Here is a 69,844-nt window from a genome sequence, read left to right on the forward strand (position 1 = left end):
CTACCTCCAGCAGGAGAATGGATTTCTCTTGGTAAAATGGGCCACCCAAAAGACCTACTCAGTGATATTTGGGGGCCCCCTATGAAATGGAGTGATCTACCCCAAGTAATACTCTTAGCAAGAACAAGAACTGGTGCTCTACGGCTAAGCTCAGATTTCCACTGTGTGGGTCCCAGAGAACCCCGCCCTGACACTCAGCTCCGGGAGGGTAATGTGTAGGACAGAACCAGGGCTCTGGTCTGCACACCTCATCAGTGACTTTATTACTCTGCAGATGCTGAATTGTCATTTCCCACAGGCTTCCCAGAGAGGGTATTTCTGTCCATCTCATGTTTTCCTGCATCACGGAGGGCAGCGGGACCAAGGAATCCATTGTCGGCCTCCTCTCCTGTGCCCCAAACTGTCCTGAGGAGGTCTCTAGGAGCAAGACCTAGCCCCTACCTTCAGCCTCCTCTCTATCAAAGGGCCGGCCTGCTGCTCCTGACCGCCGGGGTAAGGGAGTGGATTGTGAGGGAAGGAAGCAGGAGGGTTCAATGAGGAGGTACCTTCCACGGGATGGGAGAGGCTCAGGGATCAGTAAGGAAGAATGGAAGTGAGAGCTTAACAGGAAAGTGAGGACTGGGGCAGAGCTGGGAAAAACAGAGAACGTTAGGGCATCGGACAGTGTAAACACGGGAGAGAGGGAGAGAAGGCGGGAAGAGGAGCCGGCGCTGGAGAGACCCGGCAGCACAGCGGGAACCAAGGGTGGCTGGGCGGCTACCCCAGAGGCCAGGGCGGGAAGGACCCCCCGCCCTCGGGGCCTGGCGCACCCGGCCTTCCCGCACCACCTGCAGCCCGACCGTGGATGCGCTGGTGGCGCAGCACGTGCTCACGGCGCCCGAAGCCTTTGCCGCACTCCCAACAGGCGAAGGGCCGCGCACCCGAGTGCGTCTTGCGGTGGCGCACCAGGTGCTCGCGCCAGTAGAAGGTCTTGCCACACTCGCAGCAGGCGTGCGGCTTCTCGCGGGCAGGCAGCGGGCGCAAGGCCGGTCCGGGGCCGCCGGGGTGTGTGCCGCGGTGGCGCCGCAGGTGCTCCTTGCGCCGGAAGGCCTTTCCACACTCGGGGCAGGCATGTGGCTTCTCGGCCGAGTGACTCTGTCGGTGGCGCAGCAGGTGCGCCGGCTTAAGGGCAGCCATTCCGCACTCGGGGCAGGACGTGGCGCCCGAGGCAGCCAGGAAGGCGGGCAGGACTGGCGTGGGTGGCGCTGGTGGGGGGCTGCCCGGTTCCTGCTTGTAGGGACGGGTGGCTTGGGCGTCCCCTGTTGCTGGCTCCTCAGCCCCCAGAGCTGTGTCTCCTGCCAGGCAAAGGTGCAGTTAGGGCAGCGTCTCTGCACCAATGGGGGTGAGTAAAACCTGGCAGGGGTGGGCCGGGGTTGACGCTGGCGTCCGGGGCAGGAGGGGCGGCCCTAGGGCCAGCTGGGAGCTCTGACCAACAGGAGACATTGAGGGGAGCTTCTCGTTCACTCCTGTGATCTGCAGCACAATGCCTGGTGCAGAGTAAGTGCCCACCAAACATGTATGGATGGGTGGGTGGGTGTGAGGGGGATAAATGAAGGGATGGGGAAAGTGGTGTAATACACAGGTGACGGGTTGAAGAGGAAATAGTAGAGAAGTCATAAGTGTGCAAGGGGATGGATGAATGGTGGATGATGGATGGCTGGGTGGGTAAATGAGTAAATGGACGGATGTGTTGGTGGATGGAAGGCTGGGTGGTGGAGATGGGGTAGTGAGGAGACAGGTGAAGGGATGACTAGGAAGGTAGACTGATGGGTGAATGGTGAGTGGGTGCACTGCACAAGGTGCAAGGGAGCAGGTAGGTGTGTGTGAGTAGGTACCCAGGTAACAAACAGTGGGTGGTAAGTAGCATGGATGGATGAACCACATATTTCCTTTCTCCCTGTTTTCTAACTGCCCTACGGAACTGCAGGGAGAAGAGCAACCTGTTTCATTTTACACTGGGACAGGTGTGACAAAAACAGCTCGCTAACGTCTGCTCTCTCCCTGTGTATTCGGCATAGGCTGGACAGTCCACGTGGAACACCTCATTTCTACCTCACAAATCCAGTGAGGACAGGCCTGTTACCCCAACACAGAGAAGGGCACTGAGCTCGGAGGCCTTGTCCAGTGACCCGGCCCAGTCTGGCTGGCTCCCCTTCCTTGCCCTTCTGCAGAAAGTACCTTAATACTCGCCCCACTTCTCCAGGGCACACAGGTATCCCTGCACCTTTACGGGTCCTTCCACCTGTTTTTCCAGTGGTGTTCACTGGAATGGGACCTGCTTCCAGTAAAACCACACGTTCCCAAGCATAACTCCAGGCCTCTACTCTACCCACATTCCCAATCCTCCCCAGATCCCTTTCTTGCCCCCGGCCCCCATCTCCTGTTCTCCAGGGTCCCCAAAGCTGCCTGTGGCCTCTGTCCTCCCTTTATGTCTCTATCTTCCTGTCTCTACTGTCCTTCCCTATCGCCTCCCTCTATCTTCCCTGGTCTATCTTGCCTGTCTCTATCTCCTGGCTCCTTCTCTCCAGGTCTCCCCTCAAGCTGCTGCCTATGTCTCCCCATCTCCCAGGGTCTCAATTGTCTCTCTCATTACATCCTCTCTGTTCCTTCTCCAGGTTCTCTCCACTTCTCCCCAGACCTGCCCCTTCCCTGCATTCCCCCATCCTTTTTCCTAGGTTCTTGTTTCTCTCGCATCCCCCATCCTCCCTGGGTCCCTGTCTTCCCTGAGTCCTCCATCTTCCCTAGGTCCTTATCACCTCCATTTTCTCTAGGTCCCTACCCTCCTTGTGGCCCCCATCCTGCTGCCTCCATATGTGACCTTGTGATGACCCTCAAGTTTCCCTGCTGTGCACACCACGGCCCTGGCTGGCACAAGATCCCACCAGGAACCACGTACATGGACACCAGCACTGAGTCCACGTCGACTGCAGAATCACCAATCTGCCCCTGGTGGGCATCCTAGAGGTCAGTCTTCCAGGGCAGGTATGTGCCCCAAGCCATCGATTGGAACAGGGTGCGGCACCCATGGCCACAGCATCCGGACTAGGAAGAGCATGACTGAATTGGAGCCAAGGACTCATGATTCTGGGGCTCTGTCAGGCTGAGAGTGTGGGCACAGACTGCCTGGTGCAGTCCTGGCTTTGCCAGCACCTGATCTCAAGTGAGTTATTTCACTTCCCTGGGCGACTCCTGCATCTACAGAGTTTGGTAACTGCCCAACTCCAAGGGCAGAGCCATGTCTAGCACATGAGTCCTTTGTGCTGCTGTGCGGATTGGCATGACACCCATCTGCTGTGCCCTCCAGGGTGGGGGGCTCTGATTTAGCTCCAGCGTGGGGTCTGGCACGTGCCAGGGACACCAGGGACACTCGATGAACAAATAAGAGAGGGGGCCTTGCTTGGGCTGGGAGACAAGGGGCCCTTGGCACTGGGAGAGCCGGCAGTGTGGGAAAGTAGTCAGCTGCTCACCTAATGGGACCATCCTACTATCTTCTTTTCCAAGGCTGACCCCGGAGCCTTCTGTCGTGTCTCGAGGGGCCCTCATCGCTGGTCCCTGAAATGAGAGACACCACATCCACAACTGAGAGACCTGAGCAATGGCCTCAATTCTTCTCCCTCCCTCCTCCTTTTAACTGGTCACCAAGTCCCATCGCCTGCTCTGGGATGCTCAGCCACCCCATGATGAGGCTCACAAGGGACCACCTCAGGATCTCCAGCCCTGAGCCGACTTCCAGATGACAGCAGCAGCTTCCTTAGAGAACCTAACCCGTAGCAAGCTCATAACCCATAGAACCTATGTGACATGATAAATGCAGATTTTTTAAGCCATTAAGTTCTGGGTTGATCTATTACTCAAGAGCAGATAACTGATACACCCGCTTTCAACTTTGCTTTAGCTTCTTACTGCCTTTGCAAACTCCTTGACGAAATGCAGAAAAACACACAAGGTACTTTTAACAGGAAAAATGAAGCAAGTTTAGGATGTGGCTTTCCCCAGCTCAAATGGCAGACAGCCCTGAGTGAGACGGCGACAGCCAGAAAGGTTAAAGAAAAGGTTCAGAGTGACTATGCTCAGTTATTGTCCACTCTTGTCACTGCTCCTCAAGCCCTCGTTCTCGAGGACAAAACCAGAATTCTCCTGGTGCTGATGGAGGATGGCTGACTCGTGAGTTACTACATCCAGTCCCCTGCTGCATTTTACTTGTTTCAAATGCTTTCAGGCTAAAGCAATTGTTAGGGTGAAAATTCAAGATGCCTAAAATTCTATTAGCTGGTAAGAGGGTCCAACAAGCAGCTGCGGAGCATTATGTAAAAGCACATGGTTTGGGACGTATCAGCAAATGCCCACTGTCTGGGCAGTGGCAGGATAATCTGGGGCCACCTTTCCACCCCAGGGGGACTATAAGTCGATTCCTGACCATTTGTGCACCCCAGGCTGTGAGGGGCTGCAGGTGCTGTTCTGTCACTTGCTTCTGCAGTGGCCCACAAGGCCCACAGGCCCGGGCCCTGCCATCCTGTCTGGCTCCACCTCTGGCTGGGTCCCTGGCTAGAATCCTAAGTACCAGGTCTGAATATACTAATATTTGGTATATTCAGCTTATGTGCCTGGACCAACCTGTCCCATATCCTTCACCATCCATCCTGGAGATTGCTGAGCCCGTCTCTGCAACACACACGTTTATAATCCTGTGTGATACAGGAACATCCCCTATCTTGGTGCCTGTCACACTGCAGTTTTTAACGTCTTTATAGAGGCACACAGATGTGCAAATGAACACACATACTTAAAGCACATCATCCAATGAATTTCAACAGACGTACATGCTCAAAACACCACCACCAACGAGACGGTGAATACACCTACCGCCCAGAAAAGTCCTATGCACACACACGACCTCTCCCACTCCCTTCCAACATGTAACCCCAATGTGCTTTGTCACTCCAGAGGTTTCCATCTTCTAGAACTTTACACAACTAGAACCACACAGTAAACAGGTATTCTTTTCTTTTTTTGTCCAGTTTCTTTCAATGTAATTATTTTGAGATTAAGATACTGGCCTACAGTTTTCTTTCCTTGTCAGGTCTTTAGTTTTGTTCTCAGGGTAATGCTGAACCCATGGAGCTAGAAATGGCCCCTCATCTCCCATTTAGAAAAGAGTCTATATGGAGTTGGTGTCAGTTCTCCCTGAAATGTCAAGACTGCCAATGGAGCCGCCTGGACCAGCGCACCACATTTTACAGATGGCAGGCTCCAGAGGGGAAGGGGCTGGCCTGCCTTGCTTTTGTGGTGTCCCTGGTGCTAATCTTTTTTAAAACAGCTTTATTGCAATATGAGGCATAAACCACAGAATTCACCCACTTAAAGTACAATTCAGTGGTTTTTAGTATATTCAGAGTTGTGCAAGCATCACCACCATCAGTTTTAGAATATTTTCATCACCCACCAAATAAATCTTGAACCCGTCAGCAGTCACTACTCCTCCTCTCCCCCTGGCCACTGAGAACCACGAATCTATTTCTTGTCTCTGCGGATTCTGGATGTTTCGTCTAAATGGGATCATGCAGTATGGTATGTGGTCTTTTTGACTGGTTTCTTTCACATACTGTTTTCAGTGCTCATCCACATTGTAGCGTGTGTCGGCATGTTGCTCCTTTTCAGGGCTGAGTAACAGCCCATGTGTAAGCATTCCACATTTGGGTTATCTGCTCCCCAACTGGTGCACGTGTGGGTGTTTCCACGATTTGGCTATTATGAGTGACGCTGCCGTCATTTACACTTTCCTGGGTATAAGCATAGGACAAATGAATGTTGTTTTCTGCTGGGTGCCCACCCAGGAGTGGACTACTGGCTAACAGGGCGGGTAAGTCCTCACTGAACGTCGTCGGTAGCTTCTGCAACTTCAAGCGAAATGACACATAACGAAGCCCATTTCACCAGAGGCTGCTTGACATACGTGGTAGTTAAACTCCTTCACGCCCCATCAATGCTGAACGAAAGGCGACTCCAGGACCTGCTATAGTTGTTTAACCTTTTGGTGGAACTGCCAAGCTGTTTGCCACCGTGAGTGCCTGATTTTACACTCCAATGCCTGGTACCTCTTACACTAGACGCTAAGTGAGTGGATACCTGCCTTTGCCCTCAGAAAGAGGGTCGGACACAGGGGTGCAGAGGCATGGGGCAGGGTTCAGCATGAGGCTGGCCAGGTCCCTGGATGCCTCCAGCCACAAACCTGCTCGTGGGACCCCAAGTGAGTTACCTCCCAATTCAGTTCAGAGGATACTGGGCAGCACATGGTCTCACCCAAGTTCCCACTGAGACAGAGCATGGTCGAGTGCACAACATGGTCAGCACACCTGGGGGTGGAGACCAGGAAGCCACACTACCAGCAGGCTCTCCCCATGACCCAGGGCACACCTGAGCCTAAGAATCTGCACTCCTCTGCATGACTCCACAGATGTCCTGGGGAATCTCTGGTTTGGGGTCACAGACACAGGATGCTAAGCCACGCAGAGGCCGAGTGCCATCCACAGGAAGATGTCCAGGACAGAGCAGCCATAGCTGCTCAGGAACGAGAAGTAGGGATCTAGGGCCACAGTGCATTGGCTCCATCCCTCCCACCACCCCTAACTAGATGTGTGACCTTGGCCAAGCTGCTAGACCTATCTGAACCTTGTGTCTTCATCTGTGAAACAGAGAGGACCACAATGCCCAGTAACAACCCCTCAGGGCTTCATGGAGTCGAACAGGCTGTGCTACTTACCCGGGGGACTTTCAGCCGTGCTGCATAAGCTCGCCCTCCAGACCTGAGACCGAAGTCAGCCATGTGACAGTCAGCCATGCGCATGGGTCTGACCCCCAAGGAAACCCTCGACACTGGGTTCAGGAAGCCTCCTTGGTGGGCCATACTTGGTGTCCCCTACTTGACCCCTGGGAGGAGGCTGGAAACTCCATGTGTGGAACTCCCTGGTCCCTGCCCCTGTGCCTCCTCCTTGAGCTGACTGAGTCTGTGTCCTTCCGCTGTGATACACCATAACTGTGAACACAACAGCTGCCCCCAAGTTCGGAGTCCTTCTGTTGGACTGTCAAACTAAGGGGGCTCTTGGGGACCCTCGAGGGAGTGTCAGGAGAGAGGGTATTTGGGGGCTGTTCCATCTAACTGTACCACTAGTCTGATGCCCCCACTTGCTCTCCAGCATCCCTATGCCCATCACACCCTTGCTTCTAGGGTGCATGGAACTTGCTGCTTATTTGCTTCTGTGTGGAGTATCGCTCCCACAAGCTGAGGACTGCGGGCTGCAAGGGGCAGGTCTGTCTCAAACCATGACCATGGAAAGGTGGTGGAGGGATGTGGTGCTAACTGCCTTCTACCCCCACCTGCGTGTGCATGCTCACCCAGAGCTCCTCCAGCAGGGCCACCGCCTCCTCCCCACTCTGCGGCCGCCGGCTGCACACCCAGGCCTGGACATCGGCTGGGAAGGCACTCAGAAACTGCTCCAATACCAGCAGCTCCAGCATCTGTTCCTTGGTGTGCACCTCAGGCCGCAGCCAATCTCGGCACAGTGCACGCAGCAGGCCCAGTGCCTCACGGGGACCTGGCGCGTCGCCCAGGTGGAAATGGCGGAAGCGGTGCCATGGTGAGTCCAGGGCCCGGCCCTCCTGCTTCACAGACGGGGCAGACGGGGCCTCCATGGGGGCCTGCGAGCCCGGGGAACAGCAGTACCTGCAAGGAGGAAAGTTCCGCACATAAGAGCCAGCCCAGTCATTCCAAAATCCACCGCCTTCCATGTGAGATGACACGAGAGCAGGGTCCCCATCTAAGAGTGTGTGACCTGGAGCAAGTAGAGTCACCGTTCTGTGCCTCGGTTTCCTCCCAAGAGACGAAGTGCTCACCTGCCTGGTGTAGCCGAGAGCTGCCTCAGAAGGCTCCTGAGAGGGGCTGCACTCAGTACTCAGTAGATGGCAGGTGCTGGAAGAAGGGGGGCTGTGACTCCCTCCTGGGACAGGACAGGTTTAAATCGTGGCTCAGCCCCTCCCAGGGGTGACCTGGGCATCACAGGACCTCAGCCTCCTCCCTCGACCTCTGTGAGAATTAAACAGGAAAACACACACAGGACTTGGCACAGGGCCTGGCACACAGCAAGTGCTCAGGACAGTGTCAGTTATCGCCAGCACCACCATTCTCATGATTGTTTTGCCTGATTACACACCAAACCCTGTGTCCCCCATGCAGACATCTTAGAATAGCAGCTCAAAAGCCACCTCTAGTATCTTCCTTACTAACTGCTGCAGACTGAACTGTGTCCCCAAAATTAGTATGCAAAAGCTCTAACCCTCGACTGTATTTGGAGATGTGTTTTTAGGAGATAATTAAATGATGGAGAATGTTGGTCAAAAGGTACAAAATTCCAGTTATGTGACAGGGATATAATGAACAGCATGGTGATGGTGGTTAATAATACTGTGTTGTATACCCAAAAGTTGCTGAGAGAGTAAATCTTAAAAGTTCTCATCAAAAGAAAAAAATTGTAACTATGTGACATGATAAATGTTAACTAGGCTTATTGTGATCATTTTACTATGTATCTACGTCAGCTCGTTATGTTGTACAATCTAAAAACAATATTATATGCCAATTATATCTCAGTAAAACTGGGGTGGAAAGATTAAATAAAGTTGTAAGGGTGGGGTCCTAATCTAATAGGATTAGTGGCCTCGTAAGAAGAGGAAGAGAAATGTCCCTAGGATCTCTCTGCCAGGTGGGGACACAGCAAGAAGGCTCCACATATAAGCCAGGAGGAGGGTCCTTACAAGACTCCAAATCTGCCTGCACTTGGTCCTGGCCTCCAGAACCATGAGAAGTAAATGTCTGTTGTTGAAACTGCCCCTCCATCTGTGACATTTTGTCGTGGCAGTCCAAGAGATGGTGACACTAACAGACCCCAATCATGTCTGGGTGTTGGGAAAACTGGCAGACCCTAAGAGCTCCCCGATACCCACTATCCCCTTTCCTTTTGTGTAATCACCCCACCCCACCCTGGAAGAAGCCGTGAGCCCTCCACTTCCTCTTCCGCTTTCCCAAAGGAAAAGAACACAGACGTGGCAGTGACTTCAGTATGAAGATGACACAGAGCCCAGTGCAGTGGTTCTCACCAAGGGTAATGTCACACACATACACACACATCCCACTGGCACATAAAAATCTGGAAACATCTGAAGACACTTCTGAATGTTTGGGGGGTTGGAGGCTGAGACTCCTACAGGAACAGGACAACCCCCACCTCCCCACGCAGAGCATGATCCAGCCCCAAAGGGCAACAGTGCGTGGCTGAGAAACCCTGGCCTAGAAGTGTTGTCCTCGAATGGTCTGGAGACCCCTTCGGTGCCGAGACCTTTCTAGGGGACACTGCGAGGTAGGAACTGTTGTCCTAACTCTAAGACATCATACGCCTCTTTCCCTTTTATTCTCTGAGTGTCCGGTGGGGTCTTCAGAGGCTGATGGCCACAGGAGCAGACATGAAGACCTAGCTGTCTTCTTTTAAGTTCGATAATGGAGAGATTTTCAAAAAGACACCACATTTCCAACTCTCCATTTTGGAAAACACTGTTGTTTTTCATTTTTAAAATGTATTAATCTTATGTGAAAAGTTGATTGCTGCTTTTTCTAAATATATTAATATATACAAAATTTCTCAGTCTTGGTTTCTTATACGATACACACCAAAAGCTCTAACCCCCATAAACAAAAGTGCTTTGGGGCCTTCAATAATTTTTAGGACTATAAAAGGGTCCTGAGTCTGAATCTTTTGAGAATCCCTAGCCTGAGACTGGGGTCAGCAAGCAGCTGCCTGCGGGACAAATCTGGCCTGCAGCCAGCTTTAAAAACAACGCATGTCAGATTAATTAAATGGTTGAGACGGGCTCTGGTGCTGGGCTACCTGGTTCCAACTTTCAGCTCTGCCACTGATCTGCTTGTGACTCTGGGCACCTGCCTTGTCCCCTCTGGCCTTAATTTCTCCACTTTTAATACTGGACTAATAATGGCTCACTCCCCACAAAGGGTTTTAGAAGTGGGCCAGCACTGAGTAAGTGCGCTGGGTAAAGACCTGTCTACGCCAGCTTTCTTACCCTCAGCACTGGCGGTATTTGGGCTGGATGATCCTGTGCTGCGGCAGCCAGCCTGTGACACGGAAAACACTGATCAGCATCCCTGGCCTCTTTCCATCAGATATCAGTAATATCTCTCCACTTCTGACTACCGGAAATGTCTCCAGATGTTGCCACGTGTCCCTTGGGGGCAAGGTCTCCTCTGGTGGAGAGCCACTGGTCCACAGGACAAATATTTACTCAGCACAAGGGCTCTGAAGCAAATTCTGGCTCTGCCACCTACCAGCTATTTGTCCTTGGACAAGGTACACGGCCACCTTTGACAAACCGAACCTCCATTCCTGGGCAGTAAAATCATTCTAACCCAAGAGTCGCAGCAAGAATTCAAGATACAGAGAAACGAAGGTGCTGAGAACAGCGCCTGGGCTAAACAAGCCCCCAACTAGAGGTGGTCACTTAAATTACTGTTACTTTGTGAGGTGCAGGAGGTGCCGGTTTAACAAAACAAGCACGTGCATTTCAAAGTTAGCTATAAACTAGAATAGGCGCTAAAAGACGGTGATTCGAGGCTGATTAGGGTTGATGCGGGGAAGGGACCGCCTCAGATGACAACAGCAAACACAGCCTGGAAGCACTGGACCCCCATTAACGAACTTAACTCCTTGCAACCAGCTAACGGGGCAGAATGAACTTAACCCCTTGTATCAAGCTAAAGGGGCGGGTGCTCTTCGAGAAAGAAAGAAAACCAGGCAACTCATCTCACCCTCAGGAACCCACAACTTATAAAGGTGAAACTGCACTGGTGGAAATGGCGCACAAACGAACCACCTGCGCCCGACTCCGTCGGAAAGATAACCTGTCCCCACAACCCATTTCCCCAAACCTTTCCAATGAGGTCGGTCCCGGCGCCCGCAGTCTCGCCGAGCCCCACCCCCTTGCTGGAATCCTCCCCTCACCCCACCCTTCCCCCTTCACCAGACCCTCCCCCGCTCGCCCCGTTTCCAACTCTCCTGCGCTCTTCACCTCGGGGACATACACCCCCCTCCCACTTCCCAGCCCTTCCCACCCCCAGCCCCTCCCGTTCGCTCTCCGTTCCTTTCTACCTTCTTCTTCACTTGACCTGTTTCATCCCAATCCTCGGCCCCACGGAGAGTCAATTCCAGCCGACCCCCACCCCCCTCCCCTCTCCCTCACTCACTTCCTTCGCCTCTCCCCGGGCGGGGCCCCTAGTCCCCCTCACCTCTTCGCGCTGGCACAAGGCTCACTTGAGGGACTCCGTGCCCCGGCAGTCTCTTTGTAAAGCCCTCTCCGTCTTCCTCCCCTCAGCACTTTGTCAGGGTCAGGCGTCGGTTCGCCGGACAAGCCACCACCCCCCCGCCCAGCCCGCCGGCCTCACCGAGAACTACATTTCCCAGGAAGCTTCGCGGCAACGGCAGCTTCCCATTGGCTCTCGCTCTGGAGACCCGTGCACGTCCCCAAAAGGCTCCTCCAGCGCCAGAACTGCATTTCCCAAGATGCATCGAGCCATTGCAAACATGGCCTCTCTTAGGGCGCCAGGCTTTGGACTACATTTCCCAGAATGCATGGCGACATTCGAGCATGCGCAGAGGAGCAGCCGGGGGCGAGGCCAACACTGAGAGAAGGTGGGCCCAGGGCAGCGTTGTCCTGGAGACCGGAGGAGGCCGGGCGTTCGGGAAATGGGGCCCCTAGACCCGGGAACGGGCAGGCGCAGAGTCCTCGAGGAGCCAGGGCCAGAGTTCCGCGCCAATCAGCGCCTGCGTGGCGTCTCCTTGACAACGGGTCGTCTCGCGCCCCGCCCGAGACGGGGCGGAGCTAATGAAGCCCAGGTCGGTGCGGGCTGTGGTCGTGACTCCTGCGTCTCCGGCGGCTCTCCGTCTGAGCGAACCTGGCACTCGGTCTCTGGCTTCAGCCCCTTCTGTGAACCGCCTGCTACGCGCCCTGCACATACTCGGACACGGCCATGGCCTCAGGTTCTCCATCTCAGAAAGGGGAGCGTATTTGGCTTCTAGAGCGTGGACCCGGAGAAGTTGTCTCCGTCTTCACCCGCGGTTCCTCCTCGGCACGGTGAGGGTCAGATGCCTATCCCACCTCCACGTGATGCTGGTGCAAAGTGTGACAGCAGTGGCACGTGACAAGTACTCCCCAGGGCACAATGACTTTCCCCTGCTTTCACAGGCGGTTGGCGGCTGCGACAGAACTTCTTGCTCCAGACTGGGTGACAGCCAACTGCCTTGCTGAGGCCACCTTTCTGCCCCTCTTCGGTCTTGCCTATTGTGTTCCAGCCAAGAACGTGCTGATCTTGTGCCGGCTCACAGCCAACTGCCCACTTGAAGGCTTCACTTGTACTTTTTTTTTTACAGTTGACATACAGTATTATATTAATTTCAAGTGTACAGCGTGGTGGTCGGAGGTTTATACACCTTACAAAGTGATCCCCCCAGAAAGTGTAGTGCACATCTGACACCATATGGTTATTACAGTATTATCAACTGTATTCCTTGTGCTGTACTTTACATCCCCATGACTTTGTAACTGGCAGTTTGTACTCCTTCATCACTTCACTTTTCACCCCCTCCCTGAACACCCCTATCTGGCACCCGTCAATTTGTTCTCTGTATCTATGAGTTTGTTTCTGTGGTGTGTTTGTTTCCACCATTGCTCTTCATCATATCGTCTGGTCTCAGTCTCTGAGACTCACCTGAACAACTGCTCGGGCTTCCTTGGGAGTGTCCTGCTTCTGCACTGGCCTCCTCCCACCCCTACACCCCACTCCCTTCTCCACACAGCAACCAAAGGGATCTTTTTTCTTTTTTAATTGTGGTAAAGTGTCCATAATATAAAATCCACCATTTTAACCATTTTAAACGTGCAACTCAGTGGTGTTAATTATATTCACATTGTTGTTCAACCATCATCCCTATCATCATCTCCAGAACTCTTTTCATCATCTCAAACTGAAAATGACCATTAAACACTAACTCCCCGTTACTCCCTCCCTGGCCCCTGGCCCCCACCGTCCTACTTTCTGTTGATGCGTTTGATGACTCTAGGGACCTCCTGTAGATGGAATCACACGATGTTTGTCCTTTTGTGTCTGGCTTATTTCACTTGAGCATAATGTCATCCAGGTCAATCCATGTTGTAGCAGGTATCAGAATGCCATTCCTCTAAGACTGAATAGCATTCCTTCGTGTGGATGGACCGCATTTTGTGTATCTGTTAATCAGAGGGCTCTTCTTAAAACTTAAGTAGGATCATGTCACTCTTTCGCTTTAACACCCTCCAGTGCAAACCCTTGACCCTGGCCTATGAGGTCCCACGTAATTGTGCTCCTTCAGATCCAGGGTCCCTCTAGCTTGGCTGGTGCCTTTGTGAAAATTAGAAAAGGGTGCCCCGAGAAGGGCCTCAGGCCTAAGCCGGGCACGAGTTGGGCAGGTAGATGGGGAAGAGGGCTTGGCATCCACATCCTGCCTGGCTGGGTCCCTGTAGGTAGGGTACAAGGTCCATCCCTGCCATCAGCCAAACACCACTCCCCCTCACAGTTCAGGTGCTCCACCCCGCTGGCCTAAGGGTCCTCTAACACAGTGTTTCATAAAGTCAGGGCCCCAGATCATCACCTGGAAGCCAGTTCAAAATACAAATTCTCAATCCCCACGGGAGACCTGCTGAATCAGGAACTCTTGAAGGGGGTGGCCTGGACCTCTGTTTGGATGAGGCCTCCAGGAGATTCTGATGCACGCTCACGTATATCCATGCATCTGGTCGGCACCTTAGAATAGTAAGCACTTCATGGAGTTCTTGCTGGGCGTCCTGGGTGAGTGCCTAGCACTCAGCACACTGCCTGGCAGAGTCAGGTTTTGAGAAGCATTAGCTGGTCTTTACTTGACCTACAGCTGAGAACTAATAAAAGCCCGGGCCAGATGCAAAGTTGCCCCACCACCACCACCTTGTAATGAAAATTGCTTATTTTACCACATAGTGCCCACAACTCAGCACTCGTTTCATTCGCATGTCCTGGGCACCTATCGAGAGACATGTTGGGCAGGCTCAGAGGGTACAGAATCCACATCCATCCTGAGTTCAGGGCACCACACAGCAGGCGTGTCAGGGTTCAGACCACCACCCACCACCTCACAGCTGCGACACTCTGGGCAAACAGCTAATTAGTGTCTTCATCTGAAATGGAGATGATACAGCCCTCAGATCAGAGGTTTTTCCCCATCTCTTAAACAGGAGATGAGCAGCAAGAGGTGTCTTTCCACATCATCCTGTCTTTGGGTGACACTAAACTGGCAGCCACCAGGGTGACATGAGGGACGACATGGAGATCCCACTTAGGATAGGAGGGAGGAGTGAGTAATGGAGGAACCAGCCCTTCCTGGCACAGATGAGCTGCAGAATTAACCCACCCACCCTGGAGTGCCCCACCTCCAGACTTCCCTTTACAAGGAGTAAAAAGTCCCCTCAAGGCTTTCAAGTCAAATTGAAACCAGAAGTGACAAAAGTCCACACATATCCAGGGCAGGTTCATGGGGCTGCAGCCTGGACAGTTGCACAGGGTCCCACACTGAATTTAATGCTCTCCTGTGGCCATCTTGACATTCTTAACACTTTTTTGTTTTTCTTTTGTCAACATTTCTGCATTTTTCTTCTGCTCTGGGTGCCACAAATTAAGTATCCATTCAGGTTTGTGCAGTGTCCACACACCAGCGCTCTGTGTCTGGAGTTCAAGTGCACCAAGAATATTAGTGAGGAGTGGAATGAAGGAATGACCCCCTGGATGTTCTCTCTCCATCTCTTCACTTGGCAACATGGTTCATCCCTCAGGAACCAGTTCAGACACTGCCTCCTCCAGGGTCCAGGGAGCTTTCCCAGACCATTCCCACCCCAATAAGCCTGGACCAAGTGCCACATCTGAGCTTGTGCAGTACCCATTTTCTCTCTGTCTTGTGCCTGGACTATTTTTAGGTGTCCAACTCCATACCAGAAGCCCAGCTGCTGCCAGCTCTGAGCTTGGGGCCTGCGGGTTAATGAGTAAACAAGGATTGAGGGAAAGTGATTCCCATCCTGCTTCCCAAGCCTGGGGGTTAGAATTCCTTTGGCAGCAAGGTTAGCCCAGACCTCACCAAAGCTTGTTGGCTCCTTTGTAACACCGCTATAATTATAACCTTAAATAATAATTAACGTTTCTCTTTGTGTGGAGCTTTCAAGCAGGCAGACCCGCTAGGGCAGGTGAGGATCTGGGTTATCTCTGGGTCTCCAGCCTGTGGCACCTGTAGGCTCAGGTGATATTTATTGGATTAATGGATGATGGATGAGCAGGTGAGGGTGAGAGGTGACAGTCCGGGAATGAGTGGCTGGCGTGTCCCTGCAGTCTGCACCACACAAGGAGGGCTTCCAGGGCTGCTGGATCTGAGTGTGAGTCATCTTAGTCAGGCCTCAGGAAATACTTGAGAATGAATAATGAAATTGTTAATGAATTGCTTAATGATGGGCTCTCACTACTTGCTATGTTATTTCACCCTCACACTCACCCCGGGAGATGGCAGAGCAGATCAAAGCATCAGCCTGGTTTATAGGTTTACAGTTGGGACAGGTGAAACTCAGCAAGGTTAGTGCACCTTCCCCAAGTGGTATGAGGAGAGAGAGAGAGAGGTGGGGCCAGACCAGGTTATACCACCAGCAGCAGGAGTGGGGCCTGGTCTCCCTCCTGCAGGTCTCAGGCCAGCCTATGTAGCAGATCTTCCGCTGGCCAGAGGACCCTCTCCCCTGGATGCACAGACAGTGAGCATGGCCTGCAACAGGAAAGAGTCAGGTAGAGCTCTATTGTCTCACAGTTCTGGAGACTAGACGTCCAAGTTCAGGGTGTCGGTACGGTTGGTTCCTTCCAAGCATTAATCTGGGGGTAACAAATTTTAAAAGTAGGCAAACTCGCAGATATGGAATCCACATATAATGAGAACCGACTATTTTCTACCAACAACTTCCAGTTCTTTTGTCAAGAGAGAATCCCAACCAAACCTTAAAATGACTTTCTTGTATAAACATGAACTACAGGTCACTGTGTGACATGGCCTTTTCCCAAGGCCACTTATTCTGGAATACTGAGGACCTCATGTGAGGTGTGGTGTTTTTCCACAGAGGCTCACAGGGGTTCAAAGGCTCTGTTTCCACCACATTGTTCAGCAGAGAGAGAGGGAGAGAGGGAGAGAGAATTCCAACCTGAGTTCAGGGAGTGCCCCATTGTAAAGACTGGGCCCCACCTCTCCAGTGGCCCCTTTGGAGGGCTAGGGAGATGTGAGGTCAGATGTGGAAGCAGCAACCCAAGCATCTTACATCCCTATGATAATGTCAGGAAAAACCACCCCAGATAAATAAGCATTTATTGAAGCCCTGCAGCAACAACAAGAAAAGCACTCCCATCCCTTCACAACACTAGGAGTTCATGCTGAAACTTTTATAGCTCTGAGAACAATCCACCACCTGAAAGAAAACGTGTAACCAGTTTTACAGTTTGTTTACACGACCAACACCACTTAAGACCTGACCTCTCTTCAATTTTCTCATGACATTTGTAATTGCCAAAGCAGGTTTTTCTTGACATGAGCTGATCCCTAAAGGGATCATATATTTTTCTCATTAAATAATGAGGATCATAATGTATTTGAAAAATTAAGTTTATTAGAAGCTTATTAAGTTAGCTTTATAGTTAAAGAAGTCTTTGAAGGTTTTTATCTCTTGTTTCTTAATTTTGTTTTTTATTTCATTTTTGGTAATCCTCTCCTTGGGTGAGAAGAGTTTTGAGGAACAGAAAGTGCAACGTGTAGCCAATTCAATCTCATTTGGGGATTTTTATTCTTTAACACTTGTCCTTAGGAAAGCATTCTAGTGAGATGAGCATTTCATGCTTAAGAAGAAATGCGTGTTCATGCTTTCATATTTCCTTTCGCGAGGTCTGAAAGTTTGTGTCCTCTCCCCAAATAATTCATGGTGAAATCCTAATGCCCCACGGAATTAATTGTGTTAGGGCGTGGGGCTTGGGGAGGTGATCAGGTCATGAATGAGATTAGTGCCCTGATGAAAGAGGCTTCAGAGAGATAGATAGTTTACCTGCGTCCACCACATTAGGATGCAGTGAGAAGCCAGCCATGAACCAGGAGAGAAGCCCCATATGAAAGCGACCGTGCTGGCTCCTTGATCCTAGGCTTCCAGGCTCCAGAACTGGGAACCATACATTTCTGTTGTTTATAAGCCACCCGGTCTGGTGGGATCTTGTTATAGCTGCCTGAATAGACTAAGACAAAAGTGAATACTCACATGTATATCTACATCTGTCTTCCATGTCTAGCACCTGTTTCACGGGATTCGTGCAAGGATAAAATAAGATCATATAAGTGAACAGGTAGTTATTATTATTAACTCTTGGGATGGTGACTTAGAAGGTAGCTGGTCTTCATTCAGGGTTCCTAGCCCACAGCTCTGAAAACCCTCGGAATTTCCTAAGTGTGGAGAGGGACAAAGGTGTCTTTTGTTATGATAATGAGGTGGTTTTGGGTGGGGGCTAGTTGTCAGGAGAACTAACCATTAAATTCCATCAGGGTTGGAGGTTGAATTCGTTACCAATGGCCAATGACTTAGTCAAATATGACTTGTAATGGGAGCTGCCATAAAAACCCAGGACAGCACCATTTTTCTGCAGGCTTCTCCATTTTGGGGAACCAGAGCACTTCCAGGTGCCACCATGCTGGGCCCCAAGCTCCACGAGGATAGAAGCTCCTTCCTTCTGTACCTCAACCATACTCTGTAATAGCCTTTGAAATAAATCAACCGTCTAGTGAGTAAACAGATTTTCTTGAATTCTTTGAGCCATTCCAGCAAATTCACTGATCCCAAGGACAGGTGGTTGGAACCTCCAATCTATAGCCAGTTGGCCAGAAGCACAGGTAAGACCCTAGGCTTGCACTGGCATCTGAAGTGTGTGGGGAGACCTTCAAGGAAGCCTCGAACAGTGACAAGACTTTCAGGGTTCCAGTCTCAGCATTGCCCTTGCTTACTGTGAGTTCAGGACAAGAGGGGCCGTCATTATAGCGGGGGTGGCACAGGAAGGGGGTGGGAGCACGGGGGTTTACCCAACCTGCTTGAGTCATGAAGAACAAGTGGGAATTAGTTAGAGGAAATGAGAGAGGGTGGCAGGTGGAGAGGACAGCTGGAGCAAACACCTACCAGAGAAGAGCTGGCAGCACAGCTGGGAGACTTCCCGTAGTTCCCCATGGCCATAGCCTAGTGTTACCTAGGGGGTCGGTGGCGGGGGCTCTGAGATCCGAGTCTGGAACAGTGGGTCTGATGAAAGGTCTTGAGGCTGGGCTGAGCAGCTCTGACTTCCTCCTTGATCAGAGAGTTTTGGACAGGAGTAGGTTGGTCATAATGGGGTGTTAGAAAGCTCTTTTTGGGCTGTGTTCAAATCCCAGCTCCACCACTTGTTGTGTGGCTTTGAGCATATTACTCAACCTCTCTGAGTCTCAGGTTTTTTTTTTGTATGAAACTCGGACAAGAGTCTCCCTGGCTTCTTTCAAGCAACGTTGTGAGTCTGAAGATGCCTCGAACACGTGAGAGTCTTAGGTGTCTCCATGAGTAAGGAGCTTCCTCATTTGGGTGACCAGGGGAGTGGCTATCAGCATGGCCTGGAACTAACAAGGTTTTGGGCATGTAAGCCCCCCTACTCCATCACCAGTTTCCTCCTGCATGAAAAGGGAGCAATGATAGCCCCTATCCGTATTCGTTGGGATGCACTCAGTTACAGGCCCTGGGAAACTCATCTCCACTTGCTCAAATTCAAGAGAGGATTTGTTGGTCAGCACAAAAGCTCTGAGAAAGGGACAGCTCCATCGTGGATTTGATTCAGTTGTTCAAAAGTGTCACCAAGGGCCTGTCTTCTTTCCTACTCTTCATTCTGCTTCCTGTGGTGTGGGTCTGTCCTCTGGCTGGTATCTCTCATGGTGGAAAAATGAATGCCACCATTCCAAGCATCATACCCTATATCCTGCCATCTAGAAAGAGAGGCAGAGTGAGCTTGTTTACCAGAACAGCACTCAAAATCCTTCTCTATCACATCAGCGCCAATTGGGTCACATCCTACCCAAAGATAGAGACCGTGGGTATTATTTTACCTTGACTGGCTTGACTCTAAGACAGGTGTTACTCCTGCTTCTTAAAACCCAGGAATAGAGTTGTCCCCTCCCTTCCATGCACTCCTCAGCAATTGGGATGCATGAAGGAGGCATAGAAATCTGGGGAAGTCAGCGAAGAGACGAGGGTGGATGGGGTTACAGAACAACCCACGGTGTCCGCTACCCAGGATTGCCAGATTTAGTAAATAAAAACACAGGATGCACAGTTCCACCTGTATTCCAAATAAACAAGTAATTCTTTTGGTTGAGCATCAGGATGTTCTCACATTAAAAATAAAATTATTCATTGTTTGTTGGGAATTCAAATTTAGTGGATTGTCCTGGAGCTTTCTGGCATCAGCACATCTCAAACTTTCTCGAGGTCAAGAAGTACTTTTGAGGATTGGGTGAAAATGCAGATTCTGACTTGGTGGCTAGGAGTGGGGCCTGGGACTCTGCATCCTCAAGGCTCCTGGGGCATGGGGAGATGTTAACTGAAGTAAAGCACTCAGCACTGTGTCCAGCCTGTGATGAAAACTCAAGAGATGATTACATCTGAAACTTACTGGATTTCGTTAACTGATGTCACCATAACAAAAAGAAAGAAGGAAAGAAAGAAAGAAAACTCAAGAGATGGTTACTATCATGATAATGTGAAAAGTGCGATTTTGTGATTGCGTGTGTGTGTGTGTGTGTGTGTGTGTGTGTCTGTGTTTCGGGGGACTTCTTAGTATTTGCATTTCAACAGCTGCAGACTCTCCATCTGCCATCTGCCTACCGTAGATGAGATGTCATAAGAGGACCGTTTGAGAGGGTTGTAAGGGCTCTAGCTGTTCCTTGTCCCCTGCACTGTGATTCCTGTGAGCATAGCCACACCAGCGACTCACACATCACCTCCTCCAACCCGTCTTCATTCAACGCACTGTGGGCGACCCGGGGTTCTTTGGTTACAGATGACTGAAACCTGAGTGGAATTAGCTGAGGCCCAAATGGGGATTTTTCTGGAAGGGGTCTTAAGGGAAGAGCTGGACATCCAAACCTCAGGAGGCTTAGGGGTCCCAGAACTCAGTCAGGTCACTCTCTTTTCCCTGTGATCTAATTTGGTTCCATGACTTTCAATTACATCTAGATGCTAACGAATTTCTGAAGGGGAGTCTTGTCATTGCTTTTACTACCTAGCGTTTGAAAACCCTGTATTAGCTAGCATAGGGGAAGCTTCCAGAACAATGAAAGCCATGTCTTAGTCTGTTTGCGCTGCTATAAAAAAATACCACCAAATGAGTGGATTGTAAACAACAGAGATTTATTGCTCACAGTTCCGAAGCCTGAAAGTCCAAGATCAAGTTACCTTCTGGTGGGGGTCCCCTTCCAGGTTCATCGCTGGTGAGAACCAATCACAAGGTCACACTCGGATACCAGGAGGACTGGTCAACGCTGACCCTAATTGGGGGCAGTGCCCCGTGAGTAATTCCACCCTTTGGAAGGGAAGAGCAGGTTTTGGTGGAGAGTTGGCCATCTCTGCTGCAGCCCCATTCTATGTTTGGGAAATGTCCCAACTTTGGTTTGGCTGAAGAGAGGCTCTGAAAGACCCATGGCTTAAATCAGAAAGTCATTTCTCATGTACTACGTCGGGTCTGTCTTGCTCCTTGCAGCTTATTGATCCACTGTCTTCAATACACAGCTTCCAACATTGTGATCTGCTCCAGATCTCACCTTTAGGTTCTCGCTTTGGCCAGCTGGGAGTGGGGCACAGGAATGAGGACGAAGCTGTCCCTTCTCACCTTTGGGCCACTGCAGACACGTAAATGATCGGATTCAGAGGAGCACAGATAAGTGACGTTTTTCATAAACAAGTTTCGTGGTGTAAACTTCACACCCATAATAATAATGTGTTCATTGTCATAGCGCTTTCCCTCTGTTCTCAGATGTATTGAAACATTTACCTTTGTGATATTTCTGAAGGCCAGACAACACATCTTGCTATTTACATGTACCCCTTAGTACAGTCTTGCTTTACTTTCTCTACTGAAAGATGTTAAATCAACAATGCACATCTTATGATTGATGACTGCACTGAAAATTTAGGGTATACTCTCCATACTCTAGAATTTAGGGTATACTCTAGCACCCACAGCAGTAGAAATACTACTACTAATTAATACTAATAACCACCGTTTTCACTGAGAGCTTACTGTGAGCCTGGAGTGGAATTAAGCAAATTTACGCAGATTATCTCGCTAAATCGAGGCTGTAAAAGGTGTTATTCAACGAATGAACTGTATACCTACTCTTTCCAAATCTCAACCTTGGTGACTGCAACAACGCGGCTGTGATCAGATATTCTATCCTGGGAGGCAGTGTGACCAGCCACGGTTAAAACTGGGAGCCAGATTCCACAGGTTCGAGACCAGGCCTTGCACACTAGGCATGTGAAATTCTGCGAGCGCCCCGAACTCTGTCCCTTATCTGCAAACTGGGACTCGATTATAGGTCGTTAATAGGACCTCATGCGTGAAAAGCCCCCTGAGGCACACAAGGTTTTGTTACTTTAGAAAGGGGGAAACACACGGACTTGGGCCGGCGCCGGAGGCCAGCACGCTCTCTGTCCGGTAACGCAAGGTGCGGAGTCGCAAAGGACTGAGCCCTCCAGCGCAGGCGCCAGCCACTGTGGGGAGCGTCGGCAGGGAACGGGTTACAGCAATAGAGACGGCTGGAGGACCCGGGTGGCACGAGCGGCCTGCGCCACTATCTGCACAGCTCCAGCCCGCGACCGGAGAGGGGAGAGGGCTGCGCAGGCGCGAGGGCCCGAGCCCCGAGGGGAGGAGGGCACCTCCCCAGACACCGGAAGTTTCCGCCTAACGGGTCGGGCCCGCGCCTCCGGTCCGGGGAGGGGGCGGAACTGCTGCCCCTCGGCGCGTGGTGCCATAGAGCGCGGGCGGAGGACCCGCGTCCTAGACGTGCCCGGAAGTGGCTCCCTGGACGCCCACCCGCTCGCACCATAGAGCAGGGGGCCGCGGCTAGGGGGGTCGTGGGCTCGCTTTCCTAGAGCGGCGAGGACGGGGTGGCGGCCGGAGTGGGGGTGGAAAGCGGAGGGGGGAGCGGCGCGGGCGGAAGCGGCCAGGAAGGTCACTTCCGGCCTGGGCGCCCGTCCCCCTGACCCCAGGGTCTGAGTCGCCGCTGCCGCCGCTGCCACCATCGGCGAGGGAGGCGAGAGGAGGAGGAGTGCGGCGCGGTGGCCCCGGGACCGAGGAGGTGAGGGGAGGGCGCGGGGACGGGGGGCGTGCGCCCGGGGCTGGGGGCGCGACTCGGGAGCCGGGCTGCGCATGGGGGGCGGGCGGGGAGGCGGGCGGCTAGCGCGACTGGGTGGTGAGTGCGCGTGCGCGCCGCTGGGGGGGCGTGAGGGCGCGCGGCCCGCAACGCTGGGCTGGGCGGGGCAGGTGGGGGCGCGCCGGGGCCGCGGACGAGCGCGTGCGCGGCGGGGAGCGCGCGTACGCCCCGCATGAGGCTCGGTCCTGGGGCTCGGTTCGGGGTGGGGCCGCTGAGTTCCCCGGCCTCCCCCGCCGGTCGTGGCCGGAAGTGGTGGCAACTCCTGGGGGAAGTTGAGGCTCCGGTGGGGGAAGGGACCACTCGGGCCGAGTCCGCCTGACCGGAAGCGGCGGCCCCGGGGGGCCTGTCCAAGGCCCAGCCTGCCCCTCACTCCCTCCCCTTTACAAAACAGCGGGCCCGTTGCTGCCCCGGGCGGGCCGCGTGCGCTCTTTGATCCAGGCGGTAATTACCGGCATTCCAGCGGCAGAGGCTCATTCATTCGCCCGGGCGGACAGGGGCAGGAAACGCGTGCGCCCAGGGGAAAGCAACTGGGCCAAGGTCAGGCCTCGGGTGCCCCACGGTTCAGGACGAAAACGGGGACCGGGCCCGCTGGCTACCCCCGAGGCCTCCCAGGCGCCAAACCGCGCCCTTGTACCCCACCCCCTTCACTCCCTGCGACAAAGGGGAACATCCCAGTTCGTGGAGATGAGTGCCCTTCGGACCCGTGAGGTCCTGCATGCTCAGGATGGCGTGATAGACAGAAAGGTGACCCACAGGCGCCAGAGCAGGCAGCGAGTGTGGACTAGGCTCTCCCAGTACTGGGCACCAAAGATGGGGGTCTGGAGCAGTAGCATAGACGCGCATTCGGAAACGGCTTCCGCCGGGACCAGGACCGGCATGGAGAGGGCCAGGGGCTGTGAGAGCTCAGGGAGGGCGCCCATCTGGCCAGTCCAGAGGACAGTCAGAGTTAGGGAGGGAGTGACTTGGCCGGTGTTTTCCTGTTTCCTGGTGCCAGGTCCCTAGTTGGGCAACTGCAGAGGATCCAGCTGGGAGGCAGGTCTGTCCTGGCTCGCGGAAGCACAGTTGCTGTTGATCCTGGCTTACGTCCTCCCTAAGACTGTAAGCCTCTTTGCTAAATGCAGCTGGCGCTTGCCTGCTGCCACTACTGCGGCCCCTCGGCCCTCAGCCCCAGAGTACATTCAGATCAGGTTCCTCCTTGTGTTAGCTCATGTCTTTGCCCTTTTCCTTCTGGAAGCCTTCCAGGCCTAACCCTCACCCCCACCCTTGTGGAGCTGAAGAATGACAGTGCCTGGCCCACAAATGGCACTACTGCCTGTTAGCTGAGAGCTCTGGGATCACCCAGATCTGGATTCGAACCTCAGCTCCACTGCTCATACTGTTGTGACTTTAGATAGTGGCTTTAACTTTGGATTCCACTGGGTAAAATGAGTGAGATGCCAGTGTTGAGCTTGGTAGGAAGGCTTGTGGTGCTTTCCTTTCAGAACCAGGAAGGGATGTGTACAGTGTGTGGAAAGGGCTCAGGAGACAGGTGTTCCTAGGCCTCCCTCAGTCTCTCTCCTCTAGCACCATGACCTTGGACCTGTTAGCTCCCCTTTCCCATGCTCGGTGTCCTCTTTGTCCCCTCAGGTGAAGAGTGCAGTCCACCACTCACTGAATCAGCCTTGTCCAGTGCTGGGCACATGGATACAGTTCCCTGCTGTGGGGTAGGAGAGGAGGGTCAGTTGGCACACATTTCTTGAGATTTCCCTGGGCCAGATACAGATTGGGTGATGCTGGGTGGCATTTCCTTTCCTGGAGCAATTCACAGGCCTGTGGGGAGATACACACACAGAAGCACCAGGCAGAGGGATGGGGTTGCAGGATAGCCCCCAAGAGTTGTAAGAGCTATAGGTCATGGAAGGATGTCTGGGTGTAGTGGCATGTCCTGAGTCTCAAAGGACAGAGAGGAATTGGCCAAGAGGACTCTGGACTCCAGGGAGGACAGTGGCGAGCTCTGGGCAGGCAATGGCAAAGGTCTGGCTATGGCCTCTAGCGACTGCTTGGCTGCCTGGGATCATTGGTTGTCACTGCTGAGCACTCAGCTTTCAGGATACCTGTGCTCAGATGCATCTCACAGCCCCTAATTTGGCTTGTTCCTTCTCAGTTTTGCCTGAGGCCTCCAGAGGTCAGCTGTGGCCCTAACCTCCTGGTGGAGGCTCACTGCAGATGTAACTACATGTGCTGAGTACTCGGCAGGTGCTTGCCCTGTGCCCTTGCACTCACTCTCCTAAGCCCTGGACGCCCTGGGGTGGAGGTGGCACTCCCATTTTAGGGAGATGGGAATGAGCCCCAGATCCCACAGCAGTGTCTAAGCAAGGGTTCGGCATGTGATTCTAGAATTTGGACATTTACCTTAATGCTGCCGTCTCTGGTGACTTGTTTCTCTTGGCCAAGGCTGGGGTCTGGGAAGACAGAGGCTGTTCTTAGGCCTCTTAGGCATCAGTCATTGGGCTGGGGTCCCTGGGCTCATCTGATGGGGCACAGGGCTGCTGGCTGGCTCTGGGGACTCTGAGACCCAACCTTTCATTTCAGGTGTGATTTTCATAGGTGGCTGGGACGCGGGTGGCAGGAGGGGGAGTTGGGGCTATTGTAGGAACACAGAGCCTTGGGGCTTCCTGGTTCTGTCTGCCCAGCCTGTGGGTTCACAGAGCACTGTCTTCTCCCCTGTGGCCTTGTAGTGGGTGATGCAGGGGACCCAGAGAAGTGTCAGGTGTGGTCCTGGCGTTCACGCCCAGGCCAGGGGCAGGTCAGTCCAAGCATCATAGGTTCTTGGGGCAGCTGTGTGGGTGTCTCTGCTGGGGCAAGTCCCTGTCCTCTTGGAGCTTGGGTAGGGATGGGGGGGCCTCACCAGGTTGTAGGACTCACCTGTAATAATGGGGGCTATAGGGAGCAAGTGCCAGTGTGCAGGAGTGAGAGGAGAAAGGCCACCTTGGAGTCTGGCCAACCCAGTTTGTCCTGGTCTTGCTGCTCTGGCTGTGTGACGTTGGGTTGGCTAATGAGCTGGCCTGAGGCCCGGCATCAGGGTCTAACAGTCCTGGTCAGTGTCCTAATGGCACAAGCAACTTATTGGGTACCTGGTTCCTCGTTAAGCACCTCACATGCACTGTCTCACTGATCTTGACACCGGGGAGGAGGAGGGGAAGTGCCTTGCCCAAGGTAATGTGGCTGGTGGAGTTCCTGGGAGAGGTGGCCCTTCGTCCCCGGGTGGTGTTTGGGTCAAGACTCTGTGCCCACAGTGCCCTGTGTCTGGGATCTTTGATGTAACTCTGCTTGACAAATGCATTCTGCTACTTGAGAGGACAGTTGAATTGAGGGAGGGAGAAGTCTAGAAGGCTTCCTGGCGGAGGTGCTCTTTTCCCTGGTCTGCAGCACACCTACAGGGAGGAGATGGGTGAGGTGGCAGGAAGTGGGAGACTCACACCCACCCAGAGAATGAGGGGTCCGGCCCATCAGCCCGATTGAGGGGCGACAGCTGTAAGGTGGCCAGTGAGCTCGATCTTTTTTATTTTTTTGGCCCAAAGAACATTTTTGTTTGTTTAAATCAGCGGTCCCCAACCTTTTTGGCACCAGGGACTGGTGCTCCCGTGAGAATCTAATGCCTGATGATCTGATGAAGAGCTGAGGCAGTGATGCTAGCGCTGGAGATCGACTACAAATACAGATGAAGTTTCACTCGCTTACCTGCCGCTCACCTCCTGCTGTGCAGCCCTGTTCCTAACAGGCCATAGACAGGTACTGATCAGCAGCACAGGGGTTGGGGGCCCCTGATTTAAACAATTACCAACATTTAAGAATCAGGAGCATCCACAGGCATTAGAAGGGCTGGGAACATAATGGTGGCCTGTGGCCCAGGTCGGGGGTGGAGGGGTGGTGGCTGTTTTGCTCCCGCCACTCCCAGGGGGGCCAGCGCCTCAACAGTAGGTCAGGGTGCTAGGAATTCTAGAAACTTTTCTCTTGCGGAGAAGGTGGGGAGTGGTGACTGGGGCCACACATGTCTACCCTGGCTTTGCTTGTTTTCTGGGCTGAGGAGGCTAGAAGATGGGAGTAGGGGTGCTGATCTGAGGATGTGGGGAGGGTGACTGGAAGTGAGAGGGGGTCCTGGGAGACTAGGTGGGGAGCTGCTGCAGTGGTCCTGGTGTGTGTGTGGGGGGAACGACTGCGGCCCCAAGGGACTTCTGGGCACAGCTCTGTCTAAACACATGGGGAGCTGAGTGAGACGCAGGGCACGGCCTAGGGAGACACTGCTATCAGGTGACTCTAGTCGGGGTGGGGGATCTAAGCAGACCAGCTATCCTGGGAGAAACAGAAAAAGTTCCAAAGAGGGCTCCCCTCTGAAATGGAGTATGTGAGATCCCCATGGAGTGGCAGAGACCACAGGTGAGGGCCTGCAAAAGGTGGAGCTAGGGCAGGATGGGTCAGGCCTGGACTGAGGGGAAGCTGCTCACAGAAAGGGGAAGGAGAGAGGGGCTGGCCAGGAGGGTGGAGGGCTTTTGTCAGCAACCCTGTGGGACTACTCGGGGGAGGGTCTGGCTGTTGGCGGCACCAGCTGGGCTGAAGAGGGATCGGGGGCCCAGGTGGTCTCTGTTGAGTCAGCAGGTTGTGAGCTCCAGCTTGCCAGCCTGCAGGGAGCTTGTGTGGGCAGACCAGCCCCTGAGGGAGGAAATGAGGAAGACTTCTGGACGGTGGGGGTGCCGGGAAGGAAGTTGGCCCTGCCATGTGGTGTGGGGTGGTCTGGGTTGCCAGGGAGGTGACATTTGAGTGGACCCTTGAAAGGCCAGCAGCCCAGGCAGGCGGAGGACTGTGGTGAGGCTTTCTAGAGGAGGTAGGCAGTGGTCAGTAGGGGTGAGGGGCCAGGGGCAGGGTTTGGATTTTGGCCTCAGTGCAGCAGGCATGTGCAGTGGGTGGCTTAGGTAGGGACAAAGCTTTCCTTAAGCAGCCAGCGGCATAATAGAGATGTAGGCCCCCAACTGCTCAGTCCACTGGCATGGATGTACTTCATGGTGTCAGTGTGTCCACAGGCAGGTGTGACTGTCAGTGCGCTGCTCTTAGGACATTTCCGTGATCCCGAAAAGCAACTGTACCCAGTCCCACCCTGGGGACTGTAAGTTATGTTCTCTCTGGACTTGCTGTCCTGGACCCTTTGTGCAGGTGGACCACACTACGTGGTCTTTCCTTGGCTTGTTCACTGATAGTGACATCCACGCCCACCCGTGACACAGCCTCACTGCTTCCTTCCTCTGGTGAGGCGCCTTCAGCGTGTGGCTATTACAGTTTGTGCCTCAGTGTGTCTGCTGGTGGGCATTTGGCGGCTCCACCTTTTGGCTGTTGTGCTTTATGTGTCTGTGCGACGTGTGTACAAGTTTTTGTGTGGCCGTGTGTTTTCATTTCTCTTGGGTAGGACCTGGAAGTGGGGTTGCCGCTGGCTGCGGGAGGATTAGGAGCTGGCTGCAGAAGAAAGAGCAGGGGTGCTGAGGGGTCCAGAGGAGGCGGGTGGGATCTGATAACAGTAATTTGTCTGCAGCATGACCACTGCTGGGCCTTTTCGGCTGCACACTAATTGGATCATTCAAGAGCTCGGATCTGGGTGCGCAGAGAGTGGGGTCCAGCAGGGTGAGGACATGGCTGTATGGCAGTCAGCACTGCGGTGGGGCTTTTGAGCTGTCAGCTGAGAAGTGGAAGAGCGGGGTGGGGAGGTCTGGGGAGGTCTCAGGGTAGGACCCACTCTCAGCTGCACAGGTTTTCTGACACTACATCTGGAATGGCCCAGGCCTGCTCCAGGGCTCTGGGGATCTTGCCCTGTAGGGAGCTGCAGGCCTGCAACCCGTGTCGGGGCTGCACAAGCCACAACCCTGGTGTCCTGTCTGCACTCAGCCCCTAGGTGAGAGGGGCTACAACCTGGGCTCTGAGACCCTGGGGCACCACGGGCCTCAGCGGCCATGTGTATATGAGCCGGGGAGGAAGGACCTGAGTCAGGCTGCTGGACTCCCTCTTCGACACTTGGGAGGGCCCTGCAGTGCCCACCAGGTCCCTGTATGCAGAGGCTGGCGTGTGTGCAAGGCATTAGAGTATGCAGGCAGAAGCGTTCTAGCTGTTGGGCAGGTTCAGTGGGTGGGCCTCGCATGCGGACTCAGACGCATGCACACTGTGTGTGGGGATGTCCCGTCTCCTGTGTTGGCTCAGGGCTCCTGGCAGGGACTGAGAAGCTGATTAGAGAAGTCTAAAAGCTGTGTGTCTGCAGACACGAGGACTCACAGAAGTGACCAGGCCTGCCTGCTCGCACAGCAAGTGACAGTGGCAGGTGGTTGTCGCACCCGGGGCACTAGAGGAGGAGAGACCGTTGAACGGGATCTTTCCCTCCCTCGACCCTCGTGTCTGAATCAAGCCCATTGCTACCCTGTGTGGGGGAAGGGGGTTAGGCACCTTCACGCAGGGGTTTCATCTGCTTCAGCAAGAGAGGGAGTGGTGTGCCCTGCCATACCTGTTGGTGCCCTGAGCTCAAGATAACATGGCAAAGTGGCCTGATGTCCTCTCAAGACCAGCCCTACTGCCGCATTCTCCCCTCAGTCTTCCTGGCTCTTCCCACCGTGGAAAGTGTGTGTATATGTGCATGTGTATGCGTGCAGGCATGTGTGTTTCTTTGTTGGTTCCCCCTCTGATGTCTCCTGGGCAGTGGGGCTCCTGGCTGCTGCGAGCACCTGCTGACCCATGGGGGTGCTTTGGCATGTGCATGGGCAGTGGGACAGAGCCCTCCTGCTGCCTGGCCCAGGACTTCCCAGAGCCCCGGGTTTGCTGGGCTGGCCATGCCCTCCCTGCAGGAAGCTGAGCCTGCAGCTTCAGGCTCAAATGGGACAACCCATCTGCTATGACTTTACACACCAGTTGTCCAGAGGAGCAGGCTAACCACCTGGCAGACAAGTTTGGACAGAGACGAAGGCAGAGGAGCAGTCTCTTCCTCCATGGCGCTTGGCTTTTTTCAGTGTCATCACAGGACTCTATACAGCATTTTAGTCTATTTACTTTTTAATTTGACACACAACACACTGTAAAATTCATCTCTTTAATTATAGTATACAGCTTGGTGGTTAATGTATTCACAAATTTATTCACCACCGTCTGGTTTCAGATGCTTTCATTACTCCAAAACACCTAGGAGCGGTCACACACACAAACATACTGCCCAGGAGCAGCCCCTCAGCCGTGCCCCTGACAGTCTCTTATCTCTCTCTGATCCTCTCTGTGTGGCCCTTTGTGACTGGCCCCTTTCACAGAGCCTTTGAGTTGTCTCTGATTTTCCTGCTATGAGTGACACTGCTGAGAAAATTCGTGTGCGTTTTGTGTGGACGTGTGTTTTATTTTGGGTGCACGACTCAAGTGGCATCACTGGGTCACCTGCTAACCGCCTCTCATCTAAGAAACCGCCAAGCTGGTATTCCACAGAGCTGCTGCCCTGGTTTCCACACCCTGCGATTGTCCCATTGTGATGTGTAGTCTTTGTGGCCTTCAAAAAAAAAGTCAACTTGTGGTCTTTTTTCCCTTACTATAGAAGTGGTTATCTATTATCATAAAAAAAAAATTAGGAAAATGAAGATAAAAAAGTTACAGTCACTTTTTTTGTTATCCAGGGGCGGCCACTGGCTGTTGTTTCTGAGACTGTGACACCCTTGGGCCGTGTCCACTTGATGTCCTTTCATGTTCCTCCACGGTGCTGACGTCGTCTTTTCAGTTTTCCCTGCTCTCATTCTTGCTGTGATGAACTTTTTTTTTTTTTTTAACTGCAGGAAGCATTTTTTTAGGTTTGGATTTTCCCTTCAGTTGAGCTGCAGGAGTGGGGTCATCAGGCAGGGGCCACCTTGCGATTGTGCCTGTGTCACCTGGACTGTGCAGGTTCACTGCCCTGGCCAACCATGTTACAGGTGCCAGACACTGAGCAGGTCCCCAGGGGACTCGGGGTGAGGGTGGGGGACTGGGAAGCTTCTCTGAGGGCAGAGCCCCTGCAAGCCCAGAGGGAGAGAGCTGCAGGCAGGCGCATCCCTTGCTCTACAGGTTGTGAGCTGAGCGGCTGAGCAGGACAGTGCCCTCATGTCCTGGCACCACCCGAGCTGAGTGACCCAGCTGCCCTGCCCGGTTGCTATTTTCCAGGGGTCCTTGCTGCGTCTCTGAGCCCCAGTTTCCCCATCTGTAAAGCAAGTGTGATGGTGCCTACCTCAGAGGACCCTGCATTTCAGGAGAGTCTGCCCACATGTGGCCTCAGCTGGCCATATGGCCGGCTGGGGTCTGCCAGTGTCCCTGCCCTTACACTTCTCAGGCCGTCGCTGGGGCGCCACCTTTTCAGAGACCCTCCCAGGCCTCCCTAACCTTCCTTTTGTGCCGTGAGCTGTGAGGTGGGACTGGTCTCTGCTGGTCGCAGTGGTGCTCCTGGTACTGCAAGACTTGGGATGTGAGGGTGCACAAAAGGGCCAGGCCTGCATGCTGTGGGGTCCTCACACATGTTGGACAGTGGGCTGTCCCTGAGGTGGATTGGTGCTTTTGGGCGCAGCCCCTGCACAGTGGCTGCAGCCTGTGAGCCATCCCCCCAACCCCCATGGTTGTGTTTTGGGCTGGTCCTCTGTCCAGTGGGGGAAGAGGGCCATCCTTCCACCATCCCTCAGGAAACTGCTGCCCTGCGCCATCTGTCTGCGGGCTGAGCTGGGCACTGCAGGGTGGTGGTGATCGGGCCACCACATGCCCACCCTCCCAGTCCTTACGTTTGTTGGGCCTCCTATAAACTCTGTCCTTTCGTCCCATCCCCTTCTAACAGGGACCCACACATGGAGCTGCGGGAAGAGGCCTGGTCTCCGGGGCCACTGGATTCCGAAGACCAGCAGATGGCCAGTCATGAGAACCCAGGTGAGATGGCCTCGGGTGGTCCTCATCTGACCGTGTCCTCCCTTGGCTCCTTTTGCCTCCCCTCCTGTGGCTCTGGGACTGCCTATCCTTCCTCCAGAGGCTCTGGTCACTGCTAGCTTGAGCTTGGCCTTGGCCTTGCTGCCTCCAGGGCTGGGGAGTCTCCAAGTTTCCTTCCAGCTGCATGTCCCTGGGGGCCCAAGGGGCCACTTTGTTGAGGGTGCCCCTGTTTCCTGTGTCTCATGGCCCAGCTCCTGCTCCCAGCATCCTGGGCAGAGGCCCTGCCCCGTTCTAGGTGGTCTCTTGATTCTCCCAGGCAGGAGACGCTTTAGACCAGGGGTGTCAAAACCAAATCTAGCAGGCTGGGATGCAACGGGGTGCGATGAGCCAAGACATGTGGGAATGACAGGACCACAGAGGGGGCTGGGCTGGCTGTCGGGGAAGCTGGGCATCTGGGCTTTCATAGAAAGTCTTTGAGCGCGGACAGTATATTCTCTTGAATAAAGCCCAATAGAACTCATCCCTCAGCAGCTGTGCTGCCTATTTCTAGAGCTTTTACGCAGGGTACCCGAGAAATAAAGTGTGGACTTTTTTTGTGCTGTTGATGCGTCTTCATGCTGGCATCATGCTGGCACTGTCTTCAGTGTTTCTTATCGTGAAGGGCCAGAGTGGAATATTGTCGGCTTTGCAGGCCAGAGGTCCTTGCCATTCAAAGCAGCCATTGATGGTCAGGAAAGGAACGGGCCTGACCATGTACCAATAAAACTTCATTCACAAGACAGGCACTGAGTTTGCCACCCCTGTGTTATCCCAGACAAAGGCAATGAGGCCCTGGAGAAAGTTGGGTGGCTTGTGATTCTAAGATCCACCAAGGGAGAGTGAAGAGCAGCTTCCCAACAGCAGGGCCAGGTGACCCTGGTGGCAGGGAGGCCAGGGGACTTAGGACTGAGTGCTGGCACAGACTCTCCCCACCCCCAGCGGTGAGCACCCACCACCCATCCTTCCCAATTTTGTCCCAGGAGTTGTACTCTCCTCCTTCCTGTCATAGGACCTTGGCTTTGTTGTCTTTTAAAATTAACTTGGAACTCTGGTTTATTATGGAAATTTCAAACATAAATTAAATGGTGTAAGAACTCCGTTTCCAGCCTTCCCAGCTTCAGCAGTTGGCAGCACTTGGCCAGTCTTATTTCACCATTTGTGCCCCTAGTTCTGTGGGGTTTTTTTTTTCCTGTAGGATTTTAAAGAAAATCAGACATTGTATCATTTCACTCATAATTCTCCAACAGATAAGGACTCAAAAAAAATACAACTACAAAATGTATACCTAACAAAATGTTTCTGCTTAATATCGTCTAGTATCTAGTCTGTGTTACAATCTCCAAAATTGTCTCCAAAACATATGTTTGCCTTGCAGTAAATTTTTTATGTCATCAAGTCATTGTCTTTATAAAACACGTAAAAAGCACAGGTGGGTTGTCCCCCTTGTCCAGCCCCGTACTCAACCTGTTGTCCCCCACTGAGAGTCTGATGGAAACCTGTGCTGAGGTGCCACCACCTTGCACGTCTCCTTAGCTGGTAAGCCATGTGGCCTAGATGCCTCCAGGTGCTGTACGTCTGTCCCTTTGTCCCGGGCCTGCCACATTTGAGGCTCCTGTGATGACACAATGCTGGGCTGATATCCCTGGGAAGCAGCAGAGCTTGGCCCAGTATAGCTCCCTGGTCTGTTTCCGGAAGTTTTCCTCTGGCCTGTCATGAGGGGCATGGTGTCTTGGGTCAGGGCAGACACCTGGAAGGGGCATGTGCAGTGGACAGGCTGGGCTCCCATCCCAACACAGGGAGCAGCCTGGCCCCTCCACCGCTGCCGCATCCCTGGCTAAAGACATTTGGGTCATTGTGTGCGGCTCTTGGTGGCCCCGCAGGGAGGACTGGACAAATGGAAGGAGGGAAGACGGCTTGTGGAGAAGAGGAGGCAGTGCTCTGAGCCCTAGTGGGTGGAGCGGAGCTGAGGGACTGCCAGTAGGGCACAGACGCCCTTCCAGGTGCCAAGTTTCTGTGTCAGACCAGGTGTAGGCTATAGCCTGGAGAAGAAGGTAGGCAGGTGCCCAGCCCAGACTCATAGCTGCAGCAGGACAACCCTTGTGCACCCTGGCGCGAGGCCTGGGACACCATCTGGAGCCTCCTGCGCTGGCCTGCGCAGCCTGAGCCACGCCACCCTGTGCATCTCATCTCAAAATAGATTTCAAGTAAGGCTAGTTCACCTGCCAGGCTCCAGTTGATGTCTGAAACTCGGATCACCAGTGGCACTGACCTCCCTGCTGTCCCTGCATCTATCCGTGTCGTCCACTCTTATCCACAGCTGCCAGTATGAGCCGCTTTAATTGGAGGCATGGTCCTGGCTCGCCTGCAGTGGTGCCCATGCCCTGTACTGCTCACCTGGCCTGCAGCCATCTGGCACAGTGTCCCTAGCACAGATGTGGGAGCCCAAACTTACTCAGTGTCACAAAGGGGATTCCAGCAAAGACCCCCTCTCTGGGGAGGCCCATCTGGTGGGGTCAGCGCAGGCCTCACTGAGGGAGGGGCTGCCTGCTGGAGGGGACATGTGACAGGATGCAGAGGCCAGTGGCCCCACAGGGAGCTTGAGGAAGGAGATGAGGCAGTGTGTTGGACCTGCAGGGATCCTCTCAGCTGCCCAAAGAACCCACTGAATAGTGGCTTCAACCAAACGGATATTGGATGGCTGGGTAGCTGCTGGAGGTGGGTGGTTCTGTGTGGTTAAGTCAGCTGTCTCTCCATGAACCACACTGGTCCAGGCCCTGTTGGCCTCTGCCATCCTGAGGTGGTGCCCCAGCTGCCTCCACCTCCCACCACCTCCCTCTACCTCCCTCCTAGGAAGCAACCAGAAGCGGGAGGACAGGAAGGGCCTAGGGAGGGGGCAGGGCCTGCTTTTCGCATCTCCCTCCCTCAGCCCCCAGCGTGTGTCTCACTGGTCATATCAGGACACATGACAGGGAGGTGGCCTTGGTGTCACCAAGTTTACCCCCCAACCTGCTTGGGCCTTTCTGGCCAGGAAGAAAGGGGACTGACTGCGCAGGCCCCAGCAGCGCCCCCACATAGAGAAAGGTTCTGCGGGGCCTCAGGAGAGCGTTGGTAGCTTCTGTAGCCATTGTGATGGACGCTGAACCCAGGGCCTGTTGTCCTTCCTTGGAAGCGGCCAGCCACTCATGAGCTGTGGGTACCCTCTCCCCAGGCCAGAGCCTTTTTTGGCCCAAGGCTCCTTCCTCAAGACCAGTGGCTTCGCAGTTTCGGCATTCTTGGAGACCGTGGTCAAGGACGTGGGCCTGGTGGATGCCAGTATAAGGTGTCTGAAGTTTTCAGCCCTCCGTTCCCAGAATTTTGAACCATCCCACCTTGATGACAAGAAGGTACCTTGAGAGACATGGCAGAGTGGACACTGTCCATCATCTGGAGCAGGCCCCGGCCCTCTCTGTTCTGGTGCACTGGCCCTGGAACTCCAACGTGTGTTCCTCTTGCTGTCATTGAGGCCCGAAGTCATTCACATGGTCACATCCCAGCCAGCCGTGTGTTCACATGAGACTGAGTAGAAGTTTGCAGGACAGTCCTCATGCATGGAGCATGTGCAGCGTTTTCTGCTCCCACTAAATGGAGTCGGCCCACTGCTGGCTGTTACCTGCAGTGACGCTACTGTGGCACCGTGCTGCCCTGTTCAGTGACCAAGACTGAGAGGGACTAAGGCAGAGTTTCCTCTTGATGAGATCGGTATACCCAGGGCGTTTGGGAAGCCTCAGGCATGTCATTTTCCCCCGCATGGGAACACTGGTGGAGTGAGTGTCCACATTCCCTGAGCGGATGCTGTGAGCAGTGGCCCACGTGCTATGTAGGCTCTTCCAGGCAGGAATTGTCACCACAGCCTGAGGGGTCAAGATGTTGGGCAGAGGCTACCGGGTACCACTGAGGGGGTCAGCAGCAAGGACGGCAGACCCGGGGTCCAGGGCTGGGTGGTGGTTCTGGGCCTGCTGCCACCAGGCCCCTTCTGGTCCAGTCTGGAGAAGTTGGGGGGTGGGGCGGGCACATCCAGGCCCATCTTGGGGCCTCAGATACAGGTGTTCAGAAAGAAGCGATCCAAAAAGTGAATAAACAAAAGACGTCCTGATTCTGAGGATGGAGCTCTCCTCACAAGAAATGTCTACTGATGTCTTGGAAAACACCCCCTGGGTGGCCGATGTCAGTTCATCTTTGTGATCCAGTGTGCTTTGGAATCCTCCAAGGTCACCTGGGACACCGCATCTGAGCTGGGATGGGGAATCCCTTGACCTCTGCAGACCCCTCACAAAACGGCAACCATTTGTCAGACTCATCTCCCTTGGGCCATGCTGATGATGACATACCTCAGGTGTGAAGATGACCCCCCATGTGCCGAAAATACAGTTGCATGGGGACAAACCAGCGGCCACATGTCTGTGATACCAGTGCCCTCTGTACATCACAGTCCTCACATGTTCACCCACATTGTCTCGGGACAGTGTTGGTGCTTTGTGCCCTGCTGTGTGTGGTGTTGAAACACAGGAACCCCTGCAGCCCACGTGGAGCTTAAGGTCTCGTGAGGAGGGAGCCAGGGAGCATTGCTAGAGATTTGGGATTTAGGCTGAGAAGAAACCTGAGGGGAGCTCCTGGGAGCAGGGCTGGGGCAGGGCCAAAGTGCAGGGCTAGAGGTCGAGGCGCTGTGCCCTCAGACTCTGGGCCCAGGCTTCCTGGGAGAGCAGGGGTTGTGGCAGGAATGCACAGACCAGGGTCCAGGCTGCATGGCTGAGTAAGAGGTGGGCTTGTTTGTCCCAGGACAGTGCAGGGCCAGGCGGGGTGCAAGTGCGTGATAGGTCTCTTTAGGCAGCCAGTCACTGGGGGTGTCCTCAGTTTGCAGATGGCAAGACCAGGGCCCCATTGGGCAGACAGGACCCATAAAACCAGGGACCAGTGTGAGGATGGCTGTGATAGAGGCTACGTTATTTGTGGGGGTGCCCTCCCGGTTAATGGGGCCATGACTCCCATGCTAGCCTGCAGCCCTGTTAACCAGTCCTGTCCCCTTTCTCTCCCTACTCCACCCTGTGGCCAGGATTGTGTCCCAGAGCCCAAATAGGACATCATCACTCCCAGACTTGTACACCTTCGAGATGCTGCTGCCTACTGGCCCTGCGGACTTCTCCCTCTCAGCGAGTTCTCCCCGGAAGCCCTTGCCCCTGCCTGGTGTCCCTACTGTGTCCCAGGCATTGTCCCATGTGGGGAGAAGTCTGCAGGATGAGTAGTGAACAGTTGACTGTTTTGTGAAATGCCAGGGAGTGATGGACTTTGAGGAAATAGGGCGGGTAAGGTGACCAGTTGGACATCTCCAAGGGCCAGGTCCATGCAGAGCAGCGCACTGTCTTGTCCCAGCTGTGGACCTTGTCAGGAGCCTGCGAAGGCACACACACAGGCAGGTTGGAGAGCTGGGTGGAAGCCCCTGGCCCAACCTAGGGCCTGAGATCCATGGACGGGCCCTATTTGGAGCTGTGGCCTCTCTGACACCTGTCCCCTCCCACCTTCTTGCCTTGTAGTGGACATCCTCATCATGGATGACGATGACGTCCCCAGCTGGCCCCCGACCAAGCTGTCCCCGCCTCAGTCGGCACCCCCGGCGGGCCCCCCGCCCCGGCCGCGGCCCCCCGCCCCCTATATTTGCAACGAGTGTGGCAAGAGCTTCAGCCACTGGTCCAAGCTGACTCGGCACCAGCGCACGCACACGGGCGAGCGGCCCAACGCCTGCGCTGACTGCGGCAAGACCTTCTCGCAGAGCTCGCACCTAGTGCAGCACCGGCGCATCCACACCGGCGAGAAGCCCTATGCATGCTCCGAGTGCGGCAAGCGCTTCAGCTGGAGCTCCAACCTCATGCAGCACCAGCGCATCCACACGGGGGAGAAGCCCTACGCCTGCCCCGACTGCGGCCGCAGCTTCACGCAGAGCAAGAGCCTGGCCAAGCACCGGCGCTCTCACAGCGGCCTCAAGCCCTTCGTGTGCCCACGCTGCGGCCGCGGCTTCAGCCAGCCCAAGAGCCTAGCGCGCCATCTGCGGCTGCACCCAGAGCTGTCTGGCCCCGGCGTGGCAGCCAAGGTGCTGGCGGCTAGCGTGCGCCGGGCCAAGGCGCCGGAAGAGGCGGCGGCGGCGGACGGCGAGATCGCCATCCCGGTGGGCGACGGCGACGGCATCATTGTGGTGGGCGCACCAGGCGAGGGGGCTGCGGTGGCCGCAGCCGTGGCGAGCGCTGGGGCCAAGGCACCTGGGCCCCGCTCGCGGCGCGCGCCGGTCCCCAAGCCATACGTGTGCGTGGAGTGTGGGCAGGGCTTTGGGCACGCAGCCGGGCTCCTGGCGCACCAGCGCGCGCAGCATGGGGACGGGCTGGGGGCGGCGGGCGGCGAGGAGCCGGCGCACATCTGCGTGGAGTGCGGCGAGGGCTTCGTTCAGGGCGCGGCGCTCCGCAGACACAAGAAGGTCCACGCTGTGGGAGCGCCCTCGGTCTGCAGCCGCTGCGGACAGAGCTACTACCGGGCCGGCGGGGACGACGGGGACGACGAGGACGAGGCGGCCGGCGGCCTGTGCAGCGAGTGCCGCGGCGGGGAGGCCCGGTAGGGGCGGGGGGGCCCGGGGGGGGCAGGGCCCCTCGGGCTCGGCAGGAGCGACGGCGCAGGACCCCGAGAACGGGAGAAACGGACTTAGGGGGCCATGGCCGGGTGACGACCTCCCTCGCGGCCACAGGTCCGCGCGGTGCGGCTGCCTCGGGGAAGGGCGCTGGGGGTGCTCACCTTGCCTCCAGCCCTTCCCGCACCCTGCCCCTCTGCCCGGCCTACCCCTTCTCGGTTTTCAGCCGAGCCCGAGATAGACGATGCGAACTGGAGACCAAGAGACAGCTGAACCCACGAGCGAAAGAACGTCCCCGCTTTCTCTTTCTCCACCGTTGGAGGTGGCGAGGACTGGGAAGCAGTCGGGCCCTTCCGGTTAGGGGGTGCCCAGAGAAGGAAGAGAGCGGGGTGTCCTTTTTCCTTTTAGAATTTAATTTTAATCGTGCCCACCCGACCCTGCCCACCGTTATTTTTTCCCTTCCCGTGGGTCCCATCCTTTTTTCTTGCCTGAGCTCTTCCTACCTGCCCTGGGTCTGGAGGCGCAGGAGTGCGGTTGCAGAACCAGCCCTGGTTCCAAGTGCGCACCTGGGAGATCGAGGTCGTCTCTATTCCGTGGCCTGGGTGTGGCGGTAGAGAGGTGCGGGGGGCCAATAAATGGCACTAAGATTGTCCCTGTGGTGCGTGGTTCTTGAGGAGGGAGAAGCTAAGTGGAGGGGTACCCACCAGGCAGTGGCTGTGTGGGGGACACCGACCAGGAGCAGGCAGTCAGCTGACAGGTCCATGTCCAGCCTGGGTGCAGACTGGGCTGTTCTGGAATAGTGACCCAATCAGGTCACCTGCAGTGGGTTCTGGGCTGCAGAGGGGTGGTCCTCACGTGTCCAGGCTTAGGAAGTGAGGCTGTGTATTGCTGCTTTTTGAAGGACTCCCACAGTCTGAATAACAGGCCTTACCTGCTTGAGACAGAGGCAGGTGGTTTTACTCCACCAGCCCTGAGGCCCCTCCCTGCATCCAGCTTTTGAAAGACTTAGCCTAGAAATGCACCTATCTCTTCTCACATCCCACTGGCAATGGGGGACAGTGGAGGGGGTCACATTTCCCTGCAGAGGAGGCCGGAAGTGACCCTGGCTGCTACTTCCCAGTGACAAAGCTGCACTGTGGAAGGAGAAAGAGGGACCAGTGGGTAGTCGGCTGTCTCTGCTGCACAGGTCCAACTGTGGGAGTCAGTGGGGGTGGAGGAAGAGCATGAGGGTACTGGCTCTGACCAGTGGCCTCCTGTGTGCCAGGCACTGCTCATGTCCACATGGTTCCATGCAGCCATCACAGCGTCCTGCCAGGTGAGGACTGCTAGTACGTTGTTCATCAGGGTGGGGCCCTCCGATGCCAATCCCAGTTTCCTGGGACCCACAGCCAGAGTCCTGGGGACCCATATCCTTGGTTGTTTGGGATGTCCTATGAATGAGAGAGCTCTGCCAAGGGGTACTTTCAGCCTGGCTGCATGGCTAGGGTTGTGCAGAAGGGGCCTGGAGGAGGGGCGCCACGTTCCCATCACTTCCAAAGGAGGGGTTGACAGAGAAAGTGCTGAAGTTGAGCCTTGAATCTGCCACCTGGCACTCTGTGTTCTTGCAGGCCATGCCCCACCCCCAGGGGGCCTCAGCTCCTCCTCTGGAGAGGCTCAAAACCAAGGTCTGGTGGCCACCTGGCAGGCGGTGGGAGTGGGGCTCAGAGGATATGACTATAGGTCGTAGGTCAGAAAGGCATGTTCTCCAGTGACCATCACCTTGCTTGGAAATTGGTGAGTGCAGTTCAGTTTATTTTGAGATCCCAAGTCACTTTAAAGAAGGGAGGGGTGCAATGTGTTTCCAGAGAGGGCACTGGGACTCAAGGAAGGGGACAACATTGCCCAGTGTTTGTGGGGGCCCTTCTGTCCCCCACAGAACTTGGGGTGCTTGTAGGGGCAGGAGAGAGGGGCCGTGGGAGCTCAGGTGGCAGGACATGCCTGTCACTCAGAAATAGCAGCTGTGTTTCCTGTGCCAGCTGAGATTGGAGCTGGGGGATGGGACAGCGAGAGTCAGCTGTCACACCTGCCTCATCCTTTTCTACCAGGAGGCGGTGGCAGGAGCTGACATCCGGGCAAGAAAAGTTCAGGGCCACTTTCCACTGCCGTGTACAGGCTGTGTGACCCTGGGTGAGTGCACTATCCTTTCTGACCCTTGGGTTTCTCCTCTGTGCACGGATCTTGCTTGTCCTATGTGACCATTTCGAGGGCCAACCCGAGCATCTAAGGGCCTGGTTCTCAGTCCATACAGCTGTTTTATAAAACCCCTAGTGAACCAATCTAAACATATCTGTGGCCCATTTTGGCCTAAGGGCCCAGTGTCCAGTTCTCTCTAGCATTCACTCAAGAGAGTTCTCAGTGGAAACAAACATGAAATACACAAGGTGATAGATGTGCTGAATAACTAGGTGGAGGGAACCCTTTTAGTGTATCTATATGTCAAATCAACCCAAGGGGCACTTTAAACATCTTACGATTTTATTCATTATGCTTCTAATAAAGCTGAAAAAAACACACACAATTAAGATTTTGGAAGCCCACATCGGTAATACTTTCCTGATCTTGAACCAGAATTTTAAATTGGAAGATGTTGCATTAAAAAAGGCGGATTTTTGGCTTTTTTTGGAACAATCAGAAGTCCTGGCAACACTGGGGCTTCATATTGCACAAGGCAGTTGGCTGAGGTGTGTGTGTGTGTGTGTGTGACACCTTTGAAGTCAGAAACATTCCAAACCCAAGGAGAGGGATATCTACTGTTCTCAGTAACAGGATCCTGAAGCAGGGAGTCTTTATGATGGGCAGACCCAATCCATTTTGGGTTTCCTTTTTAGCTGGTAGAGTTGATTCTGGACACCAAGGATTTTGACTCTGGGATACACTCTATTGCAATGAGTAGGAAATGTAGGTTATATGCAAATGCTATGTCATTTTATATAAGTGACTGGAGCACCCACGGATTTGATATTTGCAGAGGGGTGTATGTGTGTCCTGGAACCATTCTGTCTCCCACAGATACTGAGGATGACTGGGTATCTTTGTGTGTGTATGTTTTGTATGTGCATATGTGTCTGCATCTGCATGTGTCTGTTGTTTGTGTGTGTGTTTATGTGTGAGAATCCACTCATCTTTTTCCTTTCACTTTCCAAAGAGGTTGTGGGTGGGAGGGATTGTTTCTGGCGTCACCCACTTTGCCTCTTGTCCCGCCTGGACGAACAGTCTGCCCGCCCCGTCCTGGCCTCCCCATACCACCCGCAGGCCTTTCAGCACCGCGGACAGAGCCTGACTCCTAGGTCTCGGTGACAGCGTTCAGCGTCAGCCCTGCATCACATAAGGCTCCCACCCATGTCATGAGGAGGCATCATCCCTGTTTCGCAGATAAGGAGATGGGCTTATATGAGGTGGGTATTCCCCCAGGCTCCCAGCTACTAAGTAGCAGAGCTTTCAAGTCTGAATCAGAGACACCCACGGTCGTGTTGGCCTACAACTCATGGAGTGCTTGTGGCTGGATGTGGCAATGAGCTGGCAAAGCAAACGAACTGTTTCAGTGGATAAAGTCATTACAACGGACGGGGGCTGTGACATGGGAATTTGGGTCAGGAATTGATGGGTTTGGTCACAAATAAAGACTTTCTAAAGAAATAGTTGGAGGAAAAGACTGCTTACTGAGACTAATACTGATTCCCAGATTTCTCATTCCTTCCCCTACATTATTCTTTGAGATTCTCTGTGAATATACAAGTGCCTTTTAAAATTAATCTATCAAATAGGAGCATATCATGTGTACTGTTCTGCCATGTGTATCTGCATTTGTTCCTATCATCTATGTATCTCTCCTTGTATCTATTTATGTATCTATGTTTGTCTATCTTTATATCTATCCTTGTACTTATTTATCTGTCTTTGTATCTATTTTTGTATCTATTTATTATCTATCTATACATATGTGTGTCTACCTACCTATCTATCATCTATCCATATCCATCCAAGATTGTTCCAGAGAGTACCATATACATCATCTTATTTCCTTTAATATTTTCCAAACATTTCACTGTGGGTACAACGTTTTACTTACCTAGGCCCAGTCTGATGCACAGATAATGGTTTTCTGCCTTCTGCAACTATAACAAGGCTACAGAAAAAGGTCTTCATTCTTATCCTGGCGTTCAGGGGCTGCACAAATGGGAGTGTGCATTTGTATTCTGACAGAGAAAGCCTCTCCACAGACACCAAGAGTGTATGAAGTGTTTCCGCCTCCCCTCCCCAGTGAGGGGACATACAAATGAGGGTGTCGAGGTGGCCACTATCTTGAGAGCCTCTGGGAAGGGAGATATGATTCGATGTGCACCTACTCTGCATCTGGCACTTCACAGATACCATCTCACCAGATCCTCACACTAACTGTGTGAAGTAGGGACTGTTTCTTCCCCCAGACAGAGAGAGAAGCAGCCTCAGATGGGTGACACAGAGATGCTGGGTTTCAGCCATTGGGTTCAGCCACATACCATGTGGATGTGCCTGGATTTTCTTAACTTGTTAAGTGAAGCCACTCACCCAAGATCTGTTGAGGTATTGTTACCAATGGAATGCAAATACTGCCCAGAAGCCATTTTATTCTGAAGCTTCCTTTATCTGACCTGCTGGTCCTCAGCAGCCTCCCTCTCTCCTTAGCTGCATTCACTGCTGTGGATAAATTCAGAACAGTTTTGCGACGGCCTTCTGTGAGCCAACACTGCGATCTGTGCAGGGCAGAAATGCTCCCTGCAACCAGCAAGGTAATGATTTCTATTCTAGAACTTGGGGGGGCGGGGGAGGTGCGGCTAGAAAAACGCTGGTCTCTGCTGCCACCATCTGGATTCCTGAGAACAGCGCAGTGTCTGAAATTTGGAAAGATAGGTTCCAGATCAAGAAGCAGTCTGTTTTGCTTTTTCCAGAATGTATTAGAGTTGGAATTGCACAGTATGTGGCTTTTCATATCAGCTTCTTTCACTTAGTTGTATGCATCTAAAGTTCCTCCATGTCTTTTCATGGCTTCATAGATTCTTTCTTTTAAGTGCTTAATAATATTGCATTGTCTGAATAGAACAGTTTACTTATCCACTCACTTCTTGAAGGGCTTCTTGGTTGCTTCCAAGTTTTGAGAGTGATGGATAATGCAGCCACACTCTTGGGTGTCTAGTAAGCAGCTGCCTCTCCTATGGAAGAATCAAGAAGTGGCTGGTACCACTGGCCCTGTGTTGGAAGCCAGCCGACAAAGTAATTGAGGGTACCTGAAAGGGGAGCATGGACTGAGGAAAAGAAAGAAGACAGACAGAATTGCAGGAGGGAGCACAGATTCAAGCTGTGTCCCCGAGTTTATTTAGAACGCACTACTTATAGCATCGCAATGAGAAAACAGCAGTCAAGACCCAAGGTCAGCCAAATTACTTATCCTGCAAAACAATGAAGTTCTCACAACTCAGAACTCTCTGCTAAACTGTAGCAAAGAATTTGCAGTGATTGCTATGTGAACAGTTGCCTCCCAGACAACCTCCTTAAGTATACTTGGTTTTTAACCCCTGACATTCTGCAGCGGTTCTGGCTGCGGCTCCCCACATCTCCCCCTTTTTTATTTTTTAAATACCCAAACCCTCCTGGTTCTGGCGCAAGGCGACTATGCCTGTCTTAGGTGATCCCCTCACCAGATCTGGAACTTACCCGTCATCGGTACATGCATTCTATCATGCACGCCCTGTCTTAGGTTGTCCAGTCTCTGAGGGAGTTTCACCCGTCTTTGACTACCAGCCCCCGCGGGAAGGAGATGTCTATCTTTCAAGCCATATATAGAAGCTTTACATGATGTAGGTCGGCCTGAAGTTTTAACATAGCACTAATGAAGTATTTCAGTAGAGAAGGAAGCAGGCACAAAACAACAATTACACAGGCTCCTATAGTCAAGACAGAAGCAGCTAGCTGATAGAAGGAAGACCATGAGGGGACAAGGCCCTTAAGGTGATCTAAAAATTCAGTGGCCAATTTATCAGCATCAAATTGCAGAGGTTTAGCATTTTTAAGTCCTTGCATTTCTTTATGCAGGTTAATTAAATCTAAGGATACATTAGCATTGTGCCATATGCCTTTTAAATGATATTTTACTCGATCCCAGTCATGACTGGTCTCATTATATCTTCTAGATGTGACACAGATCCAATGATATTTTACATGACATTCTAGTTGAGATCTAATTTTTAGACCCTGGATTTCATCACCCAGGTATTCCACTGTCTTATACAGAGCATCTAACTTTTGTTCTAATTTTCTATCTATATTTTCCTGTGTTCCCAATGCTAAAGTACCATTTCTAGACAAATCATTGACATAATGAACAGTTTGTACAGTTTGTGAAAGAGCCACCGCAGCGGTGGCAGCAGTAGCTATAAGAGATACAATAGCAAGTATTCCTGCAATGATTAGTCCAATCACCCTCCTCATAGATGGCATGTCCAGCAGTGATGTGTTGTTCACTTTCACAATGACCTCAGGTCCTTGCCACATTGTTAGATGTAAGAGAAGTGGGTCAGGAAAGTATGTCCAGTAAATTGCACCTTCAGCTGTCATCGCCAGGTTCAGCAAGCTCAAGGTCAAGGTCATCCCACCGGGTGTCTGGTGGAGCGGTGAAACGGACCAACCTCTCCAGCAACCACCTGGCATTTTCTGCATCCTGTGGAAAAACACAAACATGCCCTCGTCCCCATATTAATACCGGGTCGGGGCTGTTCCATTGACCAGTCAAGGGATCCTTCTATCTCACTTGTGCATAGTCATGCATCGTGGAAGGGTGCCACAGGCGGTCCAAATTCAGAAAATTTAAAATAAATAGAGCATGGTTTAATGAATTCTGGGGAGACTGAGGATATAACTCCCCCTTTTTTATTTTTTGCAGTTGTATTTTCAGAGCGCCACGAGCGCGTTCAACAATACCTTGACCTTGTGGATTATAAGGAATGCCGGTTTTATGGACAATGCCAAATTGTCCAAAAGCGCTGGAATGCTTGACTAGTATATCCTGAACCATTATCAGTTTTTAAGTTTTCAGGATGTCCAATAGCAGTAAAACACTTCAAACAGTGGGAAATGACATGTTTGGTGGCCTCTCTAGTTTGTGCAGCGGCTAATAAATAGCCAGAAAAGGTATCAATGCAAACACGGACATATTTTTGTTTCCTAAATTCAGGAACATGAGTAACATCCATCTGCCATAATTGATTAGGCTTTAAGCCTCTAGGGTTTACCCTAAAAGAGGGTACAGAGAAATACTGAGGGCAAACAGGACAGCCTCGAACTATTTGCCGAGCGGCTTCTCTATTTTGATGATGTATAGCATGTGAATTTTGTGCTTGTTCTACCTGAGAAAGGGCACACACTTGAGTGGCTTTATCTACAAGGGCGTTATTTTTAGTAAGAGGACTAGGTAGTCCAGAATGAGCTCTAATATGGCCAATATAACAAGGATGGGTGCGGTTATGCAAAGCCAGTTGTATTTGGGCCAACAGTGCCTGGATCACACTGTTGGCAGTATGGATATAAGATACCGATTCTAAAATAGGCAATGCTTTAGCAATATATTGACTGTCAGTATACAAACTGAAAGCAGCATTCAGCACAGCAGCGAACACAGCGGCAACAGCACGTAATTCTACAATCTGTGCTGATGCAGAAGGAGTCTTTAATACGTATGGTTTATTTCCTTCAATTATGTACACTGCAGTGCCATTAGATGAACCATCAGTAAAAATATTCAGAGCATTAGCAAGAGGAGCAGTCTTTATTATTTTGGGGAAAATAAAGGAATGAGTATTTGCAAACTGCAAAAGCTTATTATTTGAATAATGATTTTTGATTTCACCAGGATATTGGGCAAAAGCTATTGCCCAAGAATCACAATTTTGAAACAGCCAGCTAATGTGCTGTTGTGTAAATGGTACTATAATATCTTTTGGTTCAGCTCCGAAATATTTTCTAGATTCCTCTCTAAGCATCTGTACAAGACAAGCCACAGCCTCATAGTAAGGAGCAAGAACTCGGGCAGGGGACATGTGCAAATGAATCCATCTCAATGGTCCATCCTGCCATAATACGGCAGTAGGTGTATGTACTATTGCAAGCACGTATCCTTCCTAGCCTTTAGTATAATCTAGATACTGAACTTGTTGTTTTTCTATAGCAGATTCTACTATTTGTAAAGCTTGCCTGGCATCTGAAGTTAACTCCCGGGGAGACGTGGGAGACGAGTCTCCCTTAAGGATATTAAATAAAGGTTTTAATTCTCCAGTGGTAATTTTCAAATGAGGGCGTAGCCAATTAATATCCCCTAATAATTTTTGAAAATTACTTAGTGTGTTCCATTGATCCTTTCTTATCTGAATTTTCTGAGGTAAAATCGCCTTAGGATATAAAGTATATCCTAAGTAAGAGTATGGATATTCTTTTTGCACCTTCTCAGGAGCAATAATTAGTCCCCATTTCTCCAAATCTATTTGCATTTGACCATAAGCACACAGTAAATGGTGTTCATCCCTGTGAGCCAATAATATATCATCCATGTAATGGATAACATAAACCTCAGGAAATTGTTTCCTAATCATGGCAAGGGCTTGGGCCACAAACTTCTGACATAATGTAGGACTATTGGCCATCCCTTGAGGCAGTACTTTCCATTGAAATCTTGTCATAGGTTCTCTAAAATTTATTGATGGAACACTAAAAGCAAATCTTTTGCAATCATTTGGATCTAGAGGGATAGTATAAAAACAATCTTTTAAATCGATTTAAATTTTTAAATTGGTCAAGGGTGCCCTGAGGAATGGCTGCTGGGGATGGCAATCCTGGTTGTAATGCATCCATAAGTTCCATACTTTTATTTACTTCTCTTAAATCTTGTGATAATCTCCATTTTCCTGATTTCTTCTTTATAACAAATATTGGAGAATTCCAAGGGGAGTTAGAGGGCTCTATGTGTCCACTATTTAGCTGCTCCTGTTCTCGCAGCTGTGTAGCTTGTACCTTTTCTTGAGTTAAAGGCCACTGATCCACCCACACAGGTACATCACTTTTCCAAGTAATGGGATCAGCGTGAGGTACAGGTTGGTCAATGGTCCTCATTAAAAATGCCCCAAACCTGCTCGAGGGTATCGAGGAACAGGTTGAATGGGTTCTTGAATTCCCTAGCCTTGATTTCCTAGTCCTTGAAACAGTAAAAACCCTTGATCAAACATTTGTTGAGACACCTTTTTGTTGGGACTGTAGAGATAAACTCCCATTTTTTCCATGATATCACGTCCCCATAAATTCACAGGCAAACCAGAGATAATATAAGGTTTAAAAACACCTGAATGTCCTTCCCCATCTTCCCAACTTAATAAATCACTACTTTGTTCTGGGGATTGTTGTTGTCCAATCCCCTGCAACTGAGTCATCGTGGATTGCTTAGGCCAATGTTGAGGCCATTGCTGATAAGAAAGAACAGATACATTGGCTCCAGTATCTAACAAGCCTACAAATTCTTTTCCATTAATCTTTAATTTCATTTTTGGCCTTTGTGCTCCAATAACTTGAACCCAATAGACATCTGAAGAACCAAAACCTTGATTTCTTCTGGCCGCTTTTTTCATTATTTTACCTGCTTCTACTTTTGGGAGTAACAACAATTGAGCTATTCTTTGGCCTTGCTGGATAACTGAAATTTTGGAAGGAGAACATGTCATAATTTTTACTTCCCTAGTATAATCTCCATCAATTACTCCGGGCTGCACTATAATACCATTCATGGTGGCACTACTTCTTCCTAGTAACAACCTAACTGTACCAGGGGGAATGGGTCCATAGACTCCCGTGGGCAAGGCCTGCATTCCTATATTAGGGGTTAAGACTGTGTAGGTGGTGGAACTGAGGTCCAGTCCTGCGCTCCCTGGGGTTGCTCTGTAAAGTTCAGAAATGGGTTTCCTTGTGGGACAAAGGTCTGAAATGCCCCATAACCTTGGTTCGGGGCCCGGGGTGGGGCCCTCCACCCGTTTCCCTTCAGGGGTTGTCTATTTCTATCAGTCTTAGACCTACAATCTTTAGCCCAGTGACATCCCTTTCCACACTTAGGACAGGTTCTAGGTGCTTGAGGACCAAAATTCTGGCCTCCAGGACATTGCCTCACATGGTGCCCTGGTTTTCCACATCCAAAGCAAACTTCCTGATTATTTCTCCTTCCCCGACCCCCGCCTTGGCTTGCTAAAACCTGTTTAATTGACTTTCCTTGCAAGGCAGTGGCAATGGCTATGCCTTGAGTATAAGACGGACCAATATCAGAACATAATCTGATATAGTCACTAAGATCCCCTTCCTTTCTAAATGGCCGTATGGCTGTCTGACAAGCAGCATTAGCATTTTCATATGCAAGCTGCTTGACCAAAACCAGTCCAACTTCTGGATCCCCTATTAATCTTCTGGTGGTGGTCAACAAACGATTAACAAAATCTTGGTAGGGTTCATCAGGGCCTTGTCTGATTTTGGATAATTCCTCAGTTTTTCGGCTGGAGGATGGTAAAAGCTTCCAGGCCTCTTTTGCAGCTGCATTAATTTGAGCATAGGCTGCAGCAGGGTAGGCAAGCTGTTGATCCATTTCCCTGTGTGGCCCATCCCCAGCCAACATATCATGAGTTATTCCATTATTGGCCGCTCTATTGTGTTGAGCTGTAGTCTCACATTTTTCTCTATAGCTTGTATCCCATAGTAAATAATCTCCTCCAGAAAGACAAGCTCGGGCGACAACTCTCCAATCCCACGGGGTCAAGGCCTGGGCCGCAAGACTCTCCACTTGGGCCACAGTGAAAGGAGCTGTAGCTCCATATTGAGCACAAGCCGTTTTCAACTCTTTTAAGGTTTTGAATGGAACGGGTTGATGAACTCTTATAGGTTGACCTTGTTGATCCTGTGCATCAATCACAGGAAAGGCCATTTGGAAATCAAGAACAGATTCCCCCTCAGCGGCAGCCTGCCGCAGCCCTTGTTGCAACCCTGTTTGAGGCATTGGTTTCTGATTAATCCAAAGGGGTGTGCCAGTTGGTCCAACAGGGGCAAAACTCACAGGAGGGGGATCTAAGCCTGCAATTATAGTTGGAGTCAGCCTTCCCCCTGACCTCGGTGGATCCTGAGGAACTTTAAAAATTGGCACTTTTAAGGGCTGAGGCCCCATGGCCAGCTTTTGCATCTGCAAAGACAAATTAGCCAATTTCTGTTTTAATTGTTCAACCTCTTCTTGTAATTCTTTCTCTGGACCTTCCTTTACTTTTTCCCCCATAGCCACTAGAGGCAAAAGCTCATCCTCCTCTTCCTCATGATATTTAGCTGCCTCATCCTCTAACTGAGCAGTATCTCCTGGATCTAAAGGTTCCTCATTCTCATCAAAAAAGAGAGAAGTAAAAGGAGGCCGTGGAGCAGTGGATGCAATATCAGGATTAGGTGGAGCCTCAGGGCCAGTAAAAGCATCCTTGCCTTGTTCCTGCCATTGAGTTCTCTCGTGCCTGGGATCTAAGCAATCCCTTATCAATGTCCATAATCCAAAAGTATCCACTGGCACTTTACTCGGCCCATGGGCATCATAATAGTCTTGTAACTTTTGTCCTATCCTTTTCCAGGTTTCTAAATCTACAGTCCCTTCTTCCGGAAACCAGGGACATACTTCTTCTACAAATTGCAAAAACTTAGTTAATTGTTGCTGGCCCACTTTGGCCCCTCTTACACTAAGCATATTCTTAAGCATATGTACAAAAAGCAGCCAGCTATTACCGTTACCCATTATGAACTCCTGCACACTTACTTTGCCGCCTCCGGCTCTTTGGTCCTTGTTTTGAGTACTCTTCTTCGCGGCGCGTCCTAGCTGTTATCCCCCGTTTTCAGGTCCCTGTTTGGGCGCCACTTGTCGGAAGCCAGCCGACAAAGTAATTGAGGGTACCTGAAAGGGGGAGCATAGACTGAGGAAAAGAAAGAAGACAGACAGAATTGCAGGAGGGAGCACAGATTCAAGCTGTCTGTGTCCCCGAGTTTATTTAGAAAACACTACTTATAGCATCGCAATGAGAAAACAGCAGTCAAGACCCAAGGTCAGCCAAATTACTTATCCTGCAAAACAATGAAGTTCTCACAACTCAGAACTCTCTGCTAAACTGTAGCAAAGAATTTGCAGTGATTGCTATGTGAACAGTTGCCTCCCAGACAACCTCCTTAAGTACACTTGGTTTTTAACCCCTGACATTGTGCAGCGGCTCTGGCTGTGGCTCCCCACAGCCCTGCATGCTGATTTTGGATTGCTATGAACCAATCTGTCCAGTGGTGTGCAGAGAAAGCTTCTGGGGGAGGTTCCCTGCTTAACGTGGAGTAGGAATTCTCAGGCGGGGTGGGATAGAGTGGGGTTGCGGGGGGACTGTGTCTCGCAAGTAACATCTGGCAATATCCGGAGTCAGTTTTAGTTGTCACTACTGGCATCTAACGGGTAGAAGCCGGGGATGATGCTCAGCGACCTACAGTGCAGCTCCTTCCCCAGCAAACGGTTGGCCCCAGATGCCAGCAGTAAGTGTGGTGTGAGAAAACACCACCAAACGGTCCTTTCTCCTCCGTCTTTTCTTTATAAAGACAAGGATGGTGTGCTACTGCCACCCAGGGGGAATTCAAGAGCATTGTGGAGAGCAGCATCCTGATCTTCCTGTGATGATGAATTAGCTAACCTCACGATTATCTACCCAGGGGCTGCTACATGGGAAATGGGAAGCTTCTGGTCAGTGACTGCAGTTAGGTTCTCTGTTACCTATGAGTTAGAGCAGTGGTCCCCAACCTTTTTGGCATCAGGGACAGGTGCTCCTATGACCATCTAATGTCTGATGATTTGAGGTGGAGCTGAGGCGGTGATGCTAGTGCTGGTGAGCAGCTACAAAAACAGATGAAACTTAGCTGGCTCACCCACTGCTCACCTCCTGCAGTGTGGTCTGGTTCCTAACAGACCATGGACCGGTACTGGTCCGCGGCCCGGGGGTTGGGGACCCCTGGCTTAGAGCATCAGAATTGATATGGCTTCACCTCTTTCCCTTCCCCATCTGCAAAGTGTACAGGGTGGGTAGAGGTCAATTCTTATGATGTGACACCAAGAAAGGGTCCTACTGGAGAAAATCACAAGTGAAGAGCCCAGAGTCAGTGAGGAGGCAGCTCCCCCGCCAACCTGGTCCCCACCCCACAATAACAGTACCAGGTCAGGGCAATGCCACTGAACTTGCCAGAGGTTGCCCTCTGGGGAGGGTCCCTGTCCTATTGGGACCTACCTTCCCCTGTGCAAGCATAGAGATAAACAGGTAGGCAGGGGCTGGACAATCTAGGCCTGAGCACCTGGCATTCGGACTGTGAATGTCAGCTCTTTGGGGAAGAGTCTGATAACCCTAGACACACCTTTCCAAAGCCAGCTCTGGCTGCCAGGTGAAAGGACCTTGTCCCTGTGGGAGGGAGGCACTGAGGATGCAGACCCAATTGTTTTGCTGTCAGACAGAAAACCTGCAGTGACTTCCCAGTGTGCTCAGAATAACCCCCAAGGGGCCTTTGCCCTGGCCTCCCCGGTTCTCATGCAATCTGGCCACACCCCTCTCTGCCACTTGCTATCCCTGCTCCAACCTCAGGATTTTTCGCCTACTGTCCCTGTGCCCTGACACCCTTCCTGATATTCAGCTCCCTCTTGATATTCAGGTTCTGCTCTTACTATACTCCTTGTATCAGTCAGGGTCTTCTAGAAAAACAGAACCAATAGGATATATAATAAAATACAACACGATATTTTCATAATATAAACATGTGACTTAGTGTGAGCCATTTATTATGAGCGATGATGGAGGCTGAAGAGTTCCACCACCTGCCATCTGCAAGCTGGAGTCCCCGGAGAGCCAGTGATACCATTCAGTGTGTCATTCACATTGCACAACTCACAACCCATGGATCTAATGTGCCAGCCTGATATGTGAACTAACTCTCCTGGAACATGTTTAAAAAGTATTTCTGCAAAGAAACTGCAGATTGAAGATAATGTGAATAACATAAGCCCCAGTAGACAATGGGGCTGACGTTTCTCCTACACCTGGCATAAATCTTTCATTGGCCACATACAGGGGCAAGGCAGAGCAATCACCATCTAATTTGATCCGATGGAGAACAAGCCTAAAATATTTCCAGGTTTGAAAAATGATGCTTGAATATGAAGGTTGTATGAGATAATTTATAGGTAAGTGCGGAGAACAAAGCCTGGCACACAAGGGCTCTGTATTCCCTGTGTATTACCTTCCATCATCATCATTATTATCATGGGTTAGAGAATATAAGAAATCATAAAAAGTACATATTGGTAAAAACGCAAGAATTTCCCACACTCCTGGGAAGAGACTGATTGTTCTGTACCCATGGTAACAAGCAGCTGCCCAAATGGGTTTAAACCCTTTCACTGGATCCAAGACAGCTTGCCTCAGCATGCTTTTCCAAGCCAATGAATGACTCAACTCTAGCTTCTGAAATTCAGCCAGTAAGGAAGGATCCACTTTGATGAACACACCTGTGAGTGCCAGTGTCTCACCTAAGTAACTACATGTCAACTCATTCTGAAGATACACTAATCCCTAAATTCCATGTTTCCCCCAAATTTCTATGTACATAAGAACAGCAGTTTGCTCTGTTCAGGGAGACAGTGATAGACCAGTTATCCTTTATTACACTAACCAATAAATTTGTTTATATATCAGATATTGAATACTAGTCACATCATTCTTCGATGTCCAGATATATGCTTTTAAAAAGGTGACTTTTAACACCAGCAGAGTTGTGTTATCAAAATTTGGGGGTAACTTTTAAGGACCTAAGTCCTGTTACCTCTGCTCTTGAATCACATCACATCCCCACTGACAAAGAAGGGCACTTGACACCTTTTCCAAATGCTCAGTGTTTATTTGCTTCCCTCTGTGTGCTCTGAGGTGGGACAGACATTTCATAGAGACTGAGATTTCGTGACTTGAAGGTCACAAGCCTACATCAGAGGCAAATGCAGTAACCAAATTAGACTAGACACTTAAGGATCACTACCAGCGAGGGCATTGTGAGAATGAGAGATCATTTTCCATCTAAGGAAGAACCCCGGGCACAGCTCTCCCCAGTAAGACAGCATTTACAGTTTTTCTGTCATGGATGTGGGTGGGAGGGTTGCTCATCTTCAGTTTTTCCACCAATACCGGTCATCTTCGTCCAAAGAATACCAACCATCATCAATTACAATATGCGGCTTGATTAGCTGCACGTGCTCCAGTAGCTTTCTTATTTGAACAGGATACTGCCATTTCCACAGCCTGTGGAGGAAAAAAGGGAAGTTGTGATGCTGGAAATTTGCTTACTCTTGTTCCTTCCTCAACACTCCTGGAAAACCCATCGAGGATCTGAAACCCCTTCCTGTACTGTTGAGGGCAGGTTGTGTGTATTCCACATAAAAGTCCCTCTATGTAAAGGGACTCTTGGGTGTGTCAGGTGCCACACTGAGCTTTTGTGGGCAAGTGCCCTCACAGCAAACCTATGAGGCAGACGTGATTAGTCATCCATCTATGATTTCTTCCCAAGAACTGACTTTGAGCAGGTCCTGTTATAGTGTTTGGAGGGACTGTGATGAACAAGGTGAAACCCCCACCCTCACACATCTTATATTCTAGGAGAAGAGAGAGAAACTGGTATTCAAATAGACACATGAGGACACAGGCTCTCAGAAGGCCAACTAGGAAAAGTCAGGTTTGACTCATCCATGCTACTTCAACTATGAAGTCCCTTAGTCACAAGCTGATTTTTGCCTAAGGCTATACTGCATCGTGAGTCATTGAAACAAACATGCTCTCTTCTTTCAACCCAACTTTTTAGCTCATTTGATAAACTGATCGCTGTAATATTTCCCTTTCACACATCAAGATCCCCAAATCCATTGAGCCATGCTTTCCAATCCCTCCTTCTCCTTCCATCTCTTCCTCAGACCCCATGCTACCACCATTCTGTGGTCTTTCTGGTCACGCCCATCTGCCAAAACTCGACCCTGTGTGAATCTGTGAGCTGGACCATACAGGAAAATGCAGTTACTCAACTGGGAAGGTAGCTACTGAAATAAATACATCATCACAACCAACCTCAGTAGGCTGTCCATCTTAACTATTTGTCAGTTGCAATTCAGTAGTGTAAAGCACATTCACACTGTTGTGCCACCATCACTACTACCATCTCCAGAACTTTTTCATCTTTTCAGCCTGAAACTCTGTCCCCAATAAACAACAGCTCCCCATTCCCCCTCCTCCTGGCCCCTGGCAGCCACCATTCTCTTCTCCACCCCTATGAATTTAACCACTCTAGGGACCTCACATAAGAAGAATCATATAGTATTTGTCTTTTTGTGTCTGGTTTATTTTACTCAGTACAATGTTCTCAAGCTTTCACAATTTCCTTCCTTTCTAAGGTTGAATAATATTCCATTGTATGTAGATACACATTTCACTTATCCATTCACCTGTCAACAAACACCTGGGTTGCTTCCACCTCTTGGCTGTTATGAATAGTGCTGCTGTGAACGTGGAGGTGCAAATATCTCTTTGAGATCCTGCTTTCAGTTCTTTTGGGTGTGTACCCAGAAGTGAAGTTGTTGGCCCAGATAGGAATTCTATTTTTAGTTTTTTGAGGCTAAACATTTTATTTGTATGTTGTCTTTCTACTCTCCCAAACCCACCACAAAGTAAACCCCACGATATATGGACACCTTGCCTCTGACTCCCATATCCTTGTGTCCCCAGCACCCAGCACGGTGCCTGGAACATAGCAGGCATTATTGGTTGAATAAGGATCTGGTTGCTTAGCCACGATCTCACCTTCTGTGATAAACTGCTTTTCTGCCAACTAGCATGTCTGCAATGGAAAAAGGCTTATGTCTCAGTTGATGATTGCCAAGGACTTACCCAACAATCTGTAGATTAGACCTGGGATGAGCAAAGGCCGGACACAGCTTCATCATTCCTTCTGGACTGAAATTGTTTCGCATCAGGTTTAAGCTGATCAAGCACTGGTTGCAGGAGAGAGCCAAGGAGAGGCCCTCACAACAATCAGACGTCAGGTCACATGCCTCCAACCTGCAGGGCCAGGACCCCCAAGAGATAACGCCAACGATCAATGATCTTGACTGATCCTTCTTCAACTTGTTTGACTTCCACTTCAATGTTCAAAAAAACAGGCTCTACCCCTAGAGTTCCTGGTTCAGTAGTTTTGAGGAAGACCTGGAAATTTGCATTTCTAATGAGTTCTCAGGTGGTGATGCCAGTTGTCACATTGAGAGCTGCTGGACAATTCATAAGTTGTGGAAAGAATGAAAAAGAAAGGTTGAGAGAGCCTCTGATTAGAGAACAAAGCAAGGAGAAAGACTTGCTGAGAAAGGGACTTTTCACCTAAAACTCAAAAGATGAGAAATTCAGTGAATGGGGGCCAAAAATAGTGATGCATGCCTAGGAAACTGCATGTCTGCTGTCCTTGTGGAAGGAAGGAGTGGGCATATCTGAGACACAGACTGTCAACTAGATGGCCAGAGTGAGTAGTGGCAGTGGTGTCAGATGAGGCTGGACATTTTAGGTCATAACTAAGGATTTAGGATTTTATCCTGAGAGCAGTGGAAAACCAAAGAGCCTTGTTCCATGTAATAATGGTTCTGTAGTAATATTCTTCTCTTTAGAGATGCACACTGAGGTATTTAGGGGAGGATTGTCAAAATCTATGACTTGCTATGAAGTAGTGTACCAGATAGATCATTTATGCTAACTGGTGGTATATAGGTTTTAGATATCCTAATCATTGCAGATTTTGTGTATTTGGGAATTCTTATGCTAGAGTAAAGAGTATGGATGGCTGGTGCTCAATAAATGGGTCACATTTTATGATAATTCACAATGTCGTGTAACTACCACCTCTGTCTAGTTCCAACAGATTTTCATCCCCCCAAAAAGAAATCTGTACCCATTCAGCAGTCCCCCCAGTCCCTGGAAAACCATTACACTACTTCCTTTCTCTATGGATTTGCCCATTCTGGACATTTCCTGCAAATAGCATCATAAGACGTGACCTTTTATATTTGTCTTCTTTCACACAGCCAGCCTTCAAGGTTTACCCATGCTGTAATGTGTCAGGGCTTCATTTTTTTTTATGGCTGAATGATATTCCACCGAAGGCACCAGTGCCCTGTTTTAACAAGTCTCCTGGGTGATTCTGATGCTGACACTAACATTTGAGAACCACCAATGTCATCACTTGCTTTTCGGTCCATCTTTCTCACTAGACTATATATTCTGCAATGCCCATATTTATTCACCTTGGTACCCCACCACTTGGCACCATGCCTAGCACTCACGAGTTGTCCTATAAACTTTTACTGAGTGCTTACTACCTCCAAACAACAGTCTCAAGCACCTGCCATTTTACTCATTCCATATATTGGAGCCTGGTTGGAATTTATGTCTCAGGTTGTTACTCTGCCAATGTTGTATTCTGCCTAATTGAATGGAATCAGGAAAGTTGGAACTTTGTCTCTGTTTAAGCAACGTCATGCTTGGATGCCCCTTCCTCTGAGCCCAGCCCTAAGGGATGATCCTGGGAGCTTACCCAAGCCTCCTCAGAGAACTCTTCCTTTGCTTCAATCCCTCACACAGCTCTGCCATCCCACTGTCACCCAGGGCGTTGGCAGCAAGATCCAAGCTCCTGAGGTGTTTGCTTCTTGTGATCATGTAGGACACATTCTTGCAGCAGGCGGCAGTGAGGTGACATTGCACCAACCTGCAGACACAGCGAGAGATTATCCACATCTCTTGAGGAGAATGCTGCAGTGGGATAACATTCAGAAACATTAGTGGGGATTTACTTTATTCCTTCCTAACTGGTCACCTTTCTGTCCATCCCTATGAATGGCTGAGACTGTGCAGAGTCCATTGGCTCAGGAGACAGATGGCAGTGGAGAGTGGGGAAAGTGTTTGATGGGGCTGGAGGTAACTTTAGAAAAATAAATGAGCGCATAAGAACTTGCTTCCCGCCTGGAGGTAGGATAAAGATTCTCCGTGGTGGAGGGGGAGAGAGAGAAAAAAAAAAGAAGGGTGAGTGGAAGTTGGTGAGGTCCCTGAGAGGGAGAGAAAGGATGACAGAAGTCACTGAAATGCTGGGTACGGCTTGGAATCCAAAAGGAGATTCATCGTGTGCTTCTGTTCCCAGGACGAGTGGGGGAGGGTGAGTGGAAATGGCCCCTGCAGTAACAACTGGGTACTTCATTTGAGTAGAGATGATGGAAACAGCTTCAGAGTCTCGTATCTTCAGATTAGTGTGCTGAGGACATAATGGCCCCATTGGGGATGAGAGAGTCTGTCTTCATGATCCATTCATGACAAGAATGAGGAAGGACCCAGCTGCGAGGGCTTGTACCTGAAAGTTGGGTGAGAAGGACCAAGTCTTTGGTGCCAGCATGGATAAATGGTGGTGGTGAGGGCCGGGTAACCTGGCACTTAAACACAATCCCCCAAAATGGCATCCCCAATGACTAAGCTTAAGTTTCCATGCCATGCAGAAGGAGGGTTTGAAATGCCAATTTCATGAAAATAGATGAATTCATACTTGGGGGACAGTCAGAGTTTTGTGGATTATAAGCTCTATCAATCCCTTTCTTTTGTTTATTTTTGGGAAGGGAAAAATCACATAATGGTCCTACTTTTTGATTCATTAAATTCTATCCTTGTAATTGATCAAAAGAAAATTCTATTAAGTACAGAAAGATTGATAAGGTACACATGACCTGAAGCACTGTACACAAGCTAAGTGTCCAGCTTTAGGGGATTTAAAAAGTATTCCATGAAATGAAATACTGTACCACACTTCATTTACTATTATAATCTGCATACAGGGGTCCCCCCTTACCTGTGGGTTCAGTCATTTGCAGTCAACCACAGTTTGAAAATGTTAAATGGAAAATTCCGGAAATAACTCATGATTTTAAAATTCTGAGTAGCGTGATGAACTTTCACACCCAGGACGTGGATCATCCCTTTGCCTCCAAACTGTAATCGCTACCTACCGGTTAGTCACTCAGTAGCTGTCTGGGTCATCAGATGGACTGTTGTGGTATCAGTGCTTATGTTCAAGTCACCCTTATTTTACTTAATAATGGCCAGAAAGCAGAAGGGTAGTGAGACTGGCAATTTGGTAGAAATGCCAAAGAGAAGTCATAAGGTGCCTCATTTAAAAGGTGAGTACAGGACAATAAGATATTTTGAGGGAGGGGGAAGAGGAGAGAGAGACCACATTCCCATAACTTTTCTTACAGAATATTGTTATAATTATTCCATTATTATTGTCATTCATCTCACTGTATTTAATTTATAAATTAAACTTTATCATAGGGATGTACATACAGGCAAATACAGTTTATATAGGGTGCAGTACTATCTGTGTTTCCAAACATCCACTGGAGGGTCTTGGGATGTATCCCCCATGGATAAGGGAGGATGACTGTGTCTTCAAGGACAAAATGCGAGATCAAAGGCAAAATTTTGGTTCCTTGGGAGTTCTAGTCCCCACCTCCAGTGTGTGGTGGCTGAGGACCACTTGAGACTAGGTGTGCACAATATTTAGAGCCCTGTGCCCACTACGTGGTAAGAATGCTAGGATTACTTTGTGACACATTAAATGCTACTTATGCCTCCAGGAGACATCTACGAAAATATTAACAGTGATTATTGCTTGGTTGTGAGATTAGAGATTTAGTTCTGTTCACTGAGATATCAATTTTTCTACAGTTTGTTTAGTGATAGAATATTTCTGTTAAATAGAAACATTCCAATAAGGGGTGAAGAAATTGAACCCAGAGAAAAAGGATTAAGAGATAAGCAGTCCCTCCTGTCTCCATTCCAAGCACAGAACGAGGAGCTGAAGATTAACTTTGGGCAAGAGGATGTGTTTTGAGATGTAAACAGGTTTTGGAGATCAAGGATGATCTAGTCCTCCATACACCCTGCCATGGGGCTCCTGTTCAGAATGATTTCTGTCCTTGTCACACTTGTAATGTCAACATACCAACTTACCCAGAGTGTCCACTGGACCAAATGAGGTTCAGTTGACCCCAGAACTAATTTTTGGTTCCAGTACTCTTACTCATATCTCCTGACCTTCAGGGAACCTCAGCCCCCACTGTGGTAGAGATGACCCCCAACAACCATGGGAAACTTACTCCAAGTCCTGGAGGTGACAAGATGGTTCTGCCATGACCTCACACAGAAGGTTCATCCCATTATCTCCCAAGGGGTTCATGCTGAGGCTCAGATGTGTCAGATGTTGGTTGCCGGTAAGTGCAAGAGCAAGAAAGCCACAGCCAGCGACATCTACATTGCATTCATTTAGTCTGTGGGACACATGTAAGGGAAAGAGGAAGATCACACTCATGACTCAATGTGACCCTGGATGAGCCACTTCTCTTGGCCTCAGCTTGCCCCTCCTCTGGGAGAGGACCATGTTTGTATTTAAGAAGACTGTCAGGCATACGTGTCAGAATGACCTCGAAGTGTTAGGTGCAATGCCTAATGCCCGTGCTGCATGCTGATCAAGATCCTCTGTCTGTCTCCTGTTAATTTGTCCTCATACTCAATGTACTAGTTCCCTGTTGCTGCTGTAACAAATCCCCACCAATGTGGTACCCAAGAACACGTGTGTTTTAGTACGGCTCTGGAGGCCAGAGACTTGCTGTTAGCAGGACCATCTCCTTCTGCAGACTCAAAGAGAGAACTATTTCCTTGTCTTTTCCAGCTTTTATTGGCTGCCCACATTCCTTAGTTTCTGGTCACCAGCCAGCAATTGCATCACTGACCTCTATCATCTCATCTCCTCCTCTGACCCTCCTGCCTCCTTTTTTCCCTTACAATGACACTTGTGATGACATTGGGCCACCCATGTGATCATGTGATCTAGGATCATCTCCCCATCTCAAGATCTTTAATCACATCTAAAGTCTCTTTTGCCATGTAAAGTCACATAATCACAGCTTTCAGGGGTGAGGATGTGGACATCTTTGGGGAGGGGTGTCATCATTCTATTATCTTTTCTTGCACTCAGTATCACCCCATCACTTAGTCACCAGAGAACCTTGGAATGTGTCACAAGATAGACTTATTAAAGTTCTATTCTTTAGCAGAATTTCTAGCTGTAGGCCTGCCATTAACTCATGTCTATTTTTCACTCACATGAAGTTATTGGTGGACTAATTGGTCAAAGAGATGAAATGATAAAGCAAAGTGATCCCAATGGAGCAAGTTGACAGTAGGGGGAGAGGAGTGACAAAAAACTTTCATTCTCACCATCAAACCAAAGATGTAAAATGGGAGAGCAGTCTGACAATATGAGGAGGCAGCTGTTAAAATGGTGATGTGGATACCTGGTGGGACAATGGCAGAGACATAGCATCCAACAGCTGTGTGCCTGATCTCCCTGGAGTTGTGTCACACAGCTTTTGTGGCTGCTAGCTGTGCGTCACCAAAACCCCATCTAAAAACCTCATTTACTTATTATCCAACTCTCCCCTACTGGAATTTAAGCTATATAAAAATAGGGACCCCGCCCATCTTTTATCTGTTATTATGAGCAGCTAAGAATGTTAGGGACTTCATAAATACAGTGGATCCCCATTATTCATGGATTCTGTATTTGTGAGTTTGCCTGATCACCAAAATTTACTGGTGACCACCTAAATCAATACTTGTAATGCTCATGGTCCTTCATGGGCACACAGGAAAAAATTTGAGTCACCCATTGCACACATTACTAGCTAAGGTCGAACTCACTTCAGCTCTTATACTTTTGTAAACAACAGTTCTTTCTGTGGTCCAGTTAGTACCACATTTTTTTCACTTCTGTGCTTTTTTTGGTTGTTGATTTCATTGCTTCAAAAGTAGAGCTGAAGTCCTGTTCAGTGTGTTAATCTCAACAAATCTGTAATGTGCCATATGGAGAAAATACATGTGAACCACGCAAAATAAGGTTAGCTATTGACCCCTTGATAAAAATATTGTTACCAGAGGATACAGGACCCCTAACCCTCTATTCTTCCCCCTGCAACAGGGACCCTGGATCAGTGTCAATAATTCAGTGTTCTCGGTGACTTTATAGAACATAACTGTGCTACAAATGAGAATCGACTATTTAGATGAATGGCAACTTTCCACTGTAAGAAAATGCAAATGAAGAGATAGAATTTTTCAAGGAATTGTGAAATCTATAAGGTGATAAGTAGGGACAGGATATAGCACACAGCAGGTCCCTTCATCCTGTCCATTTCCACGCTCCTTGCTCTTCAAGAGAGGCACATGCTATTTGTCACAAAGCTACAAAGTCCTCACAGGGGATTGAGTTGGACTCACATCAGCCTCTGTAGAGCACAGCTGAAAAGTTTTAAGGCTCGACACAACAGATTCACGCCTTCACTCCCCAGGCTGTTGGTTGACAGGTACAAGTGTGTCAAGCTCTGGTTCCCAATGAGAGCCATGGCCAGATCCTGGCAGCTGGCAGCTGAGAGGTCACAGTTCCCAAGTCTGCAAGGAGAAGCCCCAAAAAGGAAATGATGAGGTCTAAAAGTTGCACCTTTCCTTTGCAAGGAAGGGAAAGAAACATCACCCCAATAGCTGACATGCCCTTAGAGATATACTGCATTGTCACACCGTGTCTGCATTGAACTTGCAAACTCAGTGTCAACAATGATACTCTAAACATTGTGGGTGGTTAGGTGGTGGTGACCACAATGGGAACGCATGAGTAGTGTGATTCTACTGTCTGGCTATTTATGTTCCCCACATGTACTATGGAATGAGATTTTGCCGAAATGACTGACCTTCCTATTTAAAGTACATACATTTAACACATCAGGACCCCTAGATATAAGCAAGACAGTCTACCTGTTTCTCAAAGCTTAAGAAGTGGTTGTACTTGAAAATAAGAGTTCAATAGTAACCCTCTTATGGGGTCGTGACAAAGTTAAGTGAAATGACACATCTAAAGTGCTTAAAGCAGGGTATTGCATTTAGCAAACATTCCATAATATGGATGGTGGTTTTTTTCAATAAAGGAAGGAATGCTGGTTGGGTTGAACTTGAAAGGGGTCAGGATATGCTATCCCAAAATATGCCACTTTGCATTATTTTGAACTGATGGCAATTGAGACAAAGCAGACACAGAAAGAGCTCTCTGTCATCCCTCTATCTGCCTAAAAGCAAACATTCGTCCCCCCTGTTTCTGTATCAGGAAAAAGACAATCTCCTTTATCACTAGAGATGGAGATGAGTCTTGATATAACGGTTTTCTACCATTCATTCCCCCATACACTTCCTAGTCACCTTCTCATGGTTTCTCAGCCATAAAGCCAAAACTCCCTTTCCTTTATCTCCTCACTTCTCCATAATTTATTACCCTTTGTTAAAATGGAATAAAAGATCCCAGGTCTAATTGCGTGTTTGGGTTTTTCACTTCCTTTCTGAAGCCCTCCTGCCCTTAAAAAAATTAACATCAATATAATTTGTATGCCCTTTCTCCTGTTAAATTGTCTATTGTCAGTTTAATTTGCAGGTCCCAGACACAAAACCTAAGAGGGTAGATAAAAAGGTGTTTTTGTTTGTTTGTTTGTTTGTTTTTTACCCTTTTACAGACTGATGGAGAGAAGATATGTTGTCTTCTACTGTTGCTTCGACTATTACCTTCTAAAAAGGGTAATTTGTGCTATTTGGTTTTCAACTCTTGCCATGACTTTAGAATCAAACTCTTACTGAAGTCCCCTGCCCCTCCCTGATTACTTGGACGACCTCAGTTAAGACAAGATAACTCTGGTGAAAGAAAGTGCAACTCACATCAGCTTCTTCAGGGTGCACTGTGAGACTTTCAAGGCATCACAGAGAAGTGTGATGCCCTGGTTTGTCACCTTGTTTCCCATGAGGCTGAGAGATTTCAGGCAGGTGGATGTAACCAGGATTTTGGAAATTGCCAGACAACAGGTGTGAGTTAGTCCACAGTGATCCAACCTGCAGACACAATGTAAAACTCATGCCTATCTGTCCTCCAGAGGCAACCCAGTCTCCTCACTCACCATATGTCAGCCATTCTGGCCTTTCTGCTGGTTCCTGGACACTGCTTGCTCTGGCCTTGGGCTCTAAGCATCACCATTCCTTTGTTTGCATCATCCTTCCTCATCCTCAACCCCAGGTCTTTATGTGGCTCTATTTTTCATTCAAGTCCCCTGAATGTTACCTCTTCCAAGTAAGCCAGTCTCACTACCTTACAGAGTGGACAGACCTCCGCTCTGTCCAGCATTATTTCATTCACAGCAATGATCACCAGCAAACATTTCCTACATTTATATGTGCACTTCTTTATTTTTAATTGAAATATATCTAACATACAACATTGTGTAAGTTTAAGGATAAACATGTGGATTTGATATATTTAGATATTGTGATATGATTGCAATTGCAGCAATAGTTAGCTCCTCTATCACTGTCACATAAGGGGTTTTTGTGTGTGTGTGTGTGGTGGGAATCATTAAGATTCAGTCTCTTAGGAAAACAGGCAGTGATTTCCTTTGCAAAGAGAGGCCAGGAAACCCCTTCCTCCAAGAAGTCCTTCTCAACCTCTCTTTAGTTGCTTTCCAATGGGAACCTTACTGCTTTTAAATTATTTTTAGTTAGTAGAGTGGGTTAATCTTAATACAAAACTTTTACATTCTTTTTGCTTACAGAATATAGAAGCCTTCGCAAAGAGAAATCCCGTTAATACATATTTGTATAGATTCAGCTGTATGCAAATATTTCTGTGCAATTTATGTAAATTAAAACATAGTTGAGTACAAAAAAAAGATGTAGTCTTTCAGCAAGTTTGAAGTTTATGATACAATATTGAAGCCTATAATCACTACATTGTATGTTAGATCTCCAGGACCTATTTGTGTACGAGTTGCAAGATTGTGACCTTAACTATCTCTCCTATTGTCCCAGTAACCCTCATTTGACTGTTTTTACAAATTTGGCCTTTTCAGAGTCCATGTATAAGTGAAATCATACAGTATTTGTCTCTCTCTGTCTGGCTTATCTCACTCGGCATGATGCCATCAAGGGCCACCTATGTTGTTGCAAATGGCAGGATGCCCTTCTTTCTCACCGCCGAGTAATCACTTGCAATTATTTATTGTCCATCTCTTCCCTAGGTCATAACTGCCATGAGGGAAGGTGTCTAACTAACTTGGCTGGCTCCCTGCTGTGGCTTCAGCACCTACACAGGAAGCACTTGAGCAATTGCTAAAAGGTGCAAATTCCTGAGAAAACTGGCAATACTTACGAGAATTGAATGTTGTCTACCCCATGACCCTCCTACCCAATTCTACCACAAAGCACATCTCCAAGGTGTGACATATCAATCTGCCATTATGCTAGTAGCGTCTCACTACACCCAGGCTCGTTACCCTACTGGCAAAGCACCCAGAGAGAACCAGCAGCTGCTTCCTCTTTGTTCTCAGAGACGATTGTAAAATCACTTGGCATTGGGTAAACACCTCTGCACCTCCATCCTTCAAGGACTTTCATGATTCAGCTGACTTCCTTGGCTACATTCTTTAAAGTGAAGCTTAAGAGTTAGAGAACACACACAGGGCACAAAGCAAATCAGTCTCTCGCACTTACTGTATGTCTGTGAGCAAAGCCCAAGACAGGGCCCATGCTTCTGTGTCTCAGGTTACCCTGGGCATCCCAAAGTAGTGCCTTCAGACCAAGCCAATTGAATCGACAAAACACATGCACAGGACTTACAAAACTGTGGTAACAGCCCCAAAGTGGAAATGACCAAAATGTCCTTGGATAGAAGAATGATTACATCACCCAATAACATTCAGCAACAAAAAGGAACACACAAAATGGCCTTGATAGATCTCAAGGGCATCTGCTGACTGAAAAAAAAAAGCCAATCTCAGGTGGTGACATACTGTATGATTCCACCTAAAGAGTATGACAAAATCACACCTCTCTGTGATGCCAAATGACAAAAATTAGAGATGAAAACATGAATTGTTGTCAGGGATGAGGGTTGGTGGGGTAAGGAGGAGTGTGGCTCTAAAGGCTAACACAAGGGTGATGGCACTTCTGTATCTTGTTTGCTGTGTGGTCTCAGGAATCTACACATATCCACATTTCATGTGATAAAATGACAGTTTAGTGGCAATAAGTACATATACACTCTTGTGTGACCATCATCACCATCCATCTTCAGACTGTCATCCTCCCAACTCTCTAACATTTTTGAAACTTACTGTGCATTATTATTTCAAAATAGAGATTAAAAATAACAAGAAGAAACCTGAAATCAAAGAAATGAAAAATGAAAACCATACCCAGGACTTACCTCAAAGACTGCAACAAACATCTAGGGTGTCTTAGTGCTTCATATGCTATCCCTATATCTTCATCTTTCAGGTGAGTGCCTTCTAAGCTCAGGTATTTAACATTACAGTTGGTGACAATAGTGTTCCAGAGATAATGGAGACCAAAGGTAATCTGTACACTTTTAAATCTACAGAAGACAAACAAGAAAATATGCATTAGGCACTGGCGATAGTCATAGCGTAATTTTTTCTTTTCACACTTTTCCCATTCCAACTCCCTCTTTCTCATTATTTGCATTTATTTAATTTTAAAGCATCAAATACTTAAGCACCTATGATGTGCCAGGCACTGGGAATGGAGTATTAAACAATGCTAATATTCTATGCTCTCAGAGTTTCATCTGGTGGGGGGATGCATTCAACAAAGAGTCAAACAAGAGAACTAGGCTTAAGAATGAAATACAATAAATGAACAAACAAAACAGAAACAGACTCACAGATACAGAGAATATCTGATGGTTGCCAGATGGGAAGGGGTTGTAAGGGTGGGTGAAAAAGGGGAGGGGATTCAGAAGTACAAATTGGCAGTTACAAAATAATCATGGGATGTAATTACAGCGCAGGGAATATAGTCAATAATATTTTAGTAACTATACATGGTGTCATGTGGGGACTGGACTAATTAGGGTGATCGCTTCACAAGTTATATCAATGTCTAACCACTATGCTGTTCACCTGAAACTAATATAATATTGAATGTCAAATATAAATGAAATGAATTAAAAATTAATCCTACCTCCACCAAAGAATGAAATACATATAGTCCATTGAGAATAGAACTACACACAGATATAAAGTCCAGTTCAAGTTGAAGAAAAAAGTCAAATGTCAAAACAATACATATCATGTGATACCATTTGGATTAAAATTATTCTTACACCAATATATACATATAATTGCATATAAAATGCATGAGATATGAAAGTAGTTAGGGAAGTAGGAAGTTGAAGTGGTATCAAAGGACTTAATACCATCTGTAATTCCTAAATCTCTTTGCCATTGTCATGTATTCCTGTTGTGTTACAAATACAGTGATAACATGAGGATTAAAGCAAATTATAGGGTATAACAAGAATTTAAAACAGAGACCAAGTGGAAAATATGAATCTAACTGCTGACAGAGGAGTTTGGTATAGGACTTTAGGTGAAAGAGGCATTATTTATTATTCTGAGATTACCAAGCTCCTAGGCACAGCCCATTTTAAGGAAAGTACTGAGAGAACAGAGAGGAAAGGCAAGAAGGGGAAGACTTTTGAACCAAGAACATGACTTGCTCTAGCCTTGGTTGTCACCTGTGCTTTGCTTGGTCTTGAAGAGAAGAGCAAAGAATAGAACCTTTGTCTGAAGCAGAATTAGTACTTTGTTTGCTACTCCAGGGGCCTGGTGAGTCCCTGGAGTCTACAACAGATCCAGGAACTTATTACATGTTCAAGTATTTGTTACCTATGAATTAGCCTAAAAGCACTCAGCACTGATTTAAAGCCTCCTGTAAATCATGCACTTTGATCTTGTCATCGCCTCAGGCTCTACCACTTGCCTGAATGAGCCCCACCCATCCTATGCTTTTGGGAACTTGGTCCCTGTACCTCCCACAGTACTCATCCCCTCTGAATACATTATACAGATTGGTCTTCTCTCAGCAGGTAGGAGAGGAGAGCTGTGACATGGCCATGAAAGGGCATGTACCAGAGCAGGGCAGGCTTACATCAGGTTCTGTATTTTACAGGTTGGCTGTCTCAGTTTGATGCACAAGGTCTTCATGGCCCATTCATTCAAAATGCTGCCACTTAGATCCAGCTCTTGTAGGCTTGGGTGGGTGCCGAGCATGAAGCAAAGATTTTCCCACCAGTTGTCAACCAGGACCTTGAACTGCATCCTATATTGGAGAAGACAACTAACATTTGTTTCCACAAAGTGGATATTAACACAAGCATCAGTGCAAGAATGTCAGAGTTGAGGGACCAGAATCTATTGGGAAGAGACAGGGATGACTTTAGAGGCTTAGAGGCCAGCTTAGTGACATCACTTTGTGCTTTGCACGAGCAAGCACTTTCATATCCACCCTTCGTACTGATATTTGGTACCCCAGGGGATATGCTAGGATGACTTGTAGTTGCTGGCTCTCAAAACAGATTTCTGCTTAAATTCTTGTTCCCCCTCAAATGCAAAATGGTGTGGCCAGTATGGAAAACAGTATGGAGTTTCCTCAAACAATTCACTACCATACAACTCAGTGATCCCACTTATACAAAGGAATTTAAATCAGGATCTGAGAGATATTTGCACTCTGTTATTTGCAATAGCCAAGATACGGAAACAACCTAAATTTCCATGAATGGATAAAAGAAAATGTCACACACATGTACATACACATGCACACACACAAGAAAGTGGTAGCCATATGAGGTGGCAGATATGCTAATTATCTTAACTGAAGTGATTATTTCATTGTATGAAAACACCAACACCTAAGACGAAAGGCAAAGAACTGCAAAATGGGGGACTCACCCTTGTGGAATCACAGGCCATGCCTCAGTCGGCTCATCTTCTGAGAAGATCTCTTGGACATCCATCCTAATTCTCCGCAAACAGTGGCAGTGCTGGAGACAATAGGAAGACACGAGCAAGTCCATTCGCCGGTTAACTGAAAGCCATACTTCTTGGAAGCCATTCAATGCCAAGCGGACAAACTCTTCATCTTGAGTCTCGAAAAGACAGTAGAAGGAGTCCAGGAAGTCTTGTGGGGCAGCGGTGTTGGCCCGCTGGCCCAGCAGACAGACCCAGTGCAGAAGTACCCGCTTCACCACCAGGGGCACAGGACACCCAAGCAGGTCACCCAGTGCCCTTGTCACCTCTTTGTTCATCAGGCCAAACAAGAAACGCTTCATCTGCAGTAAGTGGACATTGATGCCAATCTGTTTGAGCTCCATTAAAGTCCTAATATTCTCCGTGAGCAGAGGGTGGGGGTCCCAGTCGCTCTCCAACCCTTCTAGAATGTAGTACAAGGCAGCACAAAACTCTTGGAGGCTGACATGGAGGAACGTGTAGCAGCTGTCATTGTGGCCATCTTGGTGAAGGATGTTCATGTGAAACAGAGTGGAGAGCTTCGAGTCTGTCAGGCCATGAACACCCAGGTCGTCGTTGTAGAACACAAACTTTGTGCCCCACACCCCCTCTGTGGCCATCTGGCACAAGCCCTTCAAGACAACTCTTTCTTCCGGGCTGAGACAACGGCCGAATGCATCCTGAGGGGTGAGCTGATGGACCACAAAGGTGACGTACAAGCCTGTGAGGACTTGGCAGGTGCATGGCAGACTCTTTCCTGATGCCTCTTGGATCTGGAGGGCCTGGCAGATAAGTGACAAGATGACAGAGCCCTGGCATTTGTCAAAGAGTGGATGGTTGTGTGCCACTGAGTGCAAGACTTGTAGTTGTTGGTGCTCACTCTTTGTGTGCTTGAGAAACAGCTGAGCCCTCCCTTCTACCGACATGCCTTCAGCTAAGAGGTAGCGGGGAGACGTGACCATAGCCTGGAGCTTCTCCACGCCCACGTCTCTAACTGTGATTATCAAAGAGGACCTGGGGAGCAGCACCTTCTTCAGCAGACTGTGCATCAGGACTGCCACGGGCTGCTTCTCAGCCCAGTCATCACAGAGATTCATATCATCATCCTTGAAGGCAACATCCAGGTCATCAAAGCCATCAACCACAAACAAGAGCCTTTCTGGTTGGGCTGTGATCTCCATCATGGGAACCTGGGATTCTGGCCACTCTCCAGAAATTAACTCCATGAAAGTGCTCTCCCTCCTTGACTGTATCTCTCTGGCATGGAGAAAGAAGGCGTAGGAGAACATGTCGGAGTACAGCTCCCCACGAGCCCAGTGCAGGAGGACCCTCCTGGCCAGCGCCGACTTCCCAAGCCCTGACTCTCCATGTAAAACCACAGTATGGGGCCGGAAGCCCCACTGGTCTGGGTTAAAAGCACCTGACAACACTTGCATT

At 49.9% G+C, this 69,844-nt stretch overlaps 3 protein-coding genes and 2 long non-coding RNA genes across 10 annotated transcripts in view; 2 read left to right on the forward strand and 3 right to left on the reverse strand.

Moving 5' to 3' along the window:
• Positions 1–233: 233 nt before the first annotated feature.
• On the reverse strand, positions 234–11,674 carry ZNF444 (zinc finger protein 444). 3 transcript variants are annotated; one of them, XM_039880649.1, is made up of 5 exons: positions 11,540–11,674; positions 7,930–8,119; positions 7,432–7,759; positions 3,507–3,591; positions 234–1,334 (listed from the first exon to the last, which is right to left on the reverse strand). In XM_039880649.1, the coding sequence occupies exons 3-5, from the start codon at positions 7,726–7,728 to the stop codon at positions 757–759; spliced, it is 960 nt and encodes a 319-aa protein (XP_039736583.1). In that variant the 5' UTR covers positions 7,729–7,759; positions 7,930–8,119; positions 11,540–11,674; the 3' UTR covers positions 234–756. The 3 variants fall into 3 exon arrangements, with proteins under 3 accessions (XP_039736583.1, XP_039736582.1, XP_039736584.1); XM_039880648.1 differs by lacking the exon at positions 11,540–11,674 and adding an exon at positions 10,165–11,051; XM_039880650.1 differs by lacking the exons at positions 7,432–7,759; positions 7,930–8,119; positions 11,540–11,674 and adding an exon at positions 6,800–7,417.
• On the forward strand, positions 11,648–13,891 carry LOC120617057 (uncharacterized). The gene is made up of 2 exons (XR_005656765.1): positions 11,648–12,228; positions 12,340–13,891. It is a non-coding gene; the product is annotated as an uncharacterized LOC120617057 (long non-coding RNA).
• Positions 13,892–20,617: 6,726 nt separating this feature from the next.
• LOC120617055 (uncharacterized) lies at positions 20,618–22,199 on the reverse strand. The gene is made up of 2 exons (XR_005656764.1): positions 21,879–22,199; positions 20,618–21,122 (listed from the first exon to the last, which is right to left on the reverse strand). It is a non-coding gene; the product is annotated as an uncharacterized LOC120617055 (long non-coding RNA).
• Positions 22,200–22,346: 147 nt separating this feature from the next.
• On the forward strand, positions 22,347–38,402 carry ZNF787 (zinc finger protein 787). 4 transcript variants are annotated; one of them, XM_039880642.1, is made up of 3 exons: positions 22,347–22,583; positions 31,495–31,583; positions 37,187–38,402. In XM_039880642.1, the coding sequence occupies exons 2-3, from the start codon at positions 31,505–31,507 to the stop codon at positions 38,254–38,256; spliced, it is 1,149 nt and encodes a 382-aa protein (XP_039736576.1). In that variant the 5' UTR covers positions 22,347–22,583; positions 31,495–31,504; the 3' UTR covers positions 38,257–38,402. The 4 variants fall into 4 exon arrangements, with proteins under 4 accessions (XP_039736576.1, XP_039736578.1, XP_039736577.1 ...); XM_039880644.1 differs by lacking the exon at positions 22,347–22,583 and adding an exon at positions 26,379–26,429; XM_039880643.1 differs by lacking the exon at positions 22,347–22,583 and adding an exon at positions 30,476–30,892.
• Positions 38,403–53,411: 15,009 nt separating this feature from the next.
• NLRP5 (NLR family pyrin domain containing 5) overlaps positions 53,412–69,844 on the reverse strand; it is a gene marked incomplete at its 5' end in the record, with an annotated part of 24,342 nt that continues 7,909 nt past the window's right edge. The window contains 9 exons of the mRNA XM_039880658.1: positions 53,412–53,687; positions 55,320–55,490; positions 57,007–57,177; positions 59,612–59,782; positions 61,791–61,961; positions 63,267–63,437; positions 65,803–65,970; positions 67,548–67,718; positions 68,351–69,844. The exon at positions 68,351–69,844 is cut by the window's right edge and continues 97 nt beyond it. Coding sequence (XP_039736592.1) covers positions 53,555–53,687; positions 55,320–55,490; positions 57,007–57,177; positions 59,612–59,782; positions 61,791–61,961; positions 63,267–63,437; positions 65,803–65,970; positions 67,548–67,718; positions 68,351–69,844 — 2,821 coding nt within the window. The remainder of the gene's footprint in view (positions 53,688–55,319; positions 55,491–57,006; positions 57,178–59,611; positions 59,783–61,790; positions 61,962–63,266; positions 63,438–65,802; positions 65,971–67,547; positions 67,719–68,350) is intronic.

The sequence above is a fragment of the Pteropus medius genome, unplaced genomic scaffold (assembly GCF_902729225.1).
Source record: "Pteropus medius unplaced genomic scaffold, Ma_sr-lr_union100, whole genome shotgun sequence".
Lineage (NCBI taxonomy): Eukaryota > Metazoa > Chordata > Mammalia > Chiroptera > Pteropodidae > Pteropus > Pteropus medius.

Coding starts and splice junctions, on each gene's coding strand:
- ZNF444 (XM_039880649.1), bottom strand. CDS start 7,728: ATGGAGGCCCCGTCTGCCCCGTCTGTGAAGCAGGAGGGCCGGGCCCTG. Junction 3,592..7,431: donor CCCTGCTGGAGGAGCTCTGG/GTGAGCATGCAC, acceptor CTCTCATTTCAG/GGACCAGCGATGAGGGCCCC. Junction 1,335..3,506: donor TAGTAGGATGGTCCCATTAG/GTGAGCAGCTGA, acceptor TTTGCCTGGCAG/GAGACACAGCTCTGGGGGCT.
- ZNF787 (XM_039880642.1), top strand. CDS start 31,505: ATGGAGCTGCGGGAAGAGGCCTGGTCTCCGGGGCCACTGGATTCCGAA. Junction 31,584..37,186: donor GGCCAGTCATGAGAACCCAG/GTGAGATGGCCT, acceptor CTTGCCTTGTAG/TGGACATCCTCATCATGGAT.